Source organism: Teleopsis dalmanni, chromosome 2 (assembly GCF_002237135.1).
Source record: "Teleopsis dalmanni isolate 2A chromosome 2, ASM223713v2, whole genome shotgun sequence".
Classification (NCBI taxonomy): Eukaryota; Metazoa; Arthropoda; class Insecta; order Diptera; family Diopsidae; genus Teleopsis; species Teleopsis dalmanni.
The window spans coordinates 217,932,441-217,996,914 of NC_051847.1; the positions used below are offsets into that span (position 1 = coordinate 217,932,441).

Consider the following 64,474-nt stretch of genomic DNA (forward strand, 5'->3'; position numbering starts at 1 on the left):
TTTGGAAGAGAAGAAAAAAAGAAAAAAGGATATTCGGGAAAACACCTACAACTTTACTACTTTACTACACTTATTGCGATCTACAACCTAAGTCAATGTATAAAATGTCTAAACTTAACAACAAATAATTTGAGAATTACATCAGAAATTGTAACAGAAAATTGTATATTGAATCATCATATCTGATGGACACAGTACAGAGAACACCGTCAGCACCGATAACGTAGTTCTCAATAGATTACGCCTCAGTTGAAACAGCTGACTGAAATGTTTCTTACCCAGTTCGGACCAGATCGATCTCACAAAAGAGTTAATTTGTCCAAATTTATTTAACTAAGCTTACATATTTTTTTTTTGATTCCCAGCTTGGCCATTGCAAGTGGGTACTAATTTCTGGGAAATAAATGTCAGGGAACAGAGTGCCTGCCTTGGTAAACTTGTCTACCCTGCCGTTGGCCTAAATATCCCTCAATTCAGATACCTATGTAAGTTGAGCACTATCACGTCTAGCTAGCTCGTTAATAGTAGCCCAGCATTTTCGAATTATTGAAGTTGTGGCTGTAACACCAGTAGAAGAACTTTCACTTGGTATGAAATTTACTGTAAATTGTATATGATAAACGATAACACAATTTTCTTATTTAAAAAGCGATATAAAAAAATATAGCTGAATCAAACGGTAAAACACTTTTTCACACAATTTATTATCTACAGATATGCTACTACTTTCAAACTAAGAAGAGCATGTTGTGGTACTACTAGTCTAAAGTAGTAAGACTAAGGTAAAATGTTCATCACAAGCCGTTGACCAGCAAATAACAAAATTGCTGCAACAAACTATACAATTCAAAACACTCAACTTACTAAAGACTACAGCAGGAGCACAAAAGAAATGGTAATAGAATCGCCATCAGCATACTTCCGACACAAAGCAGCAACTTTTATTACGGATTATGCTGCACATTAAGCTGACAATTGGCAGTTGAATGCATATTCATATGGGAATTTTCATTTTAAGCACAAAACTACTTCAAATATGACACTAACACCTATAATAGAAGGAAAGCAGCTACTGGAAGACTACTCTACACTCACAACGTAAGTTAACTATCATAGATAATAGCAACAACCACTACCACAATACAACAACAGCAACAACTTATTGACTTCCAATGCATCCGACAACCTAAAACCGACCAACAAACAACTAACCATTCAGGACAACACACCAACAATATCAATGATTCCAACAACAATAACATCAAATATCAACTCAATTCTAAAGCTGCTAATCTCCAACACCAAGTGAGACACACTGCAGAGCAAAAAAACAAGGACTCACTTCAACCCACTTCTGGAAAGCTCCCATACACCATACACACGTACAAGTTTGTGCATAAGTGTACGATTATATTTATAGAGGAACTTAGTGCAGCATCAAGTGTCCTTTTTAAACTTAAACTATTATATTTTCCTGTTTTAGTTTTATGTTTCCGATACTCTTTTTTTGAAGAAATTTGTGCTATTTTTATTTTTGAGCTCAACTCCTTCTCCAGCGTGTGTTGGTGATAGCCGTTGGCATTTTTAATTTACATACTTTCATGGTTTCTTTATTTTTAGAAATGTGTGGCAGCATGGCTTTTGCATTGCTTGCATGCTTTTTATTTCGCCATTTTGCTTTTGAAACTGTCACTCACGTGCACGCATACACACTCAAACCGATGCAAGCATGCTTGAGAGCGTAAATGTAACTTACACTTTTGGCAATCCTCGCATCCTTTCATCATATGTTCTCATTCACATCAAAACACTTTGATATCCTTGTATTTGTGTCTGTGTGAATGTGTAAATGTGTGTTTTTAATATCAGAAAAGCATATTTGTAGTAAAGTAATGATTTTCGTTTTCAGTGTGTGCGCTTAATTAGGGAAAAAATCGGGTCAGTAGTATACTTTTAGCGTTTCCAATTAAGCGCATTATTCCGATATTTATTTTAAAATCTAACTATTTCTCCCTTTTTTTGTAAATTCTTAAATGAGCATATGTGTTTTATTGTTCAACATTTGTCAAAAAATATCATTTCAACTACTCTATCTTTGGAAGAATTGTAGAACACAAAGAGGAAGATTTATAGTCCAATAAGAAATATTTAAGATATCATATAGTGCGCCATCCTTGTACGGTCTGCTTATGTTTATTGCTGTAGTGGCTTAGTTTTCTGAGTTCTCCCAAGCAGAATTAATACTCAAATACCTCTATCGATATTTTTCTATATTTGAATAATTAAGGTAAGGTTTGGTAATACCGACGGATGACGTCCAACCACGAAGAAGGGCCTGAAGGTGTACTGGTTACAGATTTATTAGATTTTAGTGAGGCGGTAGCTACTTTAATGGGACAGTTTTATTTCAGTTCATTTTTGCACCCATCAGTTACGGAGAAACAAAAATCGGTTCTGACAGAGACTTGTTATAGCCAGGCAACGCTATATTACATCCAGAGGGTATTAGTTATCCATTTAGCGACACACTAATGTAGTGCCATTCAACTCATTGTTATGGATCTAATAACAACGGAGATTTTAAAGATTTTTTAAAATTTTTACATTCTGGATCCATACTGTTCTGTCACCACAAAATCGGCATAAAAACAGGCACACCTTAAGATGTTCTCAATATGGCATAAACTAAAAGGTATGAAGGTACTGTATTTGGCTTCACCACACTTCTTTCATTAAGAACTCGAGTCCTTTTTTGTATGACTTAAATACATTTAATAAACATTTAATGTAATCCAACTGTTGTTTTTCCACCATGATCACACACTGTATAAACTTTTTAATGAATCAGTACACAAAACTACTGTATAATATATTTATTGAATCAATTAGATAAGTTTATATCGGCTGTCCTAATGATCCACCTAAGACTATTATGTTTTTGTGAAGGAACTGAAAAGTTTGAAAATTACCTTGATCCCTTGCCAAAGCCTTAAATACTCGTTAGAAGAAGGTCCTGTAACTGATCAGGCTCCTCAAAAAAGTTACCCTTTACATTAAAAAAAGTCCGCAAAATCGTTTTGGCAAACCGTAAACTGAAGTTTCCGGAGATAAAAAATACTTTAAGCATTTCAAAGAAACGTATCGGTTTCATTTTGCATAACCATTTACTTATGAGAATGCTCTTTTGTGATATAAGTGCTGACAGTTGAGGAAAAACAAGTACGTTTTAATGATTCTATAAACAGTTCAGAGCTATAGAAACAAGCTAAAAAGATTTTTGGCATCAGTATGTTACAATAAAAATCAAATTTTATTATAAAAATCAAATTTTATTATAAAAATCTTAAATTAAAAAGAAAAGAGTAGCTCTCTACAGGGAGAACTACTTTAATTGTAAATGATCAAGTCTCAAATAGTATTTATTAAAAAAAATTGTGAAATGTCACCATACTATGTGACAGAATACATATTGAATTTAAATTAAATAAAAAAAAAAAATGTTACAATGGACGAAACTTGGATTCAGTAGAGTTAAGTTAGGAGTCAGCTGAGTGGCGAACCTCGCTCAAAGTAGCCAAGAAAGCAACAAACAACTGGCAAGGTTGTGGCTATAATCATATAAAGTTATTACTTTGACAATTATTCCATTGCAAGGGACAATATTAAACCGGCAGTTTAAGCACTGCAATTGGATCTTCCTCATATGTTAGCTACTACAGGTTTTACATCGCTACTGGCTATTATAAATTAACGTCTGTTTCGTTCAATCATTTAAAATCTTTTAAAATTATTTATTTTTTATTTAAAATATTATTTTCCTCACTTTAACCGAATTGTTAACTTTACGTGCTGTCAAACAAAGCTAATAAATTTGTGTTCCAGGCATTCGGCAGTGAATCTGCAAGCAATAAATTTAATTTATGCCGCAAGAAAATCAGTTAATAGTTAATATTGCATTAATAATTTATTTGATTTTAAAGAATTTTTTATATATACCAACCACAGCACACATTTTATTAAAATAAATTAAATTCATATTGCAAACGGAAAAAGTGTACAAAAAAAAAAAATATAAATAAATTTAACAATAAAATAAGCGCACTAAAATTATGGATGGCATGGTTGGCTGTTTGGTTGGTTGGTGGAATTGTGCCTGGAGCTTAAAAATGATTTCAATTTATTATTTTATTATTTTATAGGCTTTTTTGTTCCATTGTTTATTGTTGTTTACATAAATAAAAGAATAAAATGTACAAAAATAAATAAATGAAAATGAATGCGAAGAAACAATAAAAATCCATTTCTACTATCATTTCGACGGCAGTGGCAACACCATTGGCCGCACCTACGAGTACAACTACAAAAACAACAACAACAACACAACAACAACACAACAACAACAATAATAACAACAACAACAAACGCATTTATTCACACTAACGCCCGCCAATGAAATACAAAAATAAAAACTGAAACATTCTCACACATACACACTCACTCACATTTACACTCGCGCAAATGCTAATGCACGCACATAAAAATTGACTATAAAAAAATATAAATAAGAAGAAGAGAAAAAAATTGTATACCAAAAAAAAAAAAAATGTTTAATGGCATAAAAATAACAATGGCGACACAATTGAATTTAAGTTTCCTTTTTAGTCAATACAATCAAATGAAATGAATTGAAATGATTTTCAGGCTGCCGCAGGAAAACGGAAGTGGCACACACACACACACACATACACTTGAACGCCGTTCAGTCACACACGGAATACACCACACCAAATGCCACCATTGCAACCGCACCATTTGTTTTTTGGGAATTTTTTTTTTTTTTATTAATTTTTCCACTCCTTTTTCTCTCCACTTTCTACTCTATAAGCTTTTTATGAATTTTAATTTAATTTTACTATTCGGCAAAATAATTTTTATTAAAATTTAATATGCAACAAATTACACACACACACATACACACATACGCATACGCATACAAAGATTTAATAAAAAAAGAAATAAACAGACAGACTTCGTTTTATAAGTGATTCGCTTTCATTGCTGCAAAAATCACATTTAAAATATTTGCGAATTTAAAATCAGTTCAAAAATTATAGTTTTTATCAGTTTGTATGTGTGCATGTGTGTGTTGTTTTTAATATTGTATTTGAAAAAATAAATTTCATATATTATATGGAAAAAATAGTTAAAAAATCGACAGATAAAATATAATAAAAATCATAACCAAAGCGGATATCCGTTTGTGAATATGAAAGTGTAGCAGAAAATTGTCGGCAACTTTTTTTATTAAATTTTGTTTTTATTAAATTCTTTTTTTTTGTGGACAGGAAATTTAAATAACAACTATTAAAACAATATACACACATAGATAAATATGTAGAAATGTATTTTATATTTATATATTTTTCATTTTTATATTTTATTATTTTTTTTAATTTGTGTTGACCACAAACAAATCAAAAGGTAAACACATACGTACCACATAATGAACCAATAATAGAGTAGTAGGTTAGCCTTGACCCCTGCAGAGTTAAAAGTAACAACAGGGTTCTCTTTGTGAACTATGGTAATATATCAATTTCCATAATTTATAATTGTAATAATAAAATATGACCTTACTTAAAATGTAAATTTTTCATAGTAAAATGGTTAATACATTAAGACCGAAAAGTTTTCGGAAATTCTCATTTAAAATTCGCGAGCTGTATATTTTTCGATATTTTAAGTTTATGTAGTTTGGCAGCAATTAAGGACAATTACTATGCCAAAAATGAGCGCGATCTGTCAGACAGTTCGTTTACGGCAGCTGTTGAAACCAGTTCACCTCAGTAGTGCGTTGCGAAAAAACAATGGAAAAAAATATTGAACAAAGAGTTTGCATCAAATTTTGTGTTTCGAACGAAATTTCGTGTGCAGAATCGTTGCGAATGCTACAAAAGGTTTATGGGGAATCAGTTTTATCGAAAACTCAAGTTTATGAGTGGTACAAAGCCTTTCAGGACGGTCGTACGACCGTCGAAGACATTTCGCAACGCACTACTGAGGTGGACTGGTTTCAACAGCTGCCGTAAACGAACTGTCTGACAGATCGCGCTCATTTTTGGCATAGTAATTAAGGACAGTGCTGCCAAACTACATAAACTTAAAATATCGAAAAATATACAGCGCGCGAATTTTAAATGAGAATTTCCGAAAACTTTTCAGTCTTAATGTAACACTTGTGGGAGTAAGTGGGAGAGTATGTCTGGTCTTTACTTAAAATGTAAATTTTTCATAGTGAAGTAGTTAGCAACACTTGTAGGAGTAAGTGGGAGAGATTAAGTCTTTCCAACGAAAATAATAATTCTAAGTTAAGCATTTTAAAGAATATTTTGTGTTTATACTTATTTTTTGTTAGCAAACACTTTTCAAAATCCTAAATAGCTCACTTAGAATGGAATCAACTTCAGGCTAGTCGCTTCTTTATGAAATGTGCTAAGAGAGCTACGAATGGCAAAGCAATGAACGGTTAAATAATCGATTCAGCGAGACTATAAATCAATATTTCATCCATTTTATTTTCAAGTTTATAGACATTTTTGTAATACACAATGATATATACTCAAGAATTTATCTGTGGAGATAGATTTTCTGTTATATATGGGATCAGATGAGATTTCTTAATAACTTTCGGTTTTGCTCCGCTCTAAGGTCGGAAGTTTCAAACTCTATCGTTTTGGTGTTCTCTATCGTTTTGGAGTGTGCCATATCTACACTATAAATGAATATACCGTCCACATAATTTTCAAGTTTATAGTCATGAGAATTTATTCTCAAAGATCTATCTGAGATAAAGAAAAAGGAAACCGTGGAATGCTTCCTCTGTAAACGCCTGGTTCAAATCATAAGCAGAGTTTACTTTTCAAGCAAACATGCTTTTAGATCAGTGGTTACCAACCTTTTTTTGAACAAGGCCCACTATGATATTTTTGTTTTTGGTAAGAACCACTAAATTTTGGTTTTTCTAAGGACCATAAAGGTTAAGAATATGAACTGTATGATTATTTTAATATCCTTTATACATCTATGGTATAATGTATAATGATTTCTATAACTGCATAGCTACATTATATAGGTTATAAAATATAGTAGAAATATAGTTATTTGAAAATTTTTGTGCTTATTTTCTAATAAGTGTTGAATTTAATTCACGGATCATTATTAACCATCTCGCAAATTACATGTGGTTCACAGAACCACCGCTATAGATTTCTCACACATATTACTTAAAATACCGTTATAGTCCTATGCTGAACAATGGGCTCGTAGACTGTATGGACTCATAGCAGTAAGCTGGCTAAAAATATAGATAAAAACCTTTATCCAACCTAACGTGAATAAGAGTACTAGATACTAGCTTTCAACGGAGCAGCACTGTAGTTATAGCTGTATGTACAAAAACTTGTCGACATTCGAACAAAAACCAAATTGATTGCGGCAGGAGTTCTCAAACCTGCGCCACAGCAAAGTCAAACAGTCACATAAAATGTGACTAGAACGCTCATCTGCTTTCATTATATTCAACTTTCAATCTCCACAGACGATTTTGTGCGGATTAATACTCTTCGTTTGAGGTCCCTGAATGAATTTTGGTCGTTTGACATTAATTAACACTAGTTCTTTGTTTTTGTACGTGATTGTCTGATATGTGGCATTAACAGTGTTCTTAACATATGTATCAAGATATGGCATTGATAACAAACCCATTGGAATAAATTGCAGTGGTATTAATGGAAGTTATGTAGTTATAACTTATATATCTTTGAATTTAAGTTTTACCTTACTGATAAGTGAAGGCCATCTCAACGTCTGCTGTTCTTTAGGTCATTGCATCCCATTGAGAAAACACAACTAATCATTGAATGAAAGCATAAATCGAAATATTCTTTCTGCGTAACCTAAGGTGATAAACACAGCCACTACGACACTACCTTATAGAACCAAACGCATATCCAGTACAATCGAAGTTTTGAGTTGTACGGAAATCCCGTATTCGCATATTTTACCCCTGGTGGAGTGTCGTAAGTGCATACCCGCCGCAGTTATACCACAAAATAATAGAGATTAATGCTTAATAAATTTTAGCCACCTTTTCTATGATCTTACCACGAGAATATTCTGATTCCTATCCCGAAGTGGTAATACATGAACTTTGATTGATTCTGTGTACTCAAAAAAAAATTAAAAAGAACGAAAAATCAATTGGATTAGTGACTATTTTAGCTATAATGTGGTTGAATATTTTTATTTTACAAACTAACTTAACTCTACAAGAATTAACTGTATACATAGTTTGGAAGGATAACAACTACTCTCAAACTGTAGACTTACTTCAGTATGTCTAGACACATAGAGCATATGTATCAGGTGCACCTCAGCCAAACAATCTAGCTAGACTGAGTATGATAATAATTTTTTAAACAAGATATCATTTTAATTTAATTCTTATGAAATAGAGAACTACTTCCTTTTCAACAAAAAGGTGCATATATTTATGCACTCTTCCTACTTTCCTGCATATATGTATATGTAATAATCCGTACCTGTGCAGCTTGAATGCAACCAAGCAAAAATTTCCGTAGAAACTTTCAAATCACAAGGATAATTCAATATTTGCAAGGAAATGAATTAAATACGAATTTTGTTGAAATGTCTACAGAATTTGTTGTAAAATGAAATTAATACAAAATTCATTGAATCTCATGCAAATATGTAAACGTAATTAAAGCACAATTGTGGCTAAAGAAGTATACTTCTGCTTCGTCCTTCTCGCCCTTCTTCGTCCTCTGCTCTCATATGCTAATTCACATGTAAGTTGTCAACATTAAAATATTCCACACAAAACCCAAAGACACAAATCAATTTTAACTGCTTTTGTTGTCATTTCAATAAAGCAAAAACAGGACAAGAATGTTGGAAAACAACTGCAGGATTGAATGTGGAGAACAATTCGACTTCTTGTGTCCCAAACACAAAAAAACCGATTAAATAAAAAACAAAACAGAAGCAAGAAATGGAGGAAAATTGAAAGCTTAAACAATAAATGCGAAAATCTGCAAGGATTCTTCTGCTCCTCACAGGTTAAACAAAACAATATGAACTCGATACGACCGTAAGTATAACTACGGACAAATGCTCACTACGTAGAGACGATGGAAAGCTCAGACGGACAAAAACTAAGTAAAATGCGAATATTGGGCCATAGGCAGAGCAATAGGAAAGCAAGCAATCAGGCTTAAGTAGTAGCAAAAATAATAGACAATAGCAAACATGTAAGCATAGTTACCACTTCCATTGATGACTATACGATTTTGCTAAAATTGAAATCCATTTAAGAAGCTAATCTACTGAAATAACAAAAGGAACTTAATTGCAAAATATATCTTTAAATTTGTCTTATGTTACTGCATAGAGATTCATAAGTAACATGAACTAAAGAAAGTGAACGAGACGTTGAGAGTGGAAGATAAGTGAGTATCTAAAAATAATTATTATGACCACCTTTCTAGAGATCATATGACTCTACGAAACGCTGTGAAAATAGACTAAAATAGACGGATTCGGGTAAATTTTAATAAATTAAATAAATTTTTTGTCCTTGTCTTTGCTATTCGAATCCATTGAACTTTTATATAGTTTCTTTTCGTCATAAATAAGCGTCACTCTCAACATTATAAAATAAAATAATTTATTCATTCCTTGGAAATTGACTATGAGATGACTACGAAATGAATACAGATTAATCTACAATTTATATTTTAAAGAATTTACTCACCCTTTGCCGCGTACAGAAGAGTAAATCTAGTATGCGTGGCTTTATGTCAAACCCCGTTTGTTTGGGTTTTTCATAAATTTTCTCATAATTTGACGTCTATTGTTTTAAAGCATATTTGTTGGTACATCAACGCCACCCATATGGTGAAACTCTTAAAGAATATGCTATTTTTTTTGACAGACATAGTGCCGGCAAAATGAATATATTTTAATGATACCTCTGCAGTGACCAAATTAATTCTTAACATATGTTTCGTAAAAGGAACTTATTTGGTATTTCTCTACTGCGATAAAAAATTATTTTCCTTTTCATTGACCTAAAGAAGTGACCCACAACACTGTAACAAACCTTTTCCGCCGAGGTTTAGTCCGCCAGATACCAGGTCCAGCCCTACAATAAATTTATTGGTCTGGAACAGCGGAAAGCTGAGATGAGTATGGGAAAACTAAGAATATCTTGAACTAAGCAGTGATGCGATGTGATCACAAGCTCGTGGTTTAGCTGAAATGTAAATTTCTTTCCTGAACTAAAAGATTTCCTACCAAATCTGACATCAGCGTACTGTGACATACAGTTGTTCATGTGCAGTTCAATATAAACTTTCCCGAGAAGCTTTAGCAATAAAAGAATACTAACAAAAATAGTAACTATCGTCAAATCGATATTTTGTATGACAATGCGAGAGTTGCAATCTTATACCACAGACAAACCACTCTGTCGATATTGCCGCTTTACACAATATGTAAGATGTATTCAAAGCATTCTGGAGATCTGAATTTCACACTATCACATACAATCATCGATTACTATCCGTAATAAACAACCTACATGCAATGACAGTGGCAATTTGCTTTAAACTTAATAGGAGCAAAATTAAAGCTATGTAAATAAATGCAATACCCGTTCTACACATCACCTCAGGCAAGCAAAACTTTAAGTATTCAGATAATACCAGCTAATATTTAATCATTATTTTTACTATGAGAGGCACAAACAAATATTACACTTTGAAACTTCGTGACAATTACTATAATTCTCAACTAGAATAATACTTAAAATATCTGAATTGAATTATAATTCTCATTTGGTTAAGATATCTTACTCTCTATGAATATATATTATATGCAATAAAGTAATTGAATAATTTGATAGAATTGCTAAAGTTACTACTAAATTAAAATATAGCATAGTTATCAGATAGCTTTTTTTACACCAAGCAATACCCATACATATTTTAATACTGCAAAGGTTGTAATAAATATGAAATACATTTTCAAAAATTTTTATATGATTGTCTACTTTCAATGTACTTGACAAATTGAATTATAGTTTATAGTCTTCATCCCTGAGAATCACTAAATGCAAATGATCACAAAATAATCTGTACTTCTTTTCTAATTTGAATAACCCCTGATTAGGCATGTGGTTATCCTCTGCCAACTTCTAATCAAATCTTCTTAAATGAATTGTAAATTATTAAGGCATAGGTAACCACTTCCCTTCAATAATCTTCTCATTTAATAATAAAACAACTTCAACCACAACGTCATACATTCAAAATCCTTTATTCCTTGTGTGGATTACATTGTCATTCATAATTTTCCTTTAAATTATTTGTAAATTAATTTTGCAAATTGCATTCGATATCGAATTTGTGCTCATTACCAACAACGAATCATTTCATCCTAGAAGTCATCACAACAGCATTAAAAAGTGCTGGAACCACTGCTATGCAAATTTACTCAAAACTTCAAATATTTGACAATTTTGTAATTCTATGCAAAGAAGAGTGTCATCATCTCTTCATCGCTACTCTTCCTTCATTTCTACTATGAAAACCCTATTCTGTTTGGTTGCACAAAGTTTGATAAGAAGTTGTCTTGGTTTTATTTAGTTGCTTGATTAGTTATCTTCAAACTTTCGGCTTCGTCTTAATAATGCAATATTTAATTAAAACACTTGAGTCCTTAGCAGATTTTATCCTGTAGTTCTCATTTTCTCAATTAATTAGTGTCAATTTTCGTATTATTATTCATTCAAACATTGTTGCACTCGAAACTTGATTCAATCAATTTGTATTGCTGTTTGCTAATATCGTCTTACATTAATTTGGCACGTGTATGTAGCACATGTGTGCTATTTCAACTGCACTTGTAAAATTAATTTAAATTGTTTTATTGAATTCCAACAACAAGAACGTCCCATTGTGATGATATTTGCACTAATTGTGAGACATTTAAATTGATAACGTTTGAAATTTTGGAATAAATTATCGAAATTCTTAATTTGTCTTCCAATAAATTTCAATCAACTGCCATCATTAACTATAAGACTCTCACTGTGGGAGTATATATCGCAGCTTACCATTGTCTCTTCTAATGTAATAATTATTAGCTAAAGATACTTTCTACTAAAGTATGCTCGGCTCTATTTTCCTGAAAATCACATTAAATTCACTAATTCTTAAACTCCAAGCAGGTTGAAGTATATGTGCGGTACGGAATACAGATTCTATATTATCACCCAAGTGTAAATAGTACAAATCTGCCAAATGAATTTTAACTATTTAGGAAAAGCAATTTTTATCATCTATGTGAATATCACAACATAGTGTACTGGACCGAATTTATAAACTTCGGAGATTTTGGACATTTCGTTCTCATAGGACCCACTACCCGTTCCACTCCTCCACATACTCTTGTCCAACAGAAAAATTAAGTTACTTATTAAAATGTCCTTTCTTATGCCAAAATGTCAAACTTAAATATGAATTTCAGAAACGTGCGTTGCTTTGACCAGTGAAAAAAGCCTTATAGTAATAACTGGGATAGCCCAATTATAAGGCAATGTGGGTCTTTGATTATATATGCACAATCATTCTTCGACTAATTGCGACAGATAGACATCCATTGAACTGTCTCCTATTGATGAAAGAACGGGTAAAGTTTAGTTTGACTAAAATCTGCAGGTAAAATTTCATCCTGCCTCACACATGGACATTATTATGCCTGACTTATTAATCATTAACTAATTTATTAAGAAAGATCTTCCCAGCACGTAAACGGTAATGTATTTTTTCTTTAATCACTTAAAGAAATATAGTGTCACAAAAAAATATTTACTCAACTACTTATATTATAATTCATAGTTATTTTGAGTCAGATACTATAGATCCTCATTTACATTGTGGTAAAAACTTGGTCTGTCATATTCCTGAAAGAGGAAATTGACTTAAAGAAAGATAATTTCCTCAATTCCATCATGTAAATAAGTACATATAAATACTATTATCTCTGTTTTTCCTCGATAGTTCAAATAATTCGTCATCTCAAAAAATTGTTCTTCTTCTTCTTGCGAATATTAATCTATACAATGAGATGGTCCATATTGTCACAGACAAGCAATCTTGACTTATTTCAACAGTCAACATGTTTTCCTAGTAAGTACATAAGAGTAACTTAAATATCAATTTATTAGGTAGCAGTTAGAAAATAACTCTACTTTGAATTCCTGAACATTGAGGGACTTAGAATCATCCATCTATCACGTCCTATTTCCACTATATATAACCTTATAGTTAGTATTTAAGTATCTGAAGAAGAAAGTATATACAGTATCACTTATTCAATCAATCACCTATTTCTCTTTAACAAAAACAAATACAAACACAAATTTTCTCTCAAAATCTTGATACGAATGTATTTTTCAATATAATGGAAGTTGCTTTGAAACAAAATAATATTATTTGATTTTAAAAATAATATCAAGTAGTAAAATATGCATTGCGCTATCTAGTATCGCCTAGCATAAATAGTACTGTACTCCAACACTAATTAAAATGACTTCCTACACAATATCTGAGTGTTGTAAAGTGTGCCAATCAGAGTATATTGTCAGTGTAGTTAAGATATGAACCTATATAATTCGAGACTCGAATTGCTTTATTATATTAAGCAAATAAACCATATACGAAAATAAATAATCTTTAATTTTTATATTAATGTAAATATTTTTTCTCTAAATATATGAATATAATTAATAAAATTTTTATTGTATATATATATATACATACATATTTATTTTAATATTCTAGCTTGATTGATGTTAATTTCTTTGTACTGTTGAGCCACATTTAAAATCCACTCTCAGAAAACAGCAAAACCATAAACGCCAAAATCATAGACGTAAGTGGATCAAGAGCAAAATTCCATCAAACAAATAAAATAACCAATTTCTTTTTTTCTACAAAAAATTTATTTTATTCTATATTCATTTTTTTTTTTTGTAAACTTAGCCTTAAACGCTAGTTTGTGAGTCACTAATTGTCTTATACATCATTATATATAATTGCTATATATTTAAGCTATTATTGTTTCCTCTATTAACAATTTGTTTAATAGAGCTTCTTAGATTTGTAAATATATATAATTAAAAAACTATAATTATATTATTGTAAATAAACATTATCCATATACTTCCAACAATTAACAAAATAAAATTATTTTACATTTTAATATAATATATATTAATAATAAGAATATCAAAAAAAATACTATAATTTTTACTTTAATTGAGATTTCAAATGTCGAGCTACTGGAAGTTTCTTCATATTGTACCTTTGTATTTCGCTACAAAACATTACTGCAGTTATATATCTATACATAATTATTAACAAATTCACAAATTAATAATTTTACTTAAATTTTAAACAACATTATCAATAAACTTATTGTAATACGCTAAGAATAGCCAATATATTGCTATATAAAGCCTGATTGCACAAATTTAAGAAAATATAAATGGAACTACAATATTTTCATATAACATAAATTAATAAATTTAAATTAATTACATATAACAAAATACTTACAACTAGTCACATTTAATATCTACTGCTAAACATCTGCCTACCTAACTAACTATATATTTTCAACAGTGGTCATTATAATATTAATATTAATATTAATTAGAAAACTACAACTAGTAACTATTAATTATTTAGTTATATAAATAGTTCAGTATAAATTTATAAGTTTCTTTATTTCTATATACATACATACTTTATTTTTAATAAGCTCATTATTTATTCAATATATTGTAGATAAATATATATCTATTATATTTGCACAATTTTGAAATGTTTTGTTTTCATGATTTGCACTTTTCAAAAAAATTGATAAAAATATAAATAAAAACGGAGTAATGAAGACATGAGTAAAGCATTTTGTATTATTAATTAATATATCTATAACTAAATTGATTTATTGCGACGATTTTAAATATCATCTAATTTCAAACCTTAATTATTTTTTACTTAAGAAATAATTCAATTGAAATATATCAAAAAGTATTCATATATTCCTTTTTATGTTGATATTAAAATTTAGCTATATCATTTACAACTAATAAACATATTAAAGAATAAATTTCTAATAAATCATGCATAATGCAAAATTTAACTTATAATCAAGTCTCCATTACTTTTAATTTGAAAAAAATGTTTGGGATTTATCATTTAATTGTTAAATATTAATTCAAGTATAAAATCACAGTTATATGTGGAATAATTTACGAAATGTAATATGTAATATGTTTACTAACTTTATGACTTTTCTTAAAATAAACATATATTTTATTCAGGTAAGGCAATTTAATAAATTTTGCTTTTCATTGTAGCTTTGATTTGAAAATTGAAAAAAAATTTAAAGCAATATGTGTTATAAAACAAAATTCAATTAATATAGCTAAAAACAAATTTATAACAATGTTATTACATTATAACAGTTAAAAAAACAAGTAAATGAAAAATCTATCCAAGATAGTCAAAATATTAATAGACAAACTATAGTAAATAGACAAAAAATATTAAATAACTTTTATACACCAAATCAATTAAATTCCTATTCACAAACACATACTAGTGATTTAAATAATATTTAACGTTATACTTATAGCTCATTCAAAAAAACAATATTTATAGTTTATATATGTATAAATTATATGTAGTATATAACAATATAGCATATCAATATAATATAACAATATAGTATCAGAATATAGTACATTAATATGTTATGACAATATATTATAGCAATATAATATCGCAAAATAATATAGTAAATTAATATCGCAATATAATACAGCAATAAAATATCGCAATACAATATAAAAATATAGTATATTAATATTTTAATGTATATAATACACATTTTACATCATACATAATAAACTATATTTATGTAGCTGGCATAAAATTTAATATATCTTTATAGTTAAAAGATAACATTAGAACATTAAAGTAACAGTTATGAAATGTACACATAATTTGGTATTAAAATAATTTTACCATTATTTATATTAAATTAAAGGCCATATGTTTAACACTGTGTCATACAATTGTGCATAATAACAAACTTTATATATCAGTTTTAAAAAAATAAATAGAATATATTATTGTTAATAAACATTTTTATATATTTTAATTATACTAATATACTAATATCAAAAATAAAATATCTTTCTCAGAAATATATAAACAAGTATATATGAATAAAATGTTAAAGAATTGTGTTTTATAATTAAAATGCTAATTCTAATAAAATATGCATAATTAGAACTCAAAGTACGTAACAGAGAGTAAATTGTTAATTTAATTAACAATCAACTGCAGCCGTCAGCATTAACTCCTTGAATCACATAACTTAGAATGTAATAAATATAAATTAAAAGACACACTGTAGGCAGGAGATAATTCAGCAGTAGAGTAACTATTATCCCGTCCCGTGCTTGCCGTTCTCGAACAAACCTTTCTTAAAGAAAGGCGACAATTGTGCCAAAGTGGCACGCGTCAAGCCTGGACCTCCTGGTCCCTCATATATAGGACATTGCGGAATTTTTGTGCAAACAACAAACAAACGTCTAAGGTAAAGTTCTAACAGACGTCTTCTATGTTTAGCCACAGCTTCACTATTTGATGCAAACAGTTCACGTCGTGGAAATGGTAAGACACCAATCTGCAACAAAGACACAATTGCTTTAATTAGAAGAAAATATTTTAAAAATTTTATTTACATACTTTTGCACCATAGCAATGCTTCATGCTCAAATGTAATTCCCTGAAACGACTATAACGTCGTAATATGTTTAGTTTACCATCTGGCAAAACAAGGCGTATTTCATATTCATAATGAGTTTGTTTGCCTGCGCCACGTATAACAAAACTGGGTATGGTAATGAAATGATCAGTACCTTCAGCTAAATAATAAATTATTATTATTATTATTATTATTATTATAAGTGATAAGGGATAAGTAAGTTATTTTATATACTCGTATAATACAAAAAGTCAACTTACGAAAATCGCGCATAGATGGACAGGAACGTGTCATGCTATTTGTGTATATAGAATCTTCCATGGGTATAGAGCTCATGACACTTGAATGCATTATAGATGGGGCCGTTTCATAGTTTGAATGGTGATTAATATCGTTCTCATTTGCACAGCATTGAGCATGTTCCTCATTAGTTGAAAGCTGTAATTCCTTTTCAAGTTTGATATAGCAACGTTGCAGCTCTTGTAGCTCTGCAATTTGCTCGTCGAGTTGAGATTTATTAACATTCATTTCAAGATTTTTCATAATTAAAGCTTTTTGTGTAGCAATTTTTCGTCGTAACGTATGCATTGAGCAATACGGTCTCGAACCGGTCTCTGAATTACGACTAAGCTCACATGAAGAACAAGAAGCTGTTTCTTCGTCAGAAGTACGTGCTCCACTGCTACAAACAACACTACTAATAACATTACGAATATTTGTGGCATTTATATTATTGCCGAGATCACTTGACAAATAACCATTAATATTGCCATTGCCATTACCATTGCCGTTGATATTTTGTAGTGCTGGTTTACTTGGTTCCAAACAGACGCCACTATCACTCATAACCGGATTTGTGACTGTTAGGTTACTGTTTGTATGCGTACTTGCGCTGCTACCAAGTGTGTTGCCACTAGTGCTATAGCTAGAAGTGCTGGTCGTAGCTTTCTCAGTCGAATTTGTGTCATCATCTGCTTCACAGGATGTAGAAGAGCAATTGCTGACAGGTGATATTTGATCACCAGTTAGTGTGACCGAACCAATTGAACAACTCGAATTTGATGTATGGAAAGTATCACAAGTTTTGTACGTATCTGAAACTGAAGCCTCCGTATCTGTCTGTGCATCAGATTCAATAGTTGTTGTGGTAGTCGTGCTCTTGACCAAATTTAATTTTAAACTTTAAGAGAAAAGAATTGTACAGATGTTAAATTTGCAAAAAAAAAAATATGAACTATTAAATAAAGCATTACTTTTGTTTTCTGAGCTGCAGCTGTTGTACTTCTGCCTCTCTTTCGTCACGTTCGAGACGTAATTGCTCCAATTGTGCTTGTATCTGCAACATTTTTTCGTCCACTTGGGCTATTTTATTTGTGCTTACATTGAGTATGCGTTCCTTTTCAACAATTTCATCATCGAGTTTGTGAATTTCTTCATTCTGTGGAATATATGCAAAGAAAATATATATTTCATTTATATAAAAAAATATTAATAATCAAGTTTACTCACATAACGTCTGACGGTTTCTTTAATATATTGTGATGCAAATAGATCAAGTGAGTCTGATGCTTGTAGCAATAATTCATCATTTAATGGAGTTGTTTCGTCAATTTTAATGCCATGCTATAAAAAAAATTTACAAAATTATTAGAGAATAGAATTTTTTAGATTTCTATCTATACATTTCAAATACTATTCAAACTACAAACAAACTATTTAAACATTTCTACATGCTTTTTTTTTTAAACGGCACACAAACCTCATCTAACTTTCCACAATCTTGCAATTCCTGCAACTCTTTCGCTACATACTCAGAAAAATCACGTTTCTTTGAGTCGAGCTGTGTTTGAAATGCTGAAATTTGTCTACACACGATATCAATCTAAAACGAAACGAAAACAAATAAACACAATTCAAATAAATAAAAACATTAAATAAAATAAGCAATTTATATACATAACGTAAACAGTAAACAATAAACAATAAACATAGAACAAAGAAATTACATTCCAATTAAAGATTTGAACTGCGATAACCCTTATCGCAGCTTCAAAGTAATACGTGCTTAAAGAAAACAATGACAATAAGAAACACTATTTAAAACCATTGACCTTAAAGTTTAACTTATAATTGTAAGAAGTTCTTCTTCATTACATTGTCTTAAAACTAATGTGAACAACTTTAAGACTACAATGCAACATGCAAAAATTTAAAGAGGCCATATATATCTTCCAGTAATCGATTATTATCCACAGTGTCCGCATCATTCGTGGCCTGTACATTTATTCTGCAAATAATTTACAAAAAATATTTATTATTACCTGAACTTTTTCGTTATTCTTTTCCCATAATAACATGTCTTTTCGAGCCAAAAGTTCCTTTTCTCTACAACGTAGAACTTCCAAACAGTCTGATTCTTCTTTGACTAAGCGCTTTAGCTCATCAGTCAGTTTTTGCACTTTATTTTTATACTGATCATGCATCTGAACTCTTTCCTGAAAGTAAAATATATATATTATATTATCTAGACACTTTTCAACATTTTATACACTATTTAATATTTATATAGCTGTTTTTTCTAAAATCCAGTAATATATTCAAAATAAAACTAAACTAATATTTATATTTGTATGTACGCTACGAATATCAATTCCAGATAGACAAATTTGATTTTAAAATAACATAACATCAGTACGGTCGAATATTGGTAAGGGCTGTTCATACTCCACACCGAAAGAATAACCTCTCCTCTTCGAGATCACTGTTGTTTGATGAATAGGTATGTAAGGCGTCTCACTCGAACAGCAAAAACTGCCCTTGCTCAATTGAAGTCAGAATAAAACCACTAGCTTAACAGTTCCTTCTCAAGCATAAATATGTCTATTCCCAGCACATGACCCAATGACAACTCTACTCTACATAATGTCGCCTATCTGCATTCATATCCAAATATGCAAATAATTTCGAGTCCTATTAATTTATAGCTTGGGCTTGTTGAAGTGACAAGATTCCTTCATCTAAACCCAGGTTTCATTCAGCATTCCTATCAATTTTCTCATCCTTATTCTTACGTATGACTTTCCCAACCTACCCCCATTGAAAAACGGTTTACTAGTGGAATATGGCCACAACAACAGCAACAAAGAAACCTTCCTCATCCTTGCTCTTACATTACTACATATTACTTCTTCCGTCCCGCTTTATTATCCAGTGTCTTGTCAACATTTTATGAATTTAGTTTCAGGTCGATATTTGTCTACAGAATTAATAATAAAACCTTATATTATAGGTGTCCATATAACCCCACGCTAAAAATTTTTTATGCTCTTAAAGATATAATAGATTGTTTCGGTGAACTTAAAAAAATTCTCTGCTTGAATATATATTTATTTCCTAATCATCTTCAGAAATTATTTATGTGAAATAAGTTTTTAATTAAAACCTTATTTATGCGGTTATATTTTTAGATCTTCAACAATATAGATAAATATATGATCAGACCAACAGGGTTAAGGCAAATGTACAAGCCTCCATTTTGCATTTTTAGCAGATTATATTTTAAAGGATTTTGCATTTTCAACAGAAATATAAATAACATAATCACAGACTCATTAAAAGCACTTACAATATTCAACTGCTTTAGCGCATTTTCAATAGTTTCCAGTATTTTTCGATTTTCATCTTGCAATTCGGGATCATCACGCGTCATTGGTTTTGTAGGATAATATTGTCTTTCACGTTTTGGTGGAGTACTAGTCATGCTAGTACTCAAAGCATCTTCATCAGCATAAAAACTCGAACTGAGCAGATTTTCACGCGAAGAAGTTATCAGTGATAAACGCGACATATCCAATTGTGAACGACTAAGATCTTTACGTAATTTCGCCGCTTCAGCTGGATTATTAAAGCGAAATATATTGGTACGACCCAATAAAATAATATCACCCTGCGATATATTTGTTGGTTCATCTATAAGACGTGCATTCAACCAACATTGCGCCATTAAACGTGGATGTAAAGTAATTACACCATCTCTTAGCACAATGCTACAATGTTGTGGTCGTATTCCATCACCAGTCAATTCAATATCTTGTGGTATATCGCTATCATCAGTGCCAATAAGAGTTTCACCTTCCTAAATGCATTCACGAAAAACAAGTGGTTCAATAATTTATGTTAGCACTAATAAAAACACAAAATATACCTTTAAACTATATAGTGTAACTCCTGTCGTCACATCATTATGTATGCCTATCAGATGTGGCATTTCGGAATCCAACACAACGCCAACTCCCGACTTACGTAAACCTAAACTCTTTTGCTCTTGCAATATAGATTGAGCTTCTTTCCACTTCTCCGTCCACTCTTCTGTTAATACTTTTTCTTGTGCTTCTTTCTTTTGCAAATCTTCTAGCATCTTAAGCGAAGGTTGTAGTGAATGCTATGGTGTGGAATAAAATCAATTTTATGTATTGCAGAGACTTTGAAATTTATTTCACTTACAATATCACCAGTTAACATAGACTTCAGTTTATTGATCTCTTCACGCAATTCTCGTATAAGTTTCACATTTGCATCCTCATTGATTGTCGGTTTGTTAATAATGTTCTTGGCACGATTGGCATAACGTAACGTACTCAGTGTTTCGCTGTAATTGCAATCTGCTGGCGATAGTGCTGCTATCATAATCGTTTTACTATTGCCTCCTAGACTGTCCTTCAACAGCCATGTCAATATGGAATCACGATAAGGTACATAAAGGATACGTTTCGATACGGTGGTTGTGTTCAGCACATAACTCGTTGTTGTGCCTGTTTGCTCCGCTAACGCTGAGATCACACTGCCCAGCGTCACGAGCGATTTATTAATGTGAGCCCCTTCTTTCAGGCGTTGACCAGTTGCTCCAGTCGCGTTGGCACGTTCACTGAAATATATTACAAAAGCAATTTTAAAACTTCATTTCAATTCAAAAATCGCATGTTAACTACAAGAAGCAAATCGTTACTTATTGTTTCAGTTTTATGATTTAGTTTTCATTACTAATCACTTTATTACCATTTTTGTTACATGAATTTTTTTATTTTTTTAATTGTTTAACTGATTGATATTTAAATTGAGGTGTAACAAAACTACCTTTCAAAACCATAATTTCCAAAAAACCATTCATTGAAGAATGCAAAAAATATTAAATAAAATGAAGAGCTGCATGCCATAGATTAGCTACAAACTATTAAATAATAAAAATAGCGTTATGAGAAGTTTGTCTAGAAGTATAAACTTATCTATTATATTTGAGGGAGGGACTAATGAATACTCACATACAATTAAATGATTATCTATTCAATCGAAAGAACTTCCTACTGCAGCAATTTGACAATGCAAAATCAGTGGTATGTAAAATATCTTTGGGGATGATGAGTGACAACTGATCGTCGTAGTTGACGAGTGGTTACGGGACATAGATTCGGCCTTTCTTGTAAGTTGGAGGTTCAGATCCCTACAGGTCACCACAATAACCTATCAGTGGTATCACAATGGGTTCATGTTGAGGGCTTAAGTGAGCTGGTTTTTTGCAAGACGTACTGCTGCTTGTATATAAAAACATTTAATAACAATACCATTTGATTTAGTTTTCTGTATTTAACGTTTATCAAATGTAGTCTATTTAAGTTATTCTGCTAAAAAAAACACTTCATCCTACATTGAGATAGGTTTAATCCAACTCTTTAAGAACACCTACTGCAGTAATTCCAAACAGCATTAAGAGGATAAAAAGATAAATTAAAGTTAGAAAGAAGTTAGGAAAGTAAAGTAAGAAATTAAGAAAAAAATAATGAGTACGGGCTTTGAAGGAACCAGGTATATTAAGTCTAGTTCTTGCAATATTAATATATTAAACTCATTTCAAGAAATTTTTTTCATAGTAAGATAGAGTAAGAAATTAACTTATTTTAAGGAGCTTTTTATTTGAGCTAAGTTATATAAAGTTAACAGGCGATGATATGTAGACACACCTATAAATATTAGAGTTATGACTGCAGTCTTAATAGCAAGAAATATAAATGGATTACAAAATATGAGCTTACAAGACATGAGTTTACAAAATACGGGCTTACAAGATATGAGCTTACAAGATATGGGCTTACATGGGTTGGAATGAGGTATCAAAATTAGAATTATGACTGCAGTCTTAATTGCGAAAAATATAAAAGAACTACAAGATATGGGCTTACAACATATGGGTTTACATGGGTTGGAATGAGGTATCAGAAGATAGATCAAATAAGAGAAGATAGGTCTGTTTGTAATATTAGTGGAATGAGAATATATAAGTATTTGCTTATTAAAACCTGGATTAAGGTGAAAGAATTCAACCATTCCAATTAGAAGGCACAATAATCCAATAGGTCATAAATTATTGTGTGAATTTGGACAAGAAAGAAGAGAGGCGACGCCATGAGGTGTAAGCAGCAATTGGAATATTTCTAAATTTGTTGTTGGCATTAAAAATATTTCTTTAGGAGATTAGATATGGTCTACACTACATTTTGAACTGTTGTATTGAATATTGACATATAGAATAAACAAAGTATAGTTTCCTGGTAACTAAAAAAACAAGAATGTAAAATACAACCAAGCTCTTAGCAATCGATTTTATATCTTAATCATATTCTCAGATTCACTGCTCAGACTATTAAACTCATTCATCACTTGAGCTTACAGTCTTAATCGTAAATATTTTATATATGGTATTTAGGTATTTAAAGCGATCTTTATCTATCCAACCGTAAATCTTAACCGTCTTTTTGTTAACAGTTATTTGACTTTGTTAGTATGCAGAACAAGACTACCTCAATCTTAGATTTACTTATTCAAAATTATAATTTTTTTTTGTTAATCTTATACATATTAATTGTTTCATTGTTGAACGATGTCAAAACGTAACGAAATGGAACGAACAACAAACCTTCCCGCCAAATCCACCAAATGTATTTTAGAAACAGTTTCGCTTGGCATGTCATTCATGAAGACAGCCTGCACAAATGTTATCGTAAAGATGGCATGACTGCGACTGCTGGTATCGTTCATATTAGTACTGGCAGTTGTACGCTGCATATTGCCACGCGTAATACATTCCTAAAAATTAAACAAAAAATAAATATATTACACTTATTAATTTAGACAAATAAATAAGTTATGCAACGCTATTGTATACCTGAATTTCATCAAAATCGGATACAGCATGCTGTGATAGATTCTCCACGTATGGACCCAGTGTACGATGTTCACGTACGCGTAAACCATGTCCAGTGGTTTGTGGTCCAAGTAAGTCTTTTACGCGTTCGTTATAGATTTCCAGATAGCTCGCATGTGTTTTATAACCAGTGCCAGACTCTTGACCAACACGCATACGCGCAAATAGCTCTTGACAAATGCGCGGTATGAGACCGGGATTATCAGGAGTGCCCATCATTGTAAATGTCTTACCAGAACCAGTCTGTCCATAAGCAAAAACGCAAGCATTATACCCTATAAAGAAAGAAGTCAATATTTTTATTAAATTTATTTTTAGAAATACAAAAATTAATATAAATTAAGTTGAATGCGTATACTTTATGGTGTCATGTCATGTTGTGCCAACGATTTTAAGTTTATGTACATGTCATATCAGCCTCCAAAAGTAAAAAAAATGTCGACCCTACGTGACACAACAGAAGTTGTAATTGTTCGCAAAGCAATTAACATAGTTTTTTATAAATAAATTTTAAATTCATCTTAGACAATTTTACTGCGGTTTCCGAATGCAGCTACAGTAGCGCATTAAGTAAAACAAAGCAAAATTTTACACAAATAACATTTAAGTTTTACAACAAATGATAAGATTATGGAACAATAAGATTATATAAGTTTCTTGGATCTGATTGTAATATCCTTAATAGTTCTAAAGAGCTATTAAGTTCTGGAAAGTAAAAAGTACAGTATTACATTAAATAACTCAGCAGTCATTGTAGCACTACACAAGATAATTTACAACAGCTGTAAATACCTATAAGTTCCAAAATATGGCAACACTAGAAAATATTTCCAAAATGAAGAAGTTCACCAATTGCTACCAAGATGGAATAATATCTCATGAGTAGATACGCCGACAGATTAGTGACTCTTTCAATCTTCTTCTGTCTTCCAGCTAAGACAATTGCCTGAGTATTGTCTGAAGATTTTAACATTAAAAATCTTTATGCAAACATTTCCTAAAAAAATGTTTAATAAAATTATTTTCTTAGTGTTCAGTTTTTTTTTTTTGCTACAAGTAATTGGCACTTTCATGTTTTTTTTCTATATTTTTATTGATGCAGTTAACTGACACTTTGGCTATTTATTGAATTTTATTTTGTTACGTTCTTTTTAATGTTGATAGTTCCTGACAGTTGGCAATTATTTTAACACGTACATTTGAACCAGTTTGTGTGGAGAAGACGTTCATCTCATAATTAAATTTTTTCAATCATTTTATTAAAAATTAAAAATCTTCTAATAAATAGTTTCATTTTATAATGTCGACACTTTCAATATTATTATTAAAACATGTTAAATAAAATAAATCAAAGAGACGCCCATTTTTCTGTTGCTGTCATTTCTCAGAAAGACCTCTCTGTTTCTCTTATGATTAGTTTTATTTATGTCATTATCTCACACCGACGGTTTTGTGGATTTAATTCCACGTCTACATGTATTATAACACTAGTCGGTTTGTGGAGTATTTTAATCTATCGTATTTGTTTTTCAACATGTCAACATTTTCAACACGTATTGAATAGAATATGTTGCGTTGTGTTATCCTTAGGTGTACACTACTAATGGTTCCAGTTCCAGAACACCAGATTTTCATATTAAATCAATACGTGGCTTTATCATTGTAAAAAATGATGTTATCCACTGAATATCTTAAACTATTCATGTAACATTAAAGTACTCGATTCATTAAAGGTTCCAGTTCCAGACCACCAGATTTTTATTATATCAAAACGTGGCTTTATCATTGTAGCAATTGATGTTATCCACTGAATATCTTAAACTATTATTTTAACATTAAAGTACTCGATTCATTAATGGTTCCAGTTCCAGACCACCAGATTTTTATTATATAAAAACGTGGCTTTATGTTATCCACTGAATATTTTAAACTAAAACTTAATAAGTTGTCATCTAATTAGTACACTCCGCTACCGTTCCAATCTAAAAAAGAAAACAAAAGATTGTCTAGCGCGACACATTGTCAACTTGCAAGTCGCGTGATATGTATACGGTGACGCTTGCGTTGCTCCTACCGCTAGAAAGAAGCGCCAATGTGACACAATCGCATATTTTTCCACACTCTGAATAGAGGTGAGTATCTATTTCCAGTTTCATTTACAATATTTTTAGTTTGGATTTTTTATAGCAATAATGCGTTTGAAGTATTGTAGCGTGTGATTTCATGAGGTTTACATCGAACCAAAGAAAAAGCCAACAATAATAAAAAGCGTGATTTTATTTCATTTATTTTGGATTTTATTACATTTTAATTTGTTGCACACTTTTGTTGTAAAATGTGTAAAATGTGTAAAATGTGTAAAATGCTTCAAATTTTTGGTATGCGTTATACGCCATTCAGAAAGTATCTACAACGTGCTGTCACTCCAATATCTTGTGAATACTTTGCAATTGGAATTGAATTTTAATTCAATAACTCAACACAACATGTCTAATACATTTTTAAATACTTTTTGACTTATACTCGTACCATACAGACAAGATACATATGCAAAGTTTGCTTTAATGGATTTTGGTATGCAAATTTTTTACTCATTAATCGGTTCCGACTATCTGTATTTCTTTCTACATATCTGTCTAACCGTCCGTCTACGTCTACTTTACGCTTAAGATTTCGCAAGCGAAAGTATCTATATGCAGTTTTCTTCGCCGCTTTGTAGATTTGTTAAACGCGGATTGATTAGTTTTTTGTAGGTGTAGACATTCAAATTTATTGCGGTCTTAGTCTTAATCTATGTTCGTTTACTTTAAAAACTGCCTTTGATAGAGTGAAAGCATTTATACAACAAATTTTTAATATACATATATTAATTTAACGCATTTTATAGTAATAATATTTTTTTTACAATAAATTTTTATAATTTTTTTATTGCAATTTGCCAAACTGCAAAATTAATGCGATACAGACACGCATTTTGGTTTTGTAATGTTTTTCCTTGTACAATATTATAAAATCACTTTTTACATTTTCCAACTATAATTATTAGTATTATTAATAAAATTATTTTATTGCATATAAAGGAAATGACTTGCTGAACTAAATTAGATAAACAACCTAAAAGACTTCCCAAATCAGTTCTTCTTATTATGATTAACTTCATACCTACCAACCTCAATCAATCTTCGTTCTATATTAACTTATTTTTTCATTTAATTAATTTATTTATTTTTATTAGTAGTAATTTTTTTAATTAATTGAATTTTTGCTGACCATAGAGCTCTTTTGAATATTGCTAAATACCCATCAACAGTGGTCTTGGTAATAATTCTTATATTTAATTATTTTTTGAGACTACAAGTTCCAAGATTCTTACTCGTGCCCTGCCAAATTTGAAGCTCAAAGTCAGAGCTCCCTAACCAACTGACCCAAACCCGTACTACTTGACTTTTATGTTGGCACATTTTTCGGGAGTTTTGTTAATTTGCTGTGAAAGTTTTATTTTCAAATTCACTTGCTTTGTTTGTATTAGAACGAAATTATTTAAGTTGAGCCTTTTCCGAGTTAGTGCATCTGAGCACTTTTACTCTATGATGGCTGGGGGATTTTTGCAGAGTTCCACACATTTCACTGACTACTTTGAGTATTCCTCATAATCTTCGTGATTATTCAATGTTTGATCTTAGACCTGTGTAACGCCCCGTGCAGTTAGTAACTACTCTGAGATTAGATAGTGGTAAGTAGAGCTCTGTCCCTTATGTATTTTTTGACCGGATCTATTTTAAGGTCTCTTAGCATGTCATTCGTGCGAATGTACCATGGCACTTTGAAGAGCCTTCGGAGAGCCTGACTTTGAGCAACTTGTAGCTTTTGGATAGTAGAGTTGGCAGCTTTGCTATATGCGACACACCTATAAAGTATTGCTGGTCTAATTATCTGGCTATAGATCAGCTTTCTGTTCTTTGCGCTAAGGTTGTTGTGTTTGAAAAGTGGTTGTAAGCAGTGCAGTATTTTTGCGTAACTACTTCTTTTGACTTGTATGTGCTTGTGCCAAGTAAACCGCTTATCAAACGTGATTCCTAAGTATTTAATTTTGTCCTCTCAATTAATCGCGATGTCACCAACTCTTACTCTCAGGGTATGGCACTTAATAGAGTTATAATAAACCAGCTGTAGAATAATTGAATTAGTTATATTTTTATATTTTTAACTGTTTAGTTTTTAATCTATTCTGTTTGTAGAGGCATTATACGTTGTAAACTTTTTATATTATTCTTTCTTATGTATAATTTATATATTTATTTATGTATATATTGATTTATTATATATTTATTTATTTATTTATATATATATTTATTTATTTATTTATATATAAATTTATTATATAAATAAATTAATATTGCATATATAAACGTATATATATTTTACTTATATACTTGAAATTATGCTTAAAAATTATACTCCATAATAAAATGTATTTTTATATCTTATATATTATAAGATATAAATTATTATATTATATCTTACTACTTTATAGTAAAAGTAGTAAATAGTAAAAGCACTATTAATACATTTATATCGAAATAACCAATTTACTAGTAGTCGATCTTTATTTTCGCTTGTATATGTAAAACGGCAATAGATTTTTTATGATTTCATCACAATAAAAGAATAGTAAAAAAAAACGAAAATGGCTAATTAACACGTTTCAAATAATATTAAATAAGTTATTTAAGTTAAATTTGCTTTTTCTTCTATTTTTTCGACAAGAATTTAATAGCTTCCATTCACTTTTGTGAGAGGAAGTAGCCTTTAATGATTATATATAAATCTTGCAATCTAAGTAGATGTTAATTTGATTGTTCGCAAAATGTAAAATTGTATAAAATACTCTTTGAAATAATCCGATAGAGAAGGCCATTCTTAATGATGCTAAACTCTTCATGTTTAAAGTCCTAAAATATAAAATTAGTACTGCGCCATAGTAATAGAAATATATTAATATAATAATATAATATTGTATATAACATAATATGGTAAAACTAATTCATTAGGTAGGCTTCAAAGACCTGTTGGGAATATCTACAAACTTTGCAGAGAGATGCGTTTCAATTTGTCTACATTTACAGTCATTATTCTATTCTTACGTCTGTTTAAATTACATTTAAATCAAACAAACCATTGATTAGGAATCTAAAATTTATTAAGTCTCTGAAGGATGAAATTACTGTTTCGTTATCCGAACACGGATAATTAAAACTTAATACATTTATTACTTAACTGACTTAAACATTCACTCACATGCATTCATACGCATGTCTAGATACCAAAATAAACGTATATTTTAACATAGGATACGCAATATCATATATAAATTATAATAAGCGACTTCAATATCATTTATTCATTGGTCTGGCAGAGCTAAACTTGTTTGTTACTTATCATCAACTTTATCTGAAATGATTTAATAAGAATAATACAAGGAAATAATAACAGTTAGGGTAACTCGCATCTAACAGGAGTCTTTGATGGCATTACAATGAGCAATAAATGTCTCCGACTGGAAGTGTTGATAATCTGTCAAATCATAAAACATACGCATAACGTGCTCATGCCTTATCAAACATTATTACTTCACACTATATATAACTGTGTTGTGGTTGCCCAATATTTCTAACTCTGTGTTATAGAGTCTTTTCCATAGGTGTCCAATTTTAGATTGGACCCATTGTGCATTCCTGAATTTTTCTTTTAAAAATTTGTAATGCTTTGCAAGTGATAGCACGAAAAGGCCAAGCCTTGCATCGATAGTTTATATAGGAATAGATAGGCTTTGTGAGTACACGATTATCTAATTTTTCACTACTTGAAAACAGCATTGATTACAAATAATTTGGTGTTTTTGCTCATATGATATAGAAACTCACTAGAGATGCCAGGATTTAGCTATGTTTTATATACCGAAAATTCCAGATTAGTATAAGTATCAAAAACTAAGATCTCCCTTACCTCCACAATTAAGCATAAATTTTCCAAAGTATGAATCTCAAAAAATTTTACAAACTAGCTCTTCAATAGTGTGATTATAGCTCTGGAATTAGCTCTGTTTTATATACCGAAAATTAGGTTAGGTTAGGTTAGGTATCAAAAACTAACATCCCTAATCTCCACATTTAAGTATAAATTTTCCAAAGTATTAATCTCAAAAATGTATACAAATAAGCTCTTCAACAGTATGATTCAATAACACTTTTCTCGTAGATTTTCATTAACATTGGTATTGCAACAACATCACCTGCAAATGCTCGCTGAGTGTCAAACATAAACCACCTAGTTTGAGACTTGAAACAACCGAGATTGCATTGTACACTGGTTTTTATATTATGTTAAGTTGTCTTAAGTAGTGTACTTTAAGGTGACATAACAGGCGTGTTAATTTAGGTGCTATTCCAAGGGAGATATGGTATGTCTCTCAAGTGAGTCATGAAACCTTTTTGAAAACGATGGAGTCTTGTGTATAATCTGAACATTTCTGAAAGATTAAAATTAGCGTGCAGCATCGTGACTGAGTTAAGATAATAAATATTTTTATTGAGTTAAGTTTTAATGAAATATCGAATGTATAAATATAATTTCAATTAAGAAATTAATGTTTTCAATTAATAGCAATCGACAATTCATAAATAAAACTTCACTTTCCTAAAGAGAAAGGGGAATGCTAGCAATGTAGAGTACCAGAAATACCGAAAATTGTATGGGCAAGAAAATTTATTAGAGCCATAAATCAAAAATTAATGATAAATGTCATCAGTGAGTTTATGCCTAATTAGAGCACAAATGTATGTGATAGCAATAATAAACAAAAAGCGTAGCGATATCTTTTCGATAATTATTATGTATACATTTTGAAATTCGATAAAATTTCATTGGAATGAGCACACTTTTGCGGCAAAGTGGGTGGGTTAAAATGGTTATCAGCTGAAGCAGTCAAAGTAAATTAATGACAAAATAATTTAAACACTGTGTGAAGAGATTTTGTTGCAACAAAAACTTTAGACACAAGGCCTAGGCCTAGGCTTACTAAATTTATCGAAAAGCGTAACCAAATTGCAAAAACGAAAAATAAATATAAGTATTAAGAAATGAAGTCATTTAAATTTGAAAATAGCAGAGGAGTAATTCAAGTCATCAATTTGACATAAAAAAGCATTATTACGGATATTAGGAGCACATCTGCTAGAGTTTGGTGAACATGAAGTATTTCGTAGATACATTTAATGCCTCATTTGTGGCTTCGTTTCGACCTTGGCTTCCTTAACATTCAACTTGAGCTACTTAAACAGCGATCCGTGCACTTGCCATTTGGAATTTCTGTGAATTGTTTTTGCTTTAAACAAAAATAAATTTTAAGACAAACACGAATGTACGAACCTCAAGAGATTGTAATGAGTAATTATTAAGGTCTTTGGGGTTATTAGGCCATAACAATTTTAATTTCATTTTAATGGAATGCGCTTTATAAATTTAATCACTTTGTATAAAACAATATTACTCAATTTTAACGCAAAGATTTAATTCACTTTTTTTTTTTTATTTAAAAATAATAAAATAAATAACTGGAGCGAAAGGTGTTGAAACTAAATTAAAATTCTAACTTTTAAACGATATTTATTTATTATAAATGAGGTTAATGTTCAATTAAACATAAAATAAATAATTATATGAGACTTTTTGATCGTTTAGAAAACAAACTATTAAGGCATTTAACTTTTATTTCGATCGTATTTTTTATATATTCCTATACGTATTTCGACCAATTGGCTTTTGCCTTCATCAGAAGAATTCCTTATATTAAGGCATAGTTTCACTATGTGATTGCCAGTTAAGAAGTAGAACTAAATAATGATAATAACTATATACAGAATATTAACGAACTAAGTAGCATGAGTTCAAAACGTGTATTCTTGGTCGGAAAAATGAAAAGATCTACCAACAACGGTGTTTATCGGTTAATGTTGAAAATGTTCTAAAAATGAAAAATACAAATTTCATAAAAAAAATTTATCCTAATCACTTACACAATCTGAACCTTATTGTATGCAGTATAGGCAGAGAAGTATGTCAAAGAGTGCTAAAGTATCAAAAGAAGAGAAAAGAAACAGAAACATTTTATAAGACCTTTAGATGGAATGCAAACTAAATTCCTATTAGGCAACTACAATAACAAACTATTTAAACTCAGCATTGCCTTAAAGGAGCCCTACATAGGCTCAAAGTGCATCTAAACAGCATTAATATGAAGAAACAGTCTCTAGAGCAAGTACCAAATAAAAATAAAGCACTCATCAACAATAGAAAATATAACTGGGATAATAACCAAACACAGGACAAGAATTGCATTTTGAAGAGCATTAGGACTTGTTTAGAATATATAGAGTTATCCTAAACTAGAACTACTTCAAGAGTGTCAATGAGGCTGTTAATTGGCCAATGTAGACTCAAAGGATGTATGTGTACCATTACTATTGCATTAAATTTCATTTGTGGATTCTGCGATCAAGATACTGGTTCGCCTGAGCATGTACTAGAAAAATGTAGAGTACTAATAAATAATCGAAAAAGTATACCTCGGATCATACCTGACATCTGCGGAGGAATTAGCAACAATCAATAAAGCCAATATTCTCAGATTTTAGTTAGATTTAAAGCAACAAAACTTAATTAGACTTTATAAGGCTACGCTTTAATGGTAGAAGAAATTTCAACCACAGTAATTTTATTAAATATAAATATTTCTGTCATTTTAAAGAAAATGGCCTTTTAAAATTTTGTTAAAATTTTTGGTTTTAAATGAATATTCCATCAACTATGCACCATATATCATTTAATCAACAATTCTTGAGATGTAGACTCTTCTTCGATTGAAAATTTATTTCTAGTAAAATTATTTTATTGTCACTATCTCTGTTAAGCTATTCTTTTTCGTTTCTTAGTTCAACATATCGTCTCCAAAATTTGAAGTACTTTAAAATGAAACACCCTGTATAATTGTTCAATTATGTTTCAAGAACTTAATGATTAACAATTGCATACCAACTAATAATTAATTAATTAAAACGATTTCAATAAAATTATTTAATGCAGGAATGAATCACATTAGGCACTCAAGTATAGTCAACACCAGTCGTCTGAAATAGGTCGTGTAGCATATGTATGTTATCGTGTATCTCAAATGAAGGAGATACTTTGTACATACAGATACTTGTGTCTTATGTATATTTATGTGTGAGTGTGATGGAAGAAAATTCAAGTGTGAAAAGTAAAATTAAAAATCAAAATTGGAACTGTTGGCATCAACAAGCTATAAAAGCAGTTGTAGCCAGCCAATGTGCTCCCATTCAACAGGAAGGAAATAACAATTTGCATACAACCGAAGTGGCTATTGTGAGATTTGAGATTTTCTTGTCTGTTGTACTTGCAAGTCTTAAGTACGCGCAGTAATTTATTGCGTTGGATGGACTATGTTTCGTCTGATTTTCCCCATGTCTATGGCAGCAATGCAGCAAGTCTGTCAGTTTGTCAGTGTCAGTGTCAGGGTAACGGAACAAGCGCGCATGTCAAATTTGAAATTAATTACGAAATTTGTTGTGGCTTAGATTTCTAATGCGAACGGATTTCTTTTCTTTCTTTCTGTTAAATAATCACTGGAAATTACATCACAGCATTGTGAGAACACTTCTTGGGCATTTTGTATATTTTTCTATTTCATTTATTCTATTTATTCAAATTTCTATTTCTTAAAATTTTTTAAAATACTATCCAGAACCAGTAAGAAAACAAAATCTTATTAATTAAAAAATCACCTTCACTTCGTTTGTGATATTAGATTCGATTTAGTTGTTTGAAATAATAAATAAAAAAAATCAAAATTAAGTATCAAAATCGTGACAAATTACAGTCACTCACACATGACGAACTATATACACAAAATAAAGATTAATGTCACCCCAACCCAAAATAAGAAGATAAAATTTCTGGGAAATTTTTGTTAATATTATTTGTAAGAATGATTTATAGATGTTCTTGTAACTTAAATGATGTCTGAGTAACATTTTATATCAAAGAACTATGTAAACATAATAGAATATAACACATTTTTAGAGATGAAATATATTTTTTATATAAAGTAGAATTTCTTCTTCGACATAACATAATATTTAAATAATTATCAAATTACTGAAGTTTTATATAAAACAAAAGAAGTGAAAATAAATAGTAAATAATTAAAACGTTCCCACCGGATACCAAAAATTGAGAAACATTGAAAACTGTTTATCTGCGGTTATAGACTATAGAAACTTTTTCGTCTTTTCTTCCCAGAATTTTTAACATAAATTATTTGCTTGACTTTTTTTTCACTATTTGCTAGTGACAGCTTAAAAGGTGCTATTAGCTGTCATAAGAAAATCTTTAAGCCAATTTACTGGTTTCATAATTTAAAACCATGTGTTTAATAATGGTTTTAATATATTTTTTTATCCGGCTATAGATCACTTTTTGTTAACTAATTCAAAAAGTGATCTATGTTTGTTTAATATTTTTAATTTATTCTATATTTCGACTCTCTTTGAGAGTCAGCATCAGGATCACGATCTAACATAAATTAATATTAATAAAACTATATCTACGTCACCCCCTTTATTCTATATCTATATTGCACTATAAACAATATTATTGCACTACATTGCAATATAGACAATAGAATAAAGAGGACGTAGATATAGTTTTATTAATTATAAATATTTTTTTTATTTAACAAAGGTGCGCTGATTCTGAGCTTCACATTTGGCAGGACCCGAGTTCGATTCCTGGTACTTGCAGTCTCAAAAATAATTATTTACGAATAATTAAATACAAGAATTATTTCCAAGACCACTGATGATGGGTATTTGGCAATACTCGAAACAGCTGTATGGTCAGCCAAAAATTCAATTAATTAAAATAATATGAAAAATAAAATGTTTGTTGTTGTTTTTCACTACTGCTCGAAAAAACCTCTTCACAATGTTTTTATTGAATCCGTTTTATTTAAAGCCTATTAATAAGTTTTGGAATCTTCAAGACTAATAAATAACAATATAAATTATTTTATATATACACACTACAATGAATTAAAAAATTAATTGTAAATTATTTTAAGGGGACTCTGAATAAGTAGTCAGAGTTTATTTACCAGATGTCACGGCACAGAAGTTGAATTAAACAGAATAAAATTTCATAAATGTTTAAATTGTAGTCCCGATATTCGGTAATATCTGTAAAGGAAAGCGTTAGGAAAGTTGGAATCCTCTATAATACTTTCTTTGCAACAGATATTGTACAAAATTGAAGAAAAGTAGCAAAAGCTCTTGTTCGAAAACCGTATCAAATTCCTACTTTTCATTTTGAGGATTCTAACAATATATTGGAAATATGCTTAGACTGATATGAGATTGAAGTATATAAAGTACATGAAAAACCATAAACAGAAGACGAACAAAAATTAAGTGACTGTACTGATTTAGACCTTAAACTTTAGACATCAAAACAGATATGTTTAAACTAAAAATAAGTAGTAAATAAAGCAATTAACTTTAAAGAATAAAGCAAAATTCTACTTATCGTAGTTGCCACACTTATACCAACTAATTTAATACAAACAAATACAATCTAAAGATGAAGACAAACAATCACCAGATGATGTTGTGAGATTCCCATGGTTTTTTAAAGCATATTTATGGAATATCTTCAAATTCAAAATATAATGTAAGATAAAAGCACATTTTTTTACACTCTAACAAGGTTTGTGGATAAGTATCTTTAACATCACGTACCATATAGTATAATGTTTTAATTATATACAACTGTAACGCCTAGGTTTAGTTGCTATGAAAATAATATGCCTAAGCAATATTTTTTTTAATTGTGGATTTCTTTAGATTGTTTACGATACAAATCTTTGCTCACAAACTCTTAATATTTTCATGTTTTATTGAAACATTAAAAAGTGAATGTACACAAGTGTTAATTTCAAATAAAAATAAACATAACAATTAAAAATACTTTCAGTGCTTACTATTTATGTAGCAAGTCTAAAAAAATTCCTTCCATCAACACTGAAAGAGTGCATTCAGCTGCACACAGATAACATGGATTAATAATCCTTTAAATCGTTTCATCATCGACAAACGACCGCCGTAAGCAATATTTTTTCCAATCAAATTTCACTTCGCATTTCGGATTCACAGTTCCAGTTGTGGATTTAAATTGAGATTTATTAAAATGTGCAACTCACCTTGATAGGCACAATCAATTACATCTGTGCCAAGATCATTGTAGACCTGCTCCTGTGTGACAAAATGACTATCGTGTTCATCAAAAGACCAATAGGAATAGTCAAAGGTGAAATCATGATGATTGTCACGACCAACATCTCGAATGCTTTGTAGCCTCGGCTTGAGCAGGCGAGTTTTCTTGCCTTCCATTTCCACAATGAGCTGGGCGTCCATATCGATTTCACTGCAACGAAAAATTAAAAAATAATGTATAAAAAATGAGAAATATGCAAAATGGCATTATTTGCAGAAAATAAAACAATAATAATATAATAAAAATGCAGAAAAATGATAAAAATTATTTAAAGGGCGTTTTAAAGTAGAAATAAATCCATTCATGGGAATAAATATGTCTATGGCGCATAAAAAAGATACACTCTTTTGAGGAAATTTCCATGGATAGCTCTTATAGATACATATGAGTATAACATAATTTTATCTAAACTTCTTTTAAAGATACAATTCATCTTGATTTCTTTTATTATATTTGCACGCAAATAACTGTGGGAATTTTTAAATCTTTTTTTTTGCTAAACTGAATTAGATAAAAAAAAATAAATCAATTAATTTATGGCTTGCGGTTTGTTATTTGGTAAAAATATATAATTCTATTTAACAAAAAAATATATATGTAATAAAAATGAATCTAATCATTTTAAAATAAATTAATATAAAAACCACAATATTTTGAAAGATGAAACATTTTTTTAACCACAACAAAACTAGGCTTAATTGTTTAATTATTGTTTTTTATAATTCAATAATTTAACATTAACCTACACGGTAAAAATAGATTTCTTTGCCGAGTTCAGATCAAAGTGCTATGCCGCCATTGAGTCTATTAATAGTTTATACACATAATTAAATACATAAATAAGTAGATACATAAATAATTAGATACATAATTTAATAGATGCAAAAAAAAATGTTTTTTGTTTTTTCTCCTCTCTCCTCTGATTACTGGAATGAAGTTTTCACAATGCTGTGGAAATCTTCTCCATTTATTCCTAAGAGGTGGTTTAGTGGGTTCAAGTCTCACACATGTTTTTGTATAACACATTACTAAATAAATCTCTGGTCTAACTAAGAAAAGCAAATTTTATTACAGAATTTCAATTTTATTAGTCAACATGCTGTCTTTATAACTTATGCCTTGCAAGGCCCCTTTATCTTTAATCTCATAACAGATCTCACTATCGACAATCACTTACTACCTAGTTTAAAAACAACTTATTCATGCTTAACGTTTGTATGGACACTACCCTCCGATTTATTTAAGATATAAGACATCTCACGAAACTTTATTTAACGGTCTTTGTAACCACTTTCGCGGACTTTTGTTATATCTTCCCGAACAATTACCGATTTTGGCTTATTAGAGGGCAGCATTAACCATCAAAAGTGTTTGTACAAACACATCTAAATTTATCAAACCAATTAATAATAGTTGATTTTCCTGGCGAGAATTCCTATAAGATCAATCAAGAGACTGCTTAGGTTCCACAGCATTTTTCGCTATCAAAAACAAAGTTTAAACTTCAATGAAATTTTTCATTATCCATTATTTCGAAAACTACATTAGAGCGTTCACCAAAACCACAGTAATCCGTAAACTTATTATGAGAATATGATGAAATTTTGACATGTGACTTTACTACTCTTCACAGATCTTATAGGATGATCAACAATACTGCAATATATGTGTCAGATCGAAGACTTAATAAGCGAATTGATATTTATCCAAAATATCCAATTTTAATGATAAGTAAAGTATATTACATTATTAGATGAGCGGAACAAATGATTGGCTATATTTGGAAGTGTAAATTTGTAAAATCAAAAGTAATATTATTTAAAATTTATTTAACACTAAATAATTATTCGCAACATTTTGTTATCTACAAAATAAAACTGCGATAAAAGAAACTCATACTCATCATCAATCTCATCATGAGAGCAACGTAATTAACAATTAGATATTGAAAGAATTCGGTTAAGAACAAAAATTTATTGATAAGATAGCGCTTGATAAATATGTGGAACAATTCCAAGGAAGAGTACGAAAAGAAGATCTAGAAAGAAGCACTTTTTGATGTACTTGGTCGAGTTTATAGAGATTTATAGGTGTCAATTAAAAAAACTAATACTGATTATATGAACGAACAATTGTAGTATATAGTCAAACTATATTCTCTTCTGTACTTTATTAAACGCTGTCGTTGACATCCCACAATATTAACGTCTCTCTGTCAAAGCGACAAACATCATTAACCAACACTAGTTAAAAAAGGCTTTGAAAGCCGTAGTGAAATGTGGAGATCTTTACATATCCCCATCCGCTGGAAAATTAGTCTGTTCAACACCAATGCCAAATGCTCAGCAGTGGTTTTGAAAATATTTGTTATATTTAATTAGTAAATAATTCTTTTGAAACTGCAAGTACCAGGGATTTAACTTGTACCCTGCCAAATTTGAAGCTCAGAGTTAGTGTTCCTTAACCAACTGACCCAATGCCTCTTTATGAAATATACAAGCTTCTATTAAATACAATAGTCACTTCCATTTTTAAAATGACGTTAAATTTAAATTATATTTGAATAAATTTTTTACATATTTTTTTCTATAAATTCAATGGTTATTTATAAAAAATTAGTGAAGGTTATGACTCATATAGCTTTCCAAAATTATGCTCACGAATATAAAACATTAACTCAAAGATCTTATCTAACAAGAAACTAAACAAAAAACTATTGTGTGTTTAATTTTGTAATAAATTATATTTTATTCAAAGGAAAAAACCAGCTGGTCTTTCAACTGAGTAAAGGTTAATCTATAAGCCTTCGAACAGTTGGAACAAAAAGTTTAACATTAACAACGACAAAATTCATTTTCATATTCGAAAAAAAGTTATCAAGAAAAAAAGCTGTTAATGAGTTGTAATAAATCAAAAGTTAAAAATAAAATTTAGTTAATGTATTGACAACAGTATTGGGTCTTGAGACATAAAAAAATTATATTAATATAAATATGTAGTAAAATATTAAAGACATTATTTTCACTTTTACGAAAATGAACACTAAATTGAGCTAAAGTTTATTAAGCATGAATGACAAAAGTTCACAGCCGAAATAAACAATGAACGAAGTAAGTTTTAGTATACTTAACAAAATTTATTTATAAAAATATGAAGGCAGTAAAGTTACACAACTGGAACATGAACACTTAAAGACTTTAAGACTTTAAATGTTCAAAGAGCAGCCTTAACACAACTTCATTTGAATAGAAAGAAAACCTAAAACTTAAAACCTAAAAATCCAGTTTAGTGTTATCGTGTGAAGTGAAAAAAGCAGCACTCATATTACTTCAAGAGGGAAAACGGGAAGACGGGAAGACGACAAAAGGCAATGGACACAAATTACATGTGAAGATTCTAAACTCGATATTAACCGAAACCCACACAACGATCATTTCAAAGAAAATTGTAAACTGAAAAAGTTATTTTTAAATTTTTAATAGATTTAAACTAACATATTGTAGGAGGTGAAAGCGATAGAAGAAAAGTACACCCACATTGGAAGAGAATACATAAATCACTTGAAGACCTCAAATCGTTAAGACCCCACGAAAGCAAAGCTTAACCGACACTCTTGACTGAACTAATTCGACAGTTCTCGGTTTTTATTGTGAAAGAGCTAAATCAGTCCAAAGCATTTTTCTAGTACATCAAATTTACTATGATTGAATAATTAAAATGGTTTAAATAGACAAAGCGTGGGATCAATGAGTGCTTTTTGCTTGTGGGTGTCTAATTTAGTGCAACATAACTCTTCATATTTTTTATTACCTTAAAATAAGAACTAGCCAATTGACATGGATAGTGTCGAAAGGAAATCGAAGCATCTCAGTCTCAAAAGTAAAGGTTCAATTATAATGCAGTTGTAATAAAACTAAGATAGAAGACAGATTTATTCTTTTATTTATAAATAATATCCGAAATAGATAGAACTGAATGATTTATACGGTACGTAAACCTGAAACCGATATTGCCAGAAAAGCTATCGGCTGGAATCCGCTTAGGCAGAGTGTTAGAAATAGAAAGAAACTAAATAGAAATAGAAACATAAATAGAAATAGAGGGGAAAAAATAGAAATAGAAACAAGAAATCAAATAGAAATAGAAAGTTTAGATATGTCACGGCATGAAATTAAAAATATGATGTAGATAAAATAAGTTTCAAAATTTCTGTTATAACGCTAAGTTTCTACTAAGATGTAAAGTAAATTAAATATATAAATTTTTTTACACTTGTATGTGATAAAATTCGGAAGTCTCGTATGAGTTATTCAGTGTAAAAATATTTTTAATAAAGTAGTGTAACTATTTACAACAGACGTGATGAATTTATATATAAAAATAACCTATAATTTTTAATTTAAATTAACTAAATTTAATTGTTAATTTTAATTGTTGTAAAATTGTTTAAAAGTAAAAACTTTACAGTATTACTGTAATATCCACATTCTTACGTCTTGATATCGTACTTGATTTCAAATTCTCGTGATTCTTAAGTCTGCGGTCTTCTCTTTACCCTGAAAATATATATAGTTTTTTTAGGGTATCCTATTTCGTAATTTTAGTTGTTAGAGATTCTTCAGTTAGCTTCCAGTGATCAAGTCTGTAGATTTTGGTATTGTAAATAATTCTACAGTTGTAATCTTTAAGATTAGCGATCTATGAGAGTTTCAAGCCATCAAGTGATATACCTCGCAGCTTTACGTTAAAAAAAAACCCCAATAACGTTTAAATATATTTTGTATTTAGTGTCTCCTGTTTGAAGCTTACGTATTTTTTTTAATTAACATAAATGTTTTGAATTTAATTTCCTTATTTAAAGATTTCTATCTTCATTTGATAAAAATTTATGTTTTCAAAATTATGTGAAAATGGATAAAATTGTATAAATAATAAGTATATTTTATATTCCACGTTAATGTTAACAGAGAAATACATTAAAGATCATGATATTTTTTTAATAAAATAATCATTTTAGTTGGATATTATATAGAAAATAACATAGGTGACTATATGATGTATCAGTCTTGAAAAGAAAACTGTTTTTGCAACCAAATGAAACAAAAAAAGTAAACTACCTCAATGACTTATCGAAATAATTATATTTAATTAAGTTTAGTTTAAATTTAATTTAATACTAAGTTTAATTTACTACTACTCATGTGGAGCTAATCAAAATATCCTTGAGAGAGGTGTCGACGTTAAAAAAATTACCTTTTTTGATTAATATTAAAGTATTCTAAATAGAATATATCTTTATAGAATTTTTTTTTTAATATTTTTACGTGTACTGAAAGTACATATAAATATTTCATATCGAACTATTTTGCTATCTTTTCTATAATAACAATACTAGCACTAAAACATTTATAGGTCTGTTGAGACTATTCGAAATTTTATTACCACAAACATTTACGATCATATTAAATATGTGGTTAAAATAATATTTCGTTTCAATTATTTCAAATATTTCTTTTTAAATATCAATAACAGTGATACAATATTATTTAATCTACCGCATGTAGGGTACACATGAATAGATGTTTAAATTTGTTTGCAACCAACTGCACTACAGAAGAGAACAACAAACCGGTTGACACGAGTTCATTGTATATTAAAGTGCGCCACCAGCAGATACAAAACAACACACAGATACATACAAACACTAATGCAATATAAAAAACACACAAAAGCATGGGCAGATATGATATCATAAGCACCCACACGCCTATAAATTGTACATTATTTTATAGTAAAAAGCTTAAATTATGCTCCATACAATGTACCACTACCAGTACCAGCATAGCAGTTAAAGGCGAAAGAAGTCGATGAATTTTATACACAGCTGAGCATATAAAGAAGATGCGCCGATGTGTACTCATATATATAAAAAGGCATTCTTCGGAGCAAACTGATGCAAACTAAAAGCACTAAAATCATCAGTAGATATGAATTGTAAGAATTGCTCAGTAATAAAGTAAAACTTTCTAGTATAAAAACAAATAACAACGAAAAAAATATAAAAAATATAAAAAACCGAAATCATAAAAGATGACAACATTAACTGCGGGCAACTGACATGTTACTGCATCTACAACCGCTTTGTTCTCAGCCGTTGCTCTTACCATTTGTGTTTGTAGATACTTGTGCTTGATTCTATACTAAATCGTACTTGTATCTTTTTTTGTGTATACATTTGCACTGCAATTAACATATAACAGTTATTTTCAACTTGAAATGCAAATTGTGTTGTAAAAATACTCGTTAAACGCTGTGATTCTCCGATGCTCAACTTAAACCAATACATGGACTTTTGGGCAAACATATATACTCATTGCTTCATCCATACGAGTGAGGCATTTCAGATGAGCTAGCTGAGATTCAGTTTCGAAACTGATATTAACATTAATTACTTGCAAATTTTATCTTAGAGATAAAATGACATGTTCATGTTATCATTTCTTGACACAGAACCAGTTCAACAACATTATTAAGATATTAAATAAATTAATGGAAACTTCATTAATATTAGTGAATGTTACTTCACTAAAATTTTTATCACCGGTTTAGTTTAGTTTTGTTAAGTTTAGGTCAGACATACACCCAAAAATACCCAAAATATGTGAATTAATGTACTTTTAATATACTTTTATTATTTTTATAATAAAGGGAAAGAAACTTCTTATTGCTGGATTTTTGCTTTTCAATTTTTAGTAAATAATATTTCTAGCAATTAAAATTAATATTAAAGGAAATCACTAAAAATTTATATTTAAAGAAGTACAAATTTACTAGAATATAATCCTCAAGAAATTCCTAGAAGCTCCATGATACAACAATATTGCAAATATACTTTCAGTATACATACCAACCACAATTATTTAATGAAATGCACCATCATAATAAAACGCATCAATCAAAATTTATTTGATTGTCTTTAAACCAGGCTCAATAGAGTGCAATATGACTTTTTTATATATTTTTCGTAGACTGATTAATGTATGCTCTATAACTTCACGAAATTTTCTGCTTTGGCTACAAACAACTTAAAGCGTCTTTCTGAAAAAGACACTTTAGGTCTAATAACATAAAACTGTCACACCGGATTATATGAGATGAGTACGGCGCTTAGTCGAATCATATTCGTTGAGTTTTTTTCCAAAGAATTCTTTATCGTACACATTACAAATTCAAAATTTCGTATACTTTTTACACAAAATATATATGTATATGTTTCATTTTCACATATATTCTTTTCAATTTTCAGGAAAATTATATTTATGCAAATTTTACTGCTCAAGCAGATTAATGGGTATAACCCATTATTTAATCAATAAATTCCAATTAATAAATACTTTGTTGTTTGAATATAGATAGACAGCTGTCAATTGACACCGTTAAGCACTTACATTAAGGACAAAGCATTATAACTTATTAACAAGATAGATATCTATCAAAATACACATATTAGTTCTATTAGAACAGAAATATGAATTACAAATATTTGCACACTAACCTATTAAATCTCATTATGTACCACTGACGAATCAGACTTAAATACCCAGTAGAGAATAGAGAGATCTGTCATAGAAGAAATCTTAGAGACATGAAGCATACCCGCAGACCTTTAATCCAAATGTATGATGGTCTTTAAAGGCTGTTGCAAATGAGTGAATGCGTAAATGTTTTAAAGACTAGATGAGTCCATATTTGGTACATCGTCTGTGTATTAGTAACGTAACGCTTGTAGGATATTTACTATTTGTTATTTTGTTTCCAATTTCTCTTTATTACACATCAGTACCGCGTGGACCATTGAATGGGTTCTGGTGCAAAATTTTTTCAAGACATTGAGCATCCCATCAAAATTTGTTTAATAACTGATTATTGCTGACGAGTTGATTCAGTTTACGTCGTTGTTTGTGTAATTGGCGCTCTCCTTGGACAGTCTTGAAAACAATGTCATCAAAGATATTTAGGCCATATATCCACCTACACTAGAGAAAAAATAATTCGTTTGACATCAAAACGAATTTACCATTTTATTTTTATTTATTTTGGATATTCCATAAATTAAATCAAAGCACATTATGTTACATTCGTCAAATACAAGAAATTTTTAGTTTACTTAGAAATTTATTAAAGACGATAAATAAATTTTATTTATGAAAACAGAGCGATTTCTACACATTGTTGTCATTGCTGTCAATAGAAGTAAATAATTGAAGGCACTTTTTAACTGAGCTAGCTAATTACGTCATTTCCTGCTCAATATCCTAAGCATTTATTTTATTGAATGTGACCTCCATTGACCTCTGAAATCGAGTATTTAAACGCATTAAATAGAGTTTCATAGGTTAAACGAATAGTGAAATCCAAGATGGTAAATAAAAACTTTAATGGACTGTATTATTGTCGAAAATGTATGTTTATTTTAAAACTTAAATTAATAAAAATGGAAATTATATTAATTTCACAGTAAACCGCATATAATTAAAGATATATAAAAACAATATAATTTAATTTTTAGAAAATATTTTCCTTACATATCAAATTATTTGAAACAAGTTTTTTTTTGGCAATAAACCCAACATTAATCATTATGTTGTAATTAAAAAATAAAATATTAAATAAAACCATGTATATAAAAACTATCTTTTAGCTTTTATTTCATTAGTATTTTTTTTATATCTTCAATTTTTAAATTTAATGAAAGAAGCGTAACATGATTACGCAGAAATATACACAACGAAAACAATTTCTGTAGTTTAGGTTCACTAACCCCGAGTTCTTTTCTCTCTGCTACAAACCCGTATCTTCGCTAAATCAGCAAATTGAAAGTAGATTAAGTTCAATGGTACGTGGAATAGTGCCCGTGGTGGGAAAATTATAGCGAACAGCACTTATAGATATGATTGTTTACGAGCCACTATAATTCACGGTCGCTACTACTTTACTATACATAATCGATGGTTGCTCAAACAATTTTTTATAAGGTCAATAAAAAAATATTCAATCGATTGATAATTGCAATTCAGCTAATAAAAGGTTTACTCGATAAAAGTAAAGCAAATACAATTAAAATATAATAAAAAAAATGCAAGCACAATGGCTGTTATTAAAACTAAAACAGTAAAATGGGAATTTATAAATGTAAACATAACAAACTTTTATTCGAAGGGTTTAAAGTTGGTAATTTTTATCCATCAATTCATTTAGAACTAAAAAAATTGTGTATTTTCAATTCTGCTCGACACAATTTTGCTGCATTCGAGCTTTTGTTTACTCGAGCCAATTCAGTTTCAATTTGGATGCTTTCAAGTATGTACTTAGCGTCCATACCGTCTACTTTCCTTGGAAAACTGCTCTTTATGATATGTAGAGTACCAGTAGGTCACTCCGATATTTATATGTAGATACAGAAACAAGAATTAAAATGGGAAGACTTCAATAAAGTCTTTCTTCAGACACGCAGATAAAAACAACGTGAACTCTACAAAGGCTACATCCTTAATATACAAAATCTAAGACGACACGTCTGTTTAGATCAGAACTAACAACTGGGATTAATTTATAGAAATTGTCAAATTACCAACCAAAGATATGTTCGAAAAGGCACTTTAAAATCCTTAAAGAGTTGATAACATTTTCAGAGGATTTTGAAACTTGAAAAACTGCAAAAGCTTTGCAGGGTTAATAGTATTAACAGTTATGCGGGTCCGAGAGGGGTAAAGCTATAACCTACCCAGAAAAAGCCTGTCGAAGATGTAGAGAACAGGGTCATTACGCATTCATATATCATAATCCAAAAATATTTTTCTGTTATGAATGTGACAGGCTAAATGTACACACCATTAATGGTTATTAAATACTATGATGAAACAAAACCCCGCATCGCCGCTACCCAGAGGGGTCTGGTGCTCCACCACACAGTCTCTGGGAAATCAACAAGAAAAACTATACATCTAACTACGCATGTCAAGGTAGCAGATCAAATAATAAAAGCCACACTGAATACCGCTGCATTCGTAAGCCAACGCTAATATGTTTAGTATACTATATGTTACGTTCAGTATTCACAATGTATACCTACAGAACTTCCACACAGGTCCGTAGGGCCGATTATACAATGCGAAACCAGCAACAAATCATATTCGAAACCATTCAATTTGGTCACTTATCTCACTAAATGTCGTACTCGATCTCATTCGTCGTGAATTTTTAAAGAATAGTGGTAGTTACCACCATAGCCATCGCAACACTATGATTATAGATAATTAATCAAACGATTATAAGTGCTACTAGATTTCGCGTGATTACTTAATTAAGTAAATGATTTTAAACAATTTTTACATTGATTTGATGTAATATGATATTCAGAATCGTTGGATAAGGTGTATTAGTATGACAAAGCTTCTATCTTCAAAACCTTTTTTGCAGTCATGTTATCCAGAGGGGTTTCGTGATTAACTATAAAAATTTTAATAATTTGATGTTTCTGTTTTTATGGATTGTTTTATTTTTACTAATATACTATATGTAAGAAGCTTCTGTATATTTAAAATACTATTTTTATATATGATAACATTTTTTTCCAGAGAAATATGTGTTTAATTATAATAAGATTTTGGCAATATTGAAAGGAATTTTTTTTAACAAAATCTAAACAAATTTATATGAAATCAACAACATTTAAATGTTTTTAATTAAATTTTCTTTGTGTTCGACTTATGAGTGAAGTACAAAGAATTTTAAATAATTACAAAAAGCAAAAAAATATATATTAAATTTAAAATATATTAAATAAAAATTCTTTTTTGTGGCGAATGTTGCATGTCAGTTGAGTCACCAACAACACCAAAAACGCCACTGCCACCGAGTAAAACAATTAAATTTTTTGTACGACTGACTTTGGCTGGAGTATCGTTTTTGTATCTTTTTATATAAAACATTTTTTGTTGAGGTTTTTTGGCGTTGATGTTACATGACGGAAATTATTTATTATAAATTTTTTTTTTCGCAAATTTGTGTTATAATATTTGCTATTTTATTTCTGTTTTTTTATTATTATTATCGAGCTACTGCATAACTTCAACTTCAACTTCTCCTACAACACATAATAAGTAGAGAAATAGCGAAGAGAATATATTTCAAGCTATCTAACATTTTTTCTAACTTGCGTTTTTTTTTTTTAAATTGCTTGATGACGCGTTTTCATAAATTACTAACTTTTGTAACACCTCATTTTTTTTATTTTTGTTATTATTGTTTTTGTTGGTGTTTATTGAATGTGTGAAAAAAAAAAAATTTAAATCAAAGGTAATCAGTCCAGAATATGAGTCACGAATCGTACAATGATTTTTGTTTAAAACAAAAAAGATTGTTTTCAAATGTTCAACGTTTTATTGCGCACATAAAATGCAAAGCAATCGAAGCATCATCAAAGTATCTGTATCTGTAACTCTGCAGTTGAGTTGATTGTGTGCGCTCGAGATATATTTAAATTGGAAATTAAACAAACCAGGCAATTATCGAAATTCGCTTTCTGTAATGAACTTTGCAGTGCAGAAAGATATTACGTAAACAAATCACTCAAATATATCGGCAGGTGCTAACTGTACTGATCATGTGATGTATGTAGTACTTGTGCTTTATTTTAGTCTACAAATGCATTTGCTATATAGCAAAAAGCTTTAAAAATAAAAATGAACTGTACGGAAATACATTTTACATTTCTGTTGCAAATCAACGGTAAAATTAATTTCCACCAAAAGTGTTACGAACTACGATACCTTCGTCATGGTTCAGTTCAATACATCTTTACACATCTTTTACATCTTTATATTCCGAGAGAAAAGTCCCCAACCAAAATGACAACTGTGAAAAATTATAAGAATATAAAATGAAATCTTAATGAATTTTAATAGCAAAAGAAAGGTTTTACATCCTTGAAAAGCCATAATGAAATAAGTAATTTGCAGTTTAACGTATGCCAGATTTTCCATTCGAAACTATTCACCTGTGACGATCAAGTGGAATGAGCTCCTTGATATGCAAATTTAACATTCTCAATGGAAGGGAAACCAAAAACAGAAGTGGACAACTATTAAATACTATTCTTTAATGGTTTCACACTGACATTTGTTTATAAGAATGAAATGGAATATCTCAATTTGCAAAATAGCTGTTCAAACTGGGCATTTTCATTTACTATAATAAAGAAAGATGCTATTTTTCTATGTTATTCTATATAGAAACTTCTTTTTTGTATATAGAATATAATTGACAGGTCGTAGTAGCGTGTTATAAATCGCGTTATAAATCCCAGTAGTTGTATAACGCGATATTCGTCCTATTCTAGTTCCATTCAATTTATGCTCTAAAACTAGTTGTTGCAAGGGGTTCTTAATCGCAGAAAGTTGCAATAGATCCACCTAACGAGTAGACGATCTTCCTCCTATTCTAGTTCCGTTAAAAAAATCCACTAAAATCAGTTATTGCAATATTTTTCATCGAGAAAAGTTGCAATAGATCGACCTATCGAGTACACGATCTTCCTCATGTTCTACTGCCGTTCAATTTATCATCTAAACGTAGATAAGTTCCGATGGACTTACCTATAGAATAGATGATCTCCTTCATTATCTACTTTCTTTTAATTTGAACTTTTCAATTAGTTGGTGCAAGTTTTTTGATTGTATCGTTACTTAACCAAAATAAGTGAGATATAGATTGGCTATTTTTCTTAAGTCTACTTTTTATATTTATTTTCTCAAACAGTGATGTTTATTCTGGGAGCAATCCAAACAATTCTTAAAACTTTAATCATCAGCTTCTCACGCTATAGCACTCTCTGATATTTAATTCTTAAATAGTAGTAGCTCTCTTACAACGGCCAACCTAACAATTGAACATGAAAAACACAAAATTCGCGTCTGTCAGCTGCTCCAACTAAAAAAAACCATTTCAGTAGTACGGTATGGGTACTGACAGACCACTGTGTATTAGAAAAACATAAAATAAGACATGAGTTATCTTTTAACGATTATTGGCTCCGAAGCTGAAGAGAAAACTGAAGAGGTAATTGTACTCTACCTCTTGTTTCAATGCCCGTCATTGGCGAAGAGAATATTCAAAACATTTGACGACACTTTTCTTACTGATCTGACAAAGTTTCAATATAAAGAACGTAGCTAAGTTTATAGACTTGTCAGGTTGGATCCCTTCTAGTCAAATAGATTTTTAAAAGAATACTGTTCACGAGCTAGATATTTTAAAATTCTACCTTTAAGTCGGTATATCAGGTTTAGCATATAGATAATATTCACTGGCCGTACCACAACTGGTTATTATTTGTACTCAAATGAGTTAGTTATAAGCTATTTCTTACAAGATATTTATAAAATCTTGCTAAAGCCTCTTAAATAAAGACGTCTATGTAAGAATCTAAATGAAAAGCACCTAACATCTAGCTTGGCGATTATAAAATTATATGGTACCAGGACTTATAGAATTAAACAATGCAAAGACATTAGTTTTTTGTGAAAGAGATTAGTTATAATGTCTCTAACTCAAAAAAGAAAAAAGTATAGAACTGTCAATTGCAAATATAAGAAAAGAGAAACGTAGAAATAGAAAAGTTTCCTTTTACATTATCAAAGAGGCGAAAAACTCCATTTCTAATATAACACCTAAAACGGTACCCTAGGAGTACAATGAACAATGTTGCTCTATCTGGCGGTTTTGTATGAAGTAAATTTTCAAGATATAAGAATAAAAGATTTACACCAATTTATTTTTAATTTTAAAAAGAACTCATAAATTTACTTAAAACAAGTTTGGAACGTACATGAAAACTTTACCCTGTACCTACGAACATTTTTAAAAACTGCTCTATGTGTCATAGGTATATTTAGATAAAAACGTGTAGATTGTGAAGCGCGGAGGTAACGTCACACCGAAATGAGTAGTTTTTAGTTTCAAATTTTTTTCATTTAAATTAAAATCTAATTTAACTAAAAGTAATTACGCAAAACCAGCTTTTTTTTATAATGTTATGAATAATTTCTTGAGTAAAAAGCCGTTCACTTGTTCAACTTGTTACGCTTTGTTGATTTCTTAATCTTTTTCTTAAAGAAAAAATAACTTGGAAAAGGAATTTTAGTGGTTTTCTCAAAACGATTTCTGCGAACAAACAAATAAATGTTCAAAAAGTCTACGAGAGCGCTAACACAACATTTAACGTAAAGATATTTCCTAATGGCCGCATTCAAAATAGCAATTATTTACTAAATGCAAAAAAGTAAGTTAATAAAAAAAATAAAATAATAAAATAAAAGAAAAAAAACTATACAAAATTCATACTCAAAACTTAAACAAATTGAAAGCCAAACAAAAAAATACTTAATTTTTTTTAATGGCAATGGCAACTCTCGAACAATTGAGCTCTCGAAAATCGTTTGGAGATGAGCTCCCGAGTTTACAGAAAGCAGCAAAAAATTATAAAAAAATTATAAAAAAAAATAAAATAAAAAAAATGCAGGAAAAAAAGTAATAATTTTAGTGTTGGTTGCTCTTGTGAAGTCGGTTATGATGTCATTCATTTTGGTTCGTTAGATTCGCAATGTTGTTAGACTGACTGTAGATGGAAAAAATTTCGCTTATTTATTGCAATGAAATGATGTGTTTTTAATTTGGAAATTGGCAAATTTGATTTGGTCTGTTTGCTTCACCCTTACGAACGACTGCTGTCATTGACTGACTGCGTTTGGCTGATGAAAATAACGAAAAATCTTCATTCAGCGGCAAATTACTGGACTCTTCTAGTATAATTAAGCGTGGAAGACAATAGAAATAAATAATTAATAACTTTCAGCACGAAAAATTTTTTAATGGAAGAAGATAGGAAATGAAGTAGTGTGACGAAAACATCATCACAACAACCATAGCGCACTCTAGTGGTAACGAACTGACAACAAACCCGTGTTATTAAAAAAAGTCGAACAGAGTACAGATCGAAGTACTTTTCACAACTAAAGAAATCAATTATTATAACATAATTAAGTATAAAATGAGTACTACCTAGAAAATGTGTACACTGTTTTAAGTGAACATTAGAATAAGTGAACACTAGTTTAATTGAAGGCTAGTTTATGTGAAGACTAGTTTAAGTAAAGACTAGTTAGAGTGAAGACTAGTTTAAGTGAAGACTAGTTTAAGTGAACACTAGTTTACACTAATATAAGTAAACAGTAGTGTAAGTGAACGCTTATATAAGTGAACACTAATTTAAATGAACACTTGTTTATATGAACAATGATTAAATTAAACATTAGTTTAAGTGAAGACTGGTTTAAGAGAACTCTAGTTTAAGTAAACACTAGTTTAAGTTAACACTTGTTTACACGACCATTTCTTTTCTTTACAACAGCCCCCCTATTCTGTGTACTTGATAAATTCGCCATCTTGCTTATTTATCAAGGTTGACAATTTATCAAAGTTTTAATATTCGGTACCATAAATGAAAAGCTTATTTTTTGATAAATTGTCAAGATATGTGTTGCACATTATCGAATACGAATAAAAAGTTATCGAATAAAATTATCGAATACGAAAAGCACTTATGTAAAATTCTAAATACTAAAAAACTTACTGACTGTATATTTAGTAATTATTAACTACAGTCCTTTAAACAAAATAGCAATTCTAAATTATATAAACGAGGCTAATATTTCTCATGGCACTGTCAGACCTAATATGCGCTTTGTGTCTAAGCAACAACTGAGTGCACTTAAAAATAAAATTTCGATACATCTATCATATAGTCAAGACATTGCAGCATCGAACTCATACCAGCATTATGTTATATAGAATTTGGTCAGACATTGCGATTAATATTTGCAACATTTATCAAACTCTTTCATTTATATGTAACAAAATCTTTTTGTTAATAATATTTAATTTATCAAAATTTCTTAAATATGAAAATTTGAAATTTTATTAATATTTTCTAGTTGCTAAGTACTCATCATCAGTATTTTTATTATTTATTAATATTAATATTTAATATTAAAATTATTAAAATATTAATACTTTTTAAAAAACTCTATAGATTATAAAGTGTGCTCTATATCACAGCTGTCCAAAGCACGGCCCGCAGGCCACATTCGTCTAATGTTTGAGCGGTCCGTGACATGTTTTTAATCTACTACGAAAATTTCTTTTGGTGTACTGGTAAAACTACATTATTTTTTTTATGGTATACCAAATAAATAAAATTATTGATAAATTAATATAACTAAATTTAAATTATAACCGTATGTTTATTTTTATCGAAAACAACTATGAACGTATGTATTTGTTTCTGCGGCCCTCCAATCTTTATAGTGATTTGTATTGGTCCGCGATCGCATCTGGTCTGGACAGCCCTGCTCTATATAATTGCCACGTAGAATCTGCTAACTATCTTAGATAAGCGAGTTGTATATCAACTAGAGGAACTGGTTAACATGAACAACAACAACTAAGCCATTATGGATACATGATAAGACATGATATTATATTGGATTAGCATTTTAGCTAGGATAGAGTTGCCACCGAAACGCTAGCTACTGCTGCCAACCCTACTAAACAACTAATATTAATACCAATAAAACCTTTAATAAATACTAAATATGTTAAAATTGGAACTAAATTATTAGAAATAAACAATCATGCTCTAAATTTCTTTATTTATTTATTAAAAATAAATACTAGAAACAAATAATAGGGCAAGACCTAAAAATTTTGACGCTATAGAAATTCACTCAAGAACTGAAGACAAAACATGTACTTACTAACTAAATAAAACAGCTGTACATACTATAATTAAAAATGTAAATAGAATATATATAAATATATAAATAAATAGAATACATAAATAAATAGAATAAATAAGTGGAAATGTTTAAATAAATAAGTGAAAAATTCAAAGTACGAACCGGGCATTAAACGGGCGAACCCGCACGGCAACCTTCAACGACGACATTGTTTACGGAATTTTTTTTATTTTTCTATTTGATGGAACATTAAGGGATGTTTGGCTTGCCGTGTTCCGCAAAGGGTAAAAAAATCTAAATATTTTTATATTTAGAATTCCGGTGCTGTTGAGGGTGGCGGTCGGGTAGAAATTAATAACGTATGCACGCACATACACGCACTTGTCGCATAAATAAAAAAAAATCTCAACTAAAAAGGCGCCACTTTCTGCGTAAAAAAATTTCACTTGTGATGATTTTTTTTTTATTTTTTTTTAATATAACTAAGCACTAATCAAATCGAAAAACAAAAGAACTAAATTGTTACTACGTTGTGTTTTTGATACTATTTTTTCAATTCATTTTGTTTGCGTTATTTAGTTATTGTTGTTGTTTACTGATACGACGTTGGCCTTATTTTTCATTATTCCTTTTTGATGCGTTCTCTCGTTTTAGAAGTGGAGCAGCCGAATTTTTCATTATTTAAGCTTAGAAAATTAACACTCATATTTCATGTTGAGCTCATATTTAACAATTATTATTTTTGCATGATATTTTAAACATTATTAAAATTGAAATTTGTATTTTTTTTTCGTATTCACTTTTAAATTATTTTGTATACATTTTACACATTAGCAATGATGCTATTTTATTGTGATGTCACGCAATGTCTTCTCGGGCACTTCCAAACGCTACGACAAATCATGCACAAAACTTTGCAAAATTAAATTTAATTTGGCAACACAAAACATTATTCTTTCATCTATACCAAGTTTTTTTAGCATATTTTTACAACAATAAACACTTAATTGCTGTTTAAGCTACTAATAAGCAAAATAAAACAAACTATTTTCTTCAAGTACAAACGCTCCGCAAATGAACTATCGTTTTCCGTGAGTCAATAATAACTGAAGAGTACACAAATACAAATCACTCATTCTACTCTACAGTTCGAAATGTCAAAATGTTTTTTCGAATATGCGAACAAACTAAAGTAAAGTAGATGTAGCATAATGAAAATTTTAATAGAATTTAAATAGTTTCTAAAGGAATGTTAAAAATATTATCTTGTTTGAATATAAAATACAGAGTATTATATTTAGAGCACAATTTGTGTAAAATCAAATAATAGTGGTGTAATTCATAGTAAAAAAAATTGTTTTAATATCATGACAGTTTGTCAAAACTGTCAACAATATCTATTGTTGTATTTTGTAGCGAATTACAACTTCCTGATAATAATACATTCAAGTACCCAGCAATGTTCACAATCTGTTCCAAATTAAATCCTTTTAAATTATGGAAAAAAAATTAATTAATTACATTGAAAATTAATCATTGGGTAGAAACGTTTTATTGTGATATATAAAAAGATTTGTTTCCACATTTTCAAGGTCAATAAACAACTGCGATGAGGGGTTACATTAGATATATATATATAATATCAACACTGTATATATATTATGTATGTAATTTTATTTCCTAGAAATAAGGATTTGAAAATTTTCTATGAATAGTAAATTGTATTAACAAAAGTTACTACACAAAAAAATCTAAATTTTGTTATGCAGATATAAATTAGCGCTTACCTGTGAGATCATCACAGGTCATATATCATAATAAAACATTTCCGTCAAATAATTATGCATTAAGGGGCATAAATAATTTTTTCATAATAAATTTTTTTGTTTGTGAAAAACAGAAACTGTATTCAAAAATCTTACCAAGGTCAATCCAGTGAAGACGCTGGATAAGTCAAGGTTCAAGTTAGCTGATTTTGTTTAGGATTGCTTTGAATTAAATAAAAAGAGACAGAATATCATATTTTTGATAGAATATCAAAAGAAACTGAAATATAGTTTTCCTAAATCATGACATTATAATAGATAACGAACTAACTTGATTTAATGTTACCACGACAACATCTAACTTATCAATGTCTCACGTAGACAATAGATTTTAAATACTTTTTGCACGCTACCAACATAATATTTTAAACTATTTCCACATTAGATATATCAAGAAATATTTGACCCCAAATTTTATTTGAACCGTCACAACAAAAATATGATTTACAGGATTTTTAGAAATACTAAGATTTTATATATAAAATAGAATAGATCATCATCAACGCAGATAGTTTTATTTACTTATAGAAACAAATTTTTTAAACATTTTTCTCATATTTTGAATTTAATAAACATATAAATTCATCACAATAAGAGAATTACGAAGTAGGCACATCTAAACGGAATACACACTTTTCATCTAAAACCGGACGGAGACAGGACAAATATTGAGAGTGACATAGAAAGTGGACTCTTTATTTTTTACGGTAATGCGGTTATAGCCTACTTTGGGAGATGCCTACCAATTTCTAAAAAAACATTCATTTTCTTGGTCAGCCTATATTAAACGATTAAAACGTTATACACAAATTTAAAAATCTTCATATCAATATCAAAGAAGAGAATTAAATTTACGTAACTAATTCTAAAGCTCCAAAGCTCGACTGGAACTATTGAACCATCGATGCAAACAATTTCATCATGATCTAATTAACACTTAAAGTCGTTAACTGATGCTTCTTTTCAGGCCTGCTCTATTGACTTGCTTGTAAAAATTCTTCTGATCTGACTCAAAATATATATTTGTATAAAATTATACATATAATTATTGCCATACGTCAAATGGTGGGCTTAGCGACATGGAAACCAACGACACACAACTTAGCTTTTAAATAATTTAAATACATTCAATTTGTCATTTTTTGGAAATTAAATAATTATTTTAAATAAAAAGAACTTTGAAAAATCAATATATTTTTGTATTTTGATGTTGTTAATTGAGAAACTTAAATGTATGAGTCATTCAATTTATGACACCATTCCAATGCGTACTCGTAACCGAGAAAAGTTGCTGCATTAAAAGGTATTGCGCGAACAACCAGCATCCATGAACCGCGAAACAGACGACGTAATCCATATAACTAAGCAATGAAAAAAAATAATTTAAAGTCAAAAAACAATCACCGACAGAAACCTATGACCGATGCTCTTACCTTATAATTCTTGACCAAACAGTGACGTATGTTACGATATTGACGATTCTCTTCGGCCTGCATAATTGTTTTCACCACGTCGAACGGTATAACACATACCCATGACAGAATTCCTGCCCAGGCACCAGCTAATGTAGTCACAAGAAAATCTACATTTCCACTTTCTTTAAGTAGACGCCGCTCCTGACGTTTTCGTACGAATTCTGTTGTGTTCAAATAGTCCACAGTTTGGCGGTAAACTAGCATATATATGCCATATGGAAACACATCACGGCACATCATTGGTACTAATCCCCGATATATACCGGAAATACCATCAGTCTGTACGATTTTTCTGAACATACCCCATGGAGTACGTCGCATGCCATAAACGTATTCGTTATAAACTATAAGAAGAATGTAGACAAATTACCTAGAAGAAGAGTAGTACATAGTAAATAAAAACTTACAGCAATGGGTCTGTAGGCGAACTTTTATGAGTTCAATTGGACAAGCAATAAAAGATTGTGCGAACCCTGCTATGGAACCCGCAACAAACATGTTCTGATATTCTAACTGCTCCCGTTGGTAGTCGCTGTGGCATACGTGACGCAATTGTCGCAAGTGATTTCCATATATACCAAAAAGTATTGAGTTAATGGCACCTGTGGTTACGAACGGAAAGAACATACCCCTGTAGAAACCGTTGAACTATGAAAAAGTAGAAATATTTTTATGGATATATGTATGCTACGCTTTATGGGAGTTCCTAGCTTACGCCATTATTCCGCAGATAAATTTGCCGCATTGCACTTGGCACAGAAGTGTTTGAAGCTTGCTGCCATGTTTTGATCGTGTCCAATGGATGCCCTACTAAGACACCGCATGCACCTTTCGCCAAAAGATATAAAAATTTGGACTATATTAAAATTATGCCAAAAAACAAAAATAAAAATGTTTACAAAATGTATTTTATGCCATATGTTGAAATGCTTATTTCGTCTGCCACTTGTTTGTTTGTTGATTCTGAAACAGGTGCCAAAATGCCAAACACTACGAGTGAAGACACACAAATTGGGAATCGAAAGAAAGATCATGGACATCGCGCACCGTTCAATGCGGCCGAGAAAAATTGTGTGCAGTTGAGTGACTAAGTGTGTGAGAAGCGATGTGGTTGAATGAACTGAACTATTGGCATACATGTGAGTGGTAGGAATATTTATGGTTACATCACCCACAGAGAGAAGGGAATACGGAAATAGTTGCAGCACATTTTCTTAACACAAAGATTGATATACAAACAACCATACATACAAAGACATTTATAGACGTTGAAGAGTTCACTAGAACTTCATCACTTACCACCGAAGCAACCCGCCACAAAATCACAATAATTCTCCCATTTAGTTCTTTTTTTCTTCATAATTCAATGAAACTTATGCAAGATATCCAAACAGATTTAACAAAAATTTTAATTAATTTAATTTTGTCTAATTTTTGCTTACTAGAAACTTAAACTTAAAACAAAAATAAAAAATTCTACAAAATACGTTCCGACGACGTTTTACTTGTCTGACCTCATCGATGCTCAATGTTCACCGTTGTCGAAGTGACTGCAACATGCATTCAACACAACACAATTAGAATTTTCTTCTCGAAGCTTTTGAACACTGCTAGAGAGGGAAATATTTGAACAAGAAAGCTTTCAGAAACAATCTATCTCATTGTTATGTTACTATTGTTAATATCTAATAACTGATATCTACTTAAAAATTTATTTAATATATTATATTTTTCCATTCAGCTTTAGAGATAAGTGCAGCGTAGTGTTTAGTCCAGTAGTATTGTATTGTAAGATGGGGTTAATATATCAAAACTACAACATAGTTTTAAATAATGCCAATTTGGTTTTAACGTATTAACGTATCTCTTAGTATAACGATTCCTGTGATTTTCGCGGTCTAATCACAGTACCTTAATATAGTACCTTCGTATCACCAACTTATACAATTGTCATTTTCATAGTTTCAGAGTGAGGAACTTCCCTTGGTAACTTGAAAGAATAGATAGCTAGCATTCTAGTCCAATTAAGTTTAAGATATAGTCATGTACTATATAGAGGACGAACTCCTGAAAACCAGTTCTACTACGGTACGTTGTCGACCGCATTTAATTGTGGGATTGTCTAAATCCAATCCTATTCATGGAAACAAATCTGAATCAAATATTATATAGAGAAATCACAATGTTTCTGAAATCAGATTGGGAATTAATTTCTTGTGTGCCGAGCCACTGGTCATCTCTTTCGTCTTGATTTTGCTGACAGCAACTCATGTGTACTTTGCTTGGACGCCAACGACATGTTCTATGCTTTTGTTCCGTTCTCTCAAGACTCAAACTTGAAGTTCTCGAGTTCGTAGTTGTAACAAACCTAAATATTAGCTCTCTATCTCTTGTAAGCGATTTACGCTTTCTCAAAAGAAGTATATTCGAATGAGATTTACATTAAATGTCTGAATGCAGCTCTGAGCACTACGTTTAATGACGGAACCCATCTGTTGTCATATCATAACACTCATATTCAATTGGCCAGATTCCTTCACATTGACGCTTACTAGTTTCACCTATCTAAGCTTTCATCATCCTGTAACTCACACAGTCACCACGGTTATTTCGGAACTTTTATTTGACCGATCCTGGAACTTAACACTGCAAGTCATTGTTTTGATTTTTTGATATGTATGTATAAATCAAACAATATAATCTTGCATTTTATTTTTTGGCAATAAAGGAACTGTTAATAAGTAACACTAGTTTACAAATAATTAAAAGTTTTGTTTTCCAAAGACGAGACTTATATTTCCTATAGGGAAATTTTCCGTAGAACTCGAAAATCATAACGATTTTTTTTTCCTATGTACCGTTTTCGAGATATTTGAAAAAAACCGTTATTTTGACTTTTCTCAAAACATCACCCTGCATATTCCCCCATAGCTTTTTTTCTGAAGTTATCTCGGTAGTATATTATATATCAAATTAAAGGTGAAACTCGTACCAATATTTTGAGTTACATAACGTTAATGTATCTTACTTAGTTTCGCTGCTATAGCTAGAAATGTACAGATGAAAAATGTTTTTTTTACGCTTTTTTCAATTTTTTCGATTTTCAAGGTGATGGGACTCCCACAAATATATTAAAAAAAAATTTTTTTTTTAATTAATGTTAAAGACTGTTTTAGTACAAATATTTTGAGTGGCTTAACATAAAAATCGAATAAAAATTTCAGAAGTTATTCGCCATTTTCCAAAGTTACCCAAAATAGTGGGTTTTATTAAGAAGTCAGAAAAATCATTTTTTCGAATTTATTTTGTAAAATTTAGAGTGCAAATCAAAACTGTATTATGCAAAATTGCACAAATTTTATTTAAAAAATTAAAATTAATATTATTTAATATTAATATATTGCATTTTATATAAAAGTTTGACGTCGAACGTGGAACTGCGTTATTGAAAGTTAATTTATATATTATAGTGAGGTATATATGTACTTTGAGCAAACTTCTTATAGTGTGTAGAATTTGTTTCTCTTATAATTGTCCAACAATAATCTCCTAACATGCTTGCGTCCCAATACCCTTGATATTTTTTTCCATTGCAGAGATATCCTGATGAAACCTTTCACCTTGTTCATCACATTCTGCACCGAGATTTGAAGGAAAAAAGTCCACATGAGAGTGCACGAAATGCATTTTTAGAGAAATAGTTGCGCCAAGAACTTTGTTATTTTCAATTAAAGATGAAATAATTTCTCTATAAAGTGAATCTCTTTCGTTATCCAAGAAGCCGATAACCATTTGCTTAAACGAAGTCCATGCTTTCAACTCTTCTTTATTTAACACATTATTAAATTTTTCATCCCTCATCAGTTTTTTGATTTGTGGTCCAACAAAGATTCCTTCTTTAATTTTAGCAAAAGAAATGCCGGGAAAAAAATGTATAAAATATTCGGACGCAGGAGTTTCGTTTTTTTACAGAGCCTTAACAAAATTTTTCATTAGGGCAAGTTTTATATGCAAAGGTGGCAAAACTTTCTGACACGGTTCAATAAGAGCTTTATTTGCGATATTTTGAATTCCTATTATGAGATCTTCGCTTTTTGGCCAAGATGAACGTAGGAAATGATCCTTTGTTGCTCTGTACTTTAGTCAAATAATCAACCTTTAGATTGGCTTCCAATTGCTTCCAATTGAATTCGTTATATTGAATTAACTTTAAAACTTTCGCAACTTCATCATAGGTTTCCTTTACCCCAACGGCATGCGCTAATGGTATAGTGAGAAGTTCATTGCCGTTGTGAACAACAGCAGATCTTAAACTAAATTTTGAACTATCTGTAAAAGACACCATTCGCTAGGATTACACCTTATTTGCAATTTCTTGAAACGACCTTTAATATCACTGCAATAAACAGTTTGATGGAATTTTTTGAGAAAACATGAATAAGCATTGCTTCTGTTGCGATATTCAGTTACTCTTGTGGATTCACTTAAGCAGTTCCACTGTTGGAGACGTGAAGACATGAGGCTCACTATGAGCTTTTGATAAATGTAAGTCTCTAGTTAAATCGTTTAATTCAATTTGTGATATAAAATGATTTGCGGTTTTACTCGTAGAACTCTCAAATGAAACTTTATTTTCATGTTCACTATTGTTGTCTTGCATATTTGGTGGAGTTGGTTGAGCAGTCGCATTGCTTCGTGAAACTGGCTTAATTACTGATACTATTTCTGGATACTTCAGAAATCTTATTTTCTTTGGCGACGTCATACATTTAAGATTTATGATGCAGAAATAACACTGAGAATGGTTTACAACCTCTTTCCAAAATATTGGTACACAAAAGTTCAAATATTGTTTTCTTCCAGTAAACCACCTTTTAAGTGTAATCCTGCAGGTTAGACACACTCCATTAGAAATCCACGGTTTATCTTGCTTAGCCATAGCAAATCCCAAAAAGAATCGTATGGTATCATATAATACCAATTAGTAGTTTAATAAACTAACGTTCGACGTCAAACTTCTATATAAAATGCAATATATTAATATTAAATAATATTAATTTTAATTTTTTAAATAAAATTTGTGCAATTTTGCATAATACAGTTTTGATTTGCACTCTAAATTTTACAAAATAAATTCGAAAAAATGATTTTTCTGACTTCTTAATAAAACCCACTATTTTGGGCAACTTTGGAAAATGGCGAATAACTTCTGAAATTTTTATTCGATTTTTATGTTAAGCCACTCAAAATATTTGTACTAAAACAGTCTTTAACATTAATTAAAAAAAAATTTTTTTTTAATATATTTGTGGGAGTCCCATCACCTTGAAAATCGAAAAAATTGAAAAAAGCGTAAAAAAAACATTTTTCATCTGTACATTTCTAGCTATAGCAGCGAAACTAAGTAAGATACATTAACGTTATGTAACTCAAAATATTGGTACGAGTTTCACCTTTAATTTGATATATAATATACTACCGAGATAACTTCAGAAAAAAAGCTATGGGGAAATATGCAGGGTGATGTTTTGAGAAAAGTCAAAATAACGGTTTTTTGCAAATATCTCGAAAACGGTACATAGGAAAAAAAAATCGTTATGATTTTCGAGTTCTACGGAAAATTTCCCTATAGAAAATATGGGTCTCGTCTTTGGAAATTTTTGGCTGTAAACTAGTGTAATTTAATGGTTTTGCCACATAGCTCTGCAGTAGCAGAAAGAAAATTTTTTGAATTAAGTCTAATTAAAAATAAATTGCGAAATAAATTAGAGTTTAAGACCCTCAATAATATTATGTTATGTAAAGAACTTTTTAACAACAAAGATATGCACTATGTATGGTCAAAAAAAGATAGTCCAAATATTTAAATAATAAAATTATTATATATAAAAAGACTTGTATTGTTTTATTCTTTTTGTACATTTCATATAAATTGTATTTTCTTATAAAAAGACAATAGGAAAATTTTGGACCCTTTTTTACAGAAATGGTACCTTTTTAAACCAATTTTGGTAGAGAAAAAAATTTTCAAGTGGCAACCGTGCTCGTAGTACGAAAAGAAGGAAATGATGAAATGACAAATACAGTTGACAATAGAAATGCACATTTATTTGTTCTACATAAAAGTTCAAGTACTGAAAGCAAAAATTTAAATATATTTTATGCAGATTCTGGAGCTACTGATCACATGTCGTGAATTATATTGAATTGCCAAATGCAGTATATCATGTTCGAGTTGGTGATGGGCGAAAATTAAGTGTTGCTGGAAAAGGAAAAATAAAAGTAGAAGTTGCTGATGCTGTATACACAATTAACGATGTGTTATTAGTACCTGATCTTGATAAAAATTTTATTTCTATATCAAAAGCAGCTAAATCAATGGATGTGCAATTTGAAAAAGGAACAGGACGTGTGTTATTTATGAAAAACAATAAAATGATCGCAGAAGGCAACGAACATAGCGGGCTGTACAAATTGAATTTGAAGCCACTTGCAGCAGCGTTTGTGGAACTTAATGTCGTTTGTTCTGAGTCAATTAAACTTTGGCACGAACGAATAGGACATGTAAATTTCAAAACGTTACGAGAAATGATTAATAAAAATATTATTTCAGATTTGAAGGTTGGATCCATTCCAAAAGAAATGCCTTTTTGTAAAGGGTGCACATACGGCAAACAGCACAGGGAATCTTTTCCAAAAACAGGTGCAAATCGTGCGCAGCATACTGCTGAAACTTTTCACGTTGATTTGTGTGGAAAAATGAGCACGCAGTCAATTGGTGGAGCAAACTATTTTATGTTGTTGAAAGACGATTACTCCAGATACTGTTTTGTATATTTTTTGAAAAACAAAGTTATTGGGAAACTTATGCAGTTTATTGCAGATGTTCAATCTGATGGACATAAAATTAAAAGATCACGTTCAGACGGTGGTTTAGAGTTTTGTAATGATGATGTCGAAAAATTTCTACTACAGCACAGCATCAAACATGAAATTACTACTCCGAGATCACCAGAACAAAATGGTTTTATCGAACGTCAAAACAGAACTATTATTGAAAGTGCCAAAGCCATGTTACATGCAAGAGACCTTCCATTGTACCTGTGGGGTGAAGCAACAAATACAGCAGTTTATCTTAAAAATCGAACATCAACTGAAGTTCTAAAAGGTTCTACACCTTATGAGGAATGGTTTAAAAAGAAACCTACAGTTAAGCACGAGTTTTTGGTTGCGACGCCTATGTTTTTATTTCCAAAGATCAGCGCACCAAATGGGAGAAAAATGCAACAAAATGTGTTATGGTTGGATATAATGATTCTAGTAAGGTGTACAGGGTATACGATGCTCAAACTAAACGAGTTTACATCAGAAGAGATGTCAAATTTGATGAGAGATACAACGTGTACAACGAATATTGCGAATTAAAACAAACAATTTATGACGAAAACAACGTAACAGATGAAAAAGAAGAAGAAGAAAAAATAAAAAATGAAAACAACAAAAAATTTCAGAAAAAGGTATGTAAACAGTGAAGTATGCACTCAAACGAGTTTGCATGCAGAGGGCTAGCTGCGAGTATTGAGTGCAAGAGAAAAGTAGTCGTCGTTAAGCTGGTGTACTAGTAAGAAGTTAAGCTGGTGTCTTATCGGTGTTGATGAATAATTTTCTATATTTTTCTCGATTTGAATAATTATAAACTTATAAACTTTGTGAAATTAACCTTATCGGTGT

General features: G+C 30.1%; 2 protein-coding genes across 3 annotated transcripts; both read right to left on the bottom strand.

Annotated features, from left to right (window-relative positions):
- Nucleotides 1-16,515: 16,515 nt before the first annotated feature.
- Nucleotides 16,516-54,552, bottom strand: LOC119686408 (kinesin-like protein Klp98A). Of its 2 annotated transcripts, XM_038100986.1 has the most exons (14): nt 53,605-53,651; nt 36,513-36,736; nt 24,143-24,456; nt 23,894-24,063; nt 21,430-21,850; nt 21,131-21,367; nt 20,552-21,061; nt 19,248-19,421; nt 18,686-18,808; nt 18,436-18,549; nt 18,180-18,364; nt 17,187-18,106; nt 16,908-17,086; nt 16,516-16,845 (listed from the first exon to the last, which is right to left on the bottom strand). In XM_038100986.1, the coding sequence occupies exons 1-14, from the start codon at nt 53,649-53,651 to the stop codon at nt 16,603-16,605; spliced, it is 3,861 nt and encodes a 1,286-aa protein (XP_037956914.1). In that variant the 3' UTR covers nt 16,516-16,602. The 2 variants fall into 2 exon arrangements, with proteins under 2 accessions (XP_037956914.1, XP_037956915.1); XM_038100987.1 differs by lacking the exon at nt 18,686-18,808 and having other exon boundaries at nt 53,605-54,552.
- Nucleotides 54,553-56,435: 1,883 nt separating this feature from the next.
- On the bottom strand, nt 56,436-58,303 carry LOC119686413 (solute carrier family 25 member 45-like). Its single transcript, XM_038100993.1, has 5 exons — nt 58,043-58,303; nt 57,459-57,571; nt 57,151-57,391; nt 56,702-57,087; nt 56,436-56,629 (listed from the first exon to the last, which is right to left on the bottom strand). Exons 1-5 carry the CDS (start codon nt 58,101-58,103, stop codon nt 56,495-56,497), a joined length of 936 nt encoding a protein of 311 aa, XP_037956921.1. The 5' UTR covers nt 58,104-58,303; the 3' UTR covers nt 56,436-56,494.
- Between the last annotated feature and the right edge of the window lie 6,171 nt (nt 58,304-64,474).

Coding starts and splice junctions, on each gene's coding strand:
- LOC119686408 (XM_038100986.1), bottom strand. CDS start 53,651: ATGTCGTCGTTGAAGGTTGCCGTGCGGGTTCGCCCGTTTAATGCCCG. Junction 21,368..21,429: donor CTATGTTAACTGGTGATATT/GTAAGTGAAATA, acceptor TCCACACCATAG/CATTCACTACAACCTTCGCT. Junction 19,422..20,551: donor CGCTAAAGCAGTTGAATATT/GTAAGTGCTTTT, acceptor TTTTACTTTCAG/GAAAGAGTTCAGATGCATGA.
- LOC119686413 (XM_038100993.1), bottom strand. CDS start 58,103: ATGAAGAAAAAAAGAACTAAATGGGAGAATTATTGTGATTTTGTGGCG. Junction 57,572..58,042: donor TGTGGCGGGTTGCTTCGGTG/GTAAGTGATGAA, acceptor TTTTGGCGAAAG/GTGCATGCGGTGTCTTAGTA. Junction 56,630..56,701: donor GTTTGGTCAAGAATTATAAG/GTAAGAGCATCG, acceptor TTCATTGCTTAG/TTATATGGATTACGTCGTCT.